This window comes from Primulina eburnea, unplaced genomic scaffold (genome assembly GCF_022965805.1).
Source record: "Primulina eburnea isolate SZY01 unplaced genomic scaffold, ASM2296580v1 ctg478_ERROPOS100000, whole genome shotgun sequence".
Lineage (NCBI taxonomy): Eukaryota > Viridiplantae > Streptophyta > Magnoliopsida > Lamiales > Gesneriaceae > Primulina > Primulina eburnea.
Genome location: NW_027331284.1, coordinates 1,071 through 73,159, shown reverse-complemented (window position 1 = coordinate 73,159; position 72,089 = coordinate 1,071). Strand labels below are relative to the sequence as shown.

General features: G+C 36.8%; 1 long non-coding RNA gene and 2 pseudogenes across 1 annotated transcript; 2 read left to right on the top strand and 1 right to left on the bottom strand.

The window, feature by feature from the left end:
• Window positions 1-13,189: 13,189 nt before the first annotated feature.
• On the bottom strand, window positions 13,190-14,616 carry LOC140821240 (uncharacterized). Its single transcript, XR_012115679.1, has 2 exons — window positions 14,478-14,616; window positions 13,190-13,989 (listed from the first exon to the last, which is right to left on the bottom strand). It is a non-coding gene; the product is annotated as an uncharacterized lncRNA (long non-coding RNA).
• A 27,815-nt stretch (window positions 14,617-42,431) lies between these two features.
• On the top strand, window positions 42,432-62,074 carry LOC140821243 (probable U3 small nucleolar RNA-associated protein 11; annotated as a pseudogene).
• Window positions 62,075-63,035: 961 nt separating this feature from the next.
• Window positions 63,036-63,859, top strand: LOC140821242 (probable U3 small nucleolar RNA-associated protein 11; annotated as a pseudogene).
• Window positions 63,860-72,089: the final 8,230 nt, after the last annotated feature.

The window sequence follows — 72,089 nt, the reverse complement described above, 5'->3', positions numbered from 1 at the left end:
GGTGACTATGTTGAGGAGACAGGAGGTGGTGACCAAGGGGCAGGCTTGGACTGAGTGGCAGGCTAGACCCGAGGACCGCAATGTTTACGTTTTATGCGAAGTTTAGAAATACTCTGATTTTTAAATATCTGAATGCGAAATATTTTGAGACAGTTTCTTTTAGCAAAATTTTTATTGGTGACGAATGATTGTGAGATCTATTTTTAAGAATGTTGAGTGACGACCGTATGAATGTTTACATTCAAGAAAATTTTTAATTTTTCCGCAAATGTTGAGTATGAAAAGTACGGTTCGTTACACCAATGCATAGAATCTTGATTTGATGAAAAGTATTTTATATTGTGGCAAAAAAATTATTCTAAATTAACTAAAATTCAATCATGCAAATTGGCTTCCGGATTGAGTGCAAAAACTTATATGAGATGATATCACGAATCGTATTTTGTGAGATGGATCTCTTATTTGGATCTTCCATGAAAAATATTACTTTTTATGCTAAGAGTATTATTTTTTATTGTTAATATCGGTAGGGTTGACCCGTCTCACAGATAAAGATTCGTGAAACTGTCTCACAAGAGACCTACTCCTGATTGAGTATACAAATACACACACAACACACAAAATTATGATATCACAGAAATAAAAAAACAAAATCTTGATTTTATATTAAAAAATTTAGAAAGAATTTTTATATTATTTTCTTATAATTAACTAGAATAATTACTTAAATATGATAGTATTTTATTATTTCAAATTTATGAAATTGTTATAGATGATATCATATTTTAAAAGATTAATTTGGTTTATGTAAAGAAATATTTATTAGCATATGATAATTATAGACGAACCACAAATATTATAAAAGTAGGCTTTGGCAATATTTTTTATTAAACAAAATAAAATATTTTATCATTTGTTTGAGCTGATTTTTGTTACATAAAAATTAGATAATTACATAAATTTAATTACTTCAGGTCTCTTAATGTTTAATAATACTAATATCATTGTTCATTCAATTATTTGATTAGAGTTTCATTAATTTTTAGATTAAACTATGAAGATTGATATTGAAAATATTAATGATTCTTTTGTTATAGTTTGGAGTTAATATTTAGATAATGAAAAGGGTAAGGCGACGGTTTCGCGATCCGTCACCAGAGGCTGCGTCGCATTCTAGAAGCCACGGTTATTCAACTCCCGTCGCTTATAGCGACGCTTCTTTGGAAGAAGACCGTCGCTATTTTTGGGACGGTTTTAAGAAACCGTCGTTAATATTAAGGGACGGTTTATACAAAACCGTCGTTAATATTAGCGACGGTTTTAAAAACCCGTCGCTATATTTAGCGACATTTTCGTAAAATCCGTCGCTATATTTAGCTTGAACCGTCGTTATATAGCGATGGTTTTATGAAAACCGTTGCTTATCAAATTAAACGATGGTTTATCTAAACTATCGCTCTATAGTGTCTGTTTTGATAAAACTCGTCGGCTTTAAAATTAAGCGATGGTTGATTGAAAACGGTCGCTAACATAGCGACGGTAGAATACAAGACCGTCGCACATGGGCGACGGTTTGTGGAATTGTCGCAATATTAGCGACGGTTGATGAAAAACCGTCGCTAATATAGCGACGGTTTTAATAAACCCGTCGCTATTATAGCGACGGGTGTTAGTAAATTATCGCTAAATTTAATAGGCGACGATTTAGGAAAAACCGTCGCTATAATAGCGATGGTTTTATTAAAACCGTCGCTACGCCTTCCGTTTTTTGACAATCACATGTCACGCCCCGAAACTCGAGAAGGACACCGGCGTTGTTTGACAATCACATAATCGCAACAACAAGCCTCTTGTAGCACAGTATGTACCGAACCAGTTTAATATCATAATCTCAAATTAAATAACCATTGTCCTTACAATTGCCAAAATAAATAAGACGACAGATTTTTAATGCGGAAACGTAATTCTGAAATAAAATAACTTAAACATAATCAACTTTCTCGAACTTTCACCATCCCCAAAACTGCTCGGATTCTTCCTCCTCAATCTGTTCTTCGTGCTTATCTGGGGAGGGGGGTGAGTATTTTGGGAATACTCAGTAAATGGGGGAAAATCGAGCACAATAAAGACAACATGCATAATTTCGAATCATAAAACACGACTTGCATACATACTTCATAAACATGCATAACATTGACACAGCACTGCGACTCATCTACTTTCTACGGTTTACTGACGTCAGTCCCTAATTTTTACTCCTCTAAGGGGGCGAGGCCGTATAGCGGTTATGTCCCCCACCGCGTAAGGGTACGTCGTGGTTGGGATTCCCTCCCGTATACAGTCGACTCCTCACAGTGCTTTTAAAATCGCATGACAATACAAAAAAAGAGTAGAAAGAAGATTGCACTCGACTGTTTATTTTTCTTGTAAAATCGAAAACATGAATACATAGATTCGAGATTTTAAAGTTTGAAAATAGCCCACTTACAGTATTTTAAATTGCTAGAACGTGGATACTCGACTGCAGAAAGTGGATCGCCCCTTTCTCTATACTCGAGCGGTACTTCGACGTGATTTCTTGAACGACCTTATAAAGGCCCGAAAATCATTACTTTGAAAATTTGCGGAAATTAAAAATTTTCTTTTTTAAAAGAACTTAAACAGCCTCATTCATAAAATCACTGGTGAATCAAGTTCAATGTTTCAAATTATTGCAGCGGAAGAACAATAAAGTTTGCGAACAAGTACAATTTAAAAATATCAAATGACTGATAAAAATATTATTTGCGGAAAGATAATAAATGCTGCGCTGAGGTCCTCGGGTGCCACTACTGCCGACCCAAGCCGGCTCACTGGTCCCCGTCCTCGGCCCTTCAGTTTTTGGACAGCATATGTATTTCGAGTTTGGTGGTTTGGTATGGATCTTGGTTGGCCTATGGCCCTTAGCCACGGTTCATACCATGCCCCTAGATGTCTAGATTGTGCCATGGTCAATCAAATGGCCAATGGAACGATCCGTGACAGCAAAACAAGAACAATGCTCGACGCGCAGAATTTGTGCTCTCGGGTGAATCTTTTCTGATGTTTGCTGGATTGGTGCGAATTGTGGCTGGTCTTTTGCCCTTAGCCATGGTTCAAATCCTTCCTTGGGATGTTGTTAAGGGTCTCTGGTCGGTGGTGTAAGCCCCAATGGCCGGCGGACTCGAAAACAACACAAGGAAAACAAGTGAGCAGCTGCTGTATTTTTTTGACAGCAAGTTGCTGTGACGGTTCAGAGGCTCGTTCGAGTTCTCGGTCGGCTTTTAGCCCATGGCCTTGGACTGGACAGTGTCTAATCAAGTTAGAAAGGTCATGTTTTTGGCCGTTCGTCATTCGGATCATTTTTGAGGTCGTACGATAATTTACGGTGCGATGTGCCAAATTTAACGCGTCTTACTTTCCTTATAATATACCCAAGATGTTCGTTGACCTATTATATTCCAATATTGAATTCTTAACATCCCTTCTTAACTTTATTGAACTCAAGATATGTTAAAGCTTCAAGTCCAAGTATTGGCATTCATGCAGTTCGACTTAGGAGATCTTAGTAAAGCACTTAAAAGTTACCTTATCTCACCCCATAATAATATTAAGCTAAGATCCTTGAATCGAATCTTTATCTTACGGCACTAAATTTACGTAACTTATTATTTACAAGTGCATCCCGGATGTGAAATTGTTGTAAATCTTAAAAATCGAATAACGTTAATCCATAAAAACTCAATAATACGACATCGACCTTCTACCTTAATAATAACACTTCTAGCATCAATTACCTGCTCAAACTTTCCTCTTCCCAATTACAATCTAGTCGAGGCCTAGGACTCTGAACTTCCTCATTGGAACAAGTGTCGCATTCTTATGTATCCTTAATGCTTACTTAATTCTAGCATATAAACTTAATAAGTTATCCCATGGTAGCATTAGACTAACTTTAATAATTCAATTTCACTTATAACCCATAGAATTCTAGAATCCCCATATCAAGCTTTTAGATTTCTTACTTGATAAAAAAGAAAATCTTAATATTCATCAGTTGATAACTTATATTGAACACAACTAAATCCCTTTTGTTTTTATTTCACCCAAAATTTTCGTATGAACAAATATCCCATAAATTTGAAATTCAAACGTACCTAATCCAAATAGCTTTGAATAAAATAATCCCAATACACATATCCGTTTAGTCCAAAGTTTGTTAATTACTTCCAAAATTTCTCAAGACAAGTGTCTACTCACCTCTTACGTGCGTCTACCAAATAAACTAACCATCATCGTACCCAACTTTCCCAAAAATTTTAAGTTCTCACAAGGTATAATCTTAACTGTTAAGATCATGACTACAACTTGTGACACATCAAACTTATGTTTTCCCAAAAATTTGATAACTCAATGTTTATTCTTATAACTTAACTAATCGATCAACTTTATCCTAAATCGTCATCACTTTAAATTCTTAATTTTCCACAGCATTATTTCACTAACGCTTAAATTTTCAAGCCCAATAATGATTCATCCTACAATGTCATTGATTACCATTCTTTGAAACATTATAACCCATATATCTAAAGGTACTAAATATCCCTTCAAATCTAAATCGTAAAAATTTCGGTCATTTAAATCATTCGATTCTCACTTACTGCTAAACTAGTCTCCAAATTTCTTAAAAATTATAAAATTAATTCTTACTTTCCTCGAATATTATCCAATTTTTCCGAAATCTTGAAAATTCTACAATTACCCATAAGTTCTTGGTGTTCCTAATTCCATTTTATAGGTTTCTCGTACATAACGTTCAATAATTTTTTAAAGATTATTAACCCAAAATCAATTCCCATAACTTCGAAAAATTATTGATATAACCCAAGTATTCTTCAAAGTTCGAATTTAACCCACAAAAATTTCAGAATTTGCAATTTGGTCCTTAAAGTCCTCGAAAATTACAATGTTGGCCTTACATCTCTTAGAAATTTTCATTTATGGTTCTCATAAGATTTTCGATTTTAGTCTCATTGAACCTTAAAATTCTCAAAACTCAAGATTTAATCCCAAAATTTGGTAAATTCAAAAATAATCCCTTAGAATTTTGTTTTGCACTTAGGTTCTTAAAATTCTCAATTCATGTAATTAAATCCTTAAATCTAACTAGATAGAGCATGCATCTTAAATAAATTCTACGTCTTTATACTTCCAAAGATCGTCGTAGTCTTCGAATCATTATTCCTTACTTCGAGTCCTCAAAATTAACTCAACTAACCACCACGAATCGTCAGTAATTTCTTAGAAAATCTACAAGTCCCAAAAGCATTCATAATTTTTCAAGATTAACTTATGACCCCTAAGGAGGACATCAGTACTACTGACCTAAAAGTTAATATAGTCAAATCATTTTCAACTTCTCCTAAAGCCCAATATTCGAAATCTTAGACATTTCCAATTCCAAACGTAACAAACATGCATAATTACATTATTAATTTAAATTTAAATACTGAGCAATAGAAATCTGGGCGTGAGAAATATCTCATGAAATCATGTTGTTGAAAATAATTCATGCTTCAAATGAAATGCGTAAATGTAAAACTTACAGACCGAAGACGTGACTTCGTGAGCTTCTCACGGTCAGTAGTAGTGCAACCCTTTACAGAACCACCGCTCTGATAATTAAAATACAAAGGAATTTAATAATTGCGCGCATGTGGTTTACGTGAACTTTAAAATTTTCGGGGCGTTACATAAGCCTTCACCGCTTTCCACAGGCGAGTCTTCTGTGCTTAATAATTATTTTGAATTTGGTGTAAATACGAAAGAAATCCGTTGTTTTTTTTCTGTACCGATAATCTTCGCTGTTTCACGATTAAATTATTTCAACTCAAGATTTTTGTTAGCCCTTTATGTTTTCTGTAGTGGTTTTTGCCTTTCTGGAGTGCGTAAATTGATTTTAAAGTTAAGTGAATTTTTTTTGCTAGCATAAAGATGTCGTCTTTAAGGAATGCTATTCCAAGAAAAGCTCACAAAGAGCGCGCTAAGCCGTAAGTGTGATTATTTTTTGGGGCCATTAATTTTTTTATTGCCCGTTTTGAAATATTTTGACGTATATTTCCGGTTCACTCAATTGATGATTTGTTGTGTGTACCAGGCATTTGAGAAGGAAATTTGGGCTGTTCGAAAAACATAAAGATTATGTCATTCGTGCAAGAGCCTATTACCAGAAGGAGCAGACTTTACTGGTAATTTCTACTACCCCGCGTCTTGTTGGTTTTGGTAGCATTTTATGAACGAAATTTGGCGAGTTCTTATTTTATGGTAAGTCGCTTCTGCATGTTTATAACAGAAACTTAAGGAAAAAGTAGCATTGAGGAACCTAGATTAATTTTACTTCAAGATGATTAAAACAAAAACTGTTGTCAAAGTCCATAAACCCGAGTAAGTCGCTTCTGCGTGTTTTTTCTTTATTTTTACATTTACTTGTAATTGTTGTCTATCCATTACTTTGTTTTACAATATTTATTAATTAATAAAATGTATCGTGATTTGTCGTACTACCATGGCAAACTTTTAGATTTCTTACTCAATAAAAAAAAAATCTTAATATTCATTGATTGATAACTTATGTTGAAAATCACTAATTCCCTTTTGTATTTATTTACCCACAAAAATTTTCGTACTAACAAATATCCCATACATTTTAAATTCAACCTTATGCAACCCAATTAATTTTAGATAATATAATTCCAACACACATATTCGCTTATTCCCAAGTTTCTTAATAACTTAAAAAAATTTCTCAAGACAAAATGTCTACCTTAATTCTTACATGCGTCGTCTATCGAAGAACCTAATCATCAATCATACCCAACCTTACAGAAATATCAAATTCCAACAAAGGTACAAGCTTAACTGTTACATTCATGACTAAAACTTATGACACATCAAACTTATATTCCCAAAAATTTACTAACTCAATGTTTATCCTTATAACTTAACTAACCGATCAAATTTTTCTTAAATCGTCGTCACTTTAAATTCTTAATTTGCCACAATATTTGTTAAAGTAGTGTCAACAATTTACTGGAAGAAGGAAAATAAAAGGTCTACACGTGAAGAACTCAAGACTGAGAGGTTGGTAAGTTGGTTATTGACAGTTGCTCAAATTGAATTAAATCAATGGCTAGAAATCTCAGAAGTTACATAGCCGTTGGATTCAAGAAAGCCAGCAGATCGATCAGAACTCAAATATATATATCCCAGTGTTCTGAGAAAGGGATCACGAGAGTGAAAAAGATCAGAGATCAAGTGAGGCACAAAGAATCAAAAACAAGAGTGTTCTTCTGGAATGCATAGGAGAGGAACAAGAGTGTTATTGTATTGAGTGCTGGAAACACTGAGTCTGAGTTAGTCTTGTTCATTGTGTATACTGTATTGCCATTCGAATTCTTAATGAGAATACCTCCTGTGGACGTAGATCATTCTTGATCGAACCACGTAAATCGTGTGTTTTTTCTTCTTAGTTCTTATTAATCGTATTCTTGGAGTTCTGAAGACGTATATATCATATATGATAAATCATACTTTGATTCTTTGAATTCTTGATTGTTGAGTCCCATAACAGTAGAGATATTCTGAAGGAGGGATCGCAAACATCAAAGTGGTATCAGAGCCAGGTTAGCTGACAGCAACCTTCATGTGATGATGACTGGAAAAATCGAACTCGATCGATTTGACGGGAAGGGAGACTTTGCCCTTTGGCGCAGAAGAATGCATGCCATTCTGGTACAACAGAAAGTTGCCAAGGCACTCGAGGGAGAAAAGAGACTCCCTGAATCTCTAACTGAAGAAAAGAAACAAGAGATAATGGAATTGGCGTTCAGTACATTAACCCTACACCTAAGTGACAAGGTACTTCGCGAAGTCTCATCAGAAATCACAGCTGCAAGAATCTGGGTAAAACTTGAATCCCTCTACTTGAATAAATCTTTACAAGATCGAATATATCTTAAAGGAAAATTATTTGCTTTAAGATGGTTGATTCCAAGACTGTGGGAGAAAATCTAGATGATTTTAATAGACTCATTCTGGATTTAGAAAACATTGGAATAAAAATTGAGGATGAGGATAAGGCTATCCTAGTCCTAAATTCGCTTCCTAAAACATACTCTGTGTTTGTGGAAACAATAAAGTATGCCAAAGAATCATTAGTTTTTTATGAGATCCAGAAGGCATTAAAGGCAAAAGAATTCCAAACTCTTATTGAGAAGGATGAAAAGGGAAATGGAGACAACCTCTATGTAAGAGGTAGATCAGATAAAAGAAAATTCAGATTCAAAAATCGCAGCAGATCTAGATCAAAAACAAGAAAACTGAAGTGTTTCCTATGCCACAAACAAGGACACTTTAGGAAAGATTGCCCTGATCGACAGAGATTTGCTGATAAAACCAAAGTGGAAGGAGAAGCATCTGTCATACAAGATGGGTATGACAGTGCTGAGGTACTGTGTGTTACAAACCAAAACACAGAACAACACTGGGTTCTCGAAAGTGGATGTACTTTTCATATGACACCCAACAAATCCTGGTTTGAAACCTTAGAAGAAATTGAAGGTGGGGAAGTCATTCTTGGAAATGACAAGACCTGCAAGATTAAGGGAATAGGATCAATAAGACTCAAGATGACAAATGGTACTGAACTGGTCCTGAATGAAGTGAGATTAATCCCTGATTTGAAAAGAAATCTGATCTCACTGGGTAGCCTAGATCAGATAGGATATACCTTCAAGGCTGAGAAAGGAACGCTATCTGTCTACAAGGGTGCATTAAGTGTGATGAAGGGACAGAGGATGAATGGATTATATGTGCTGTTAGGAAATGTCTTGGTAGGGACAACAAGTGCAGCTGAGGCGCGGGAAAATAATACCAGAATGTGGCATCTACGGTTAGGACACATCAGTGAAAAGGGCCTCACTGAATTATATAAACAAGGCCTACTTGGAGACAAGCCACTAGAGCACATGGGATTCTGTGAAGAATGTATTAGAGGAAAGTCCACAAGAGTTAAATTCAATGTGGGAAAGCATACCTCGACTGCTCCTCTGGATTATGTACATTCAGATCTTTTGGGTCCCTCAAGGGTACCATCAAACGGAGGAGCAAGATACTTCATGACAATAATCGATGATTATTCACGCAGGGTATGGATATACACACTGAAAACAGAGGATGAAACATTGGATAAATTCAAGCAATGGCTTGCCCTCGTTGAAAATCAAACTGGCAGGGCCTTAAAGAAGTTAAGAACTGATAATGGCTTGGAATATTGTTCAAACAAATTCAATCAGTTCTGTAATTATAAGGGAATTTCTAGGCACTTTACAACACCCTATACTCCTCAACAGAATGGACTTGCTGAAAGAATGAATAGAACTATATTAGAAAGGGTGAGATGTATCTTATCTCATTCAGGCGTATCAAAGTCTTTCTGGGCAGAGGCTGCAAATACCGTTTGTCATCTAATCAATAGGAGTCCCTCGGTCCCTCTTGGATTCAAAACACCTATGGAAAAATGGACCTCAACTCCACCGAAATTGAATGATCTGAAGGTCTTTGGATGTGCTGCTTACGCACACATAAAGAAAGGAAAACTGGATGACAGGGCAATAAATGCATTTTCATTGGATATCCTGAAGGAATAAAGGGATATAAGTTCTGGTGTATTGAACCAGGGAATCACAAGACAATTGTCAGTAGAGATGTGACATTCAAGGAAGACATGTTTCCTCTCAAGACAAAACAAACTGAAGGAGTGTCAAGTGAAGCCCAGAATAATACTGATGTTACAAGGATCAAGGTGGAGCTGGGAGACTCAGATTCACTGGTCCATGAAGATTGGAAACCTGATCATGATCGGTCCAATATCGATGAAGATGATCCATTGAATTTGCAAGACTTTAAACTTGCAAGAGATAGAGAAAGGAGGATTATAAAACCACCCTTGAGGTTTGGACATGCAGATTGCATGTCATATGCTTTCTCTGTGGCATTTCAGATTGAAAGTGAACCACTGAATCTAGAAGAAGCAATGAAGTCTAAGGAAAAGGAAAGATGGTGTGCGGCAATGGCAGAAGAAATGCAAGCTCTTAAAATGAATAACACCTGGACTCTAGTTCCAATGCCTAAACATAAAAAACTGATTGGGTCCAAGTGGATTTTTAAGAGGAAGCAGGGCATACCGGGGGTTGAGGAGCCGAGATTCAAAGCTAGGCTTGTAGCTAAAGGATTCTCTCATGTGGAAGGCATAGACTACCATGAAGTGTTCTCACCAGTGGTCAAACATAGATCAATCAGAACAATGTTATCGATTGTAGCAACAGAAAACTTGGAGCTTGAACAACTTGATGTCAAGACAGCGTTTCTCCATGGGGACCTTGATGAAAACATATATATGCAACAGCCTCAAATGTTTGAAGAAAAGAATGAACCAGCTCTGGTATGTTCATTGAACAAGGCCCTCTATGGTCTAAAGCAGGCTCCTAGACAATGGTATAGGCGTTTTGATGATTTCATGATAGCCCACAAGTTTACAAGAAACAGGTATGATGCATGTGTTTATCAAAAGAAAAACAACTCTGGAAAGGCAATGTACTTACTGTTATATGTTGATGACATGCTCATAGCAAGTCAAGACATATGAGAAATACACTCCCTGAAAGGCGAACTCAATACTGAATTTGAAATGAAAGATCTGGGACATGCCAAAGTAATTCTCGGCATGGAAATACAGAGGAACAGGCTCAAAAGGGAGTTATTCCTATCACAGCAAGGTTATGCTCAAAAGATTCTTGAAAGATTTGAGATGGCAAGTTCAAAATCAGTAACAGGACCAATGTCTCAGCATTTTAAACTCTCTAAAACTCAAGCCCCAGAAACAGAATGTGAAAAGGATTACATGAGGAGAGTTCCATATGCAAGTGCTGTAGGGAGCCTAATGTATTTGATGGTGTGCACACGGCCTGATTTGGCTTATGCTGTTAGCATGGTAAGCAGGTTTATGGCTAATCCTGGAAAGGAACACTGGCAGGCTTTAAAGTGGATATTGAGATATATTAAAGGGACCCTGAACTATGGTCTGTTATTCGAAGGTGAACATAAGGACAAATGTTTGGGAAAGGGGTATGTGGACTCAGACTATGCAGGAAGCATAGACACAAGAAAGTCTCTCACAGGATACATATTCACGGTAAATAACACAGTAGTAAGCTGGAAAGCAACCCTCCAACCAGTAGTCGCCTTATCATCCACAGAAGCCGAATATATGGCAGTAACAGAAGCTTTCAAGGAGGCTCTTTGGATGAAAGGATTCTTGTTAGAACTTGGTTTTAAACAAGAGTCCTTAACAGTCTTCTGTGACAATCAAAGTGCCATACATCTTTCAAAGCATCAATCTTTCCATGAAAGAACAAAACACATAGATATAAAACTCCATTTTGTCAGGGAGATAATAGAAGTTGGAGAAATTCAGATACAGAAGATTAGCACTGATGAAAATCCTGCTGACATGTGCACAAAGGTAATACCAACAGACAAACTTTACCACTGCATGGAGATGGTGAATGTAGCCAAGGGCTACATCACTTGAGACCAAGAAGGAAGGGAAATAATAAAGGAGGTGCTCTCATTAGGAATTCAAAATTGTTGCCAAGGTGGAGATTGTTAAAGTAGTGTCAACAATTTACTGGAAGAAGGAAAATAAAAGGTCTACACGTGAAGAACTCAAGACTGAGAGGTTGGTAAGTTGGTTATTGACAGTTGCTCAAATTGAATTAAATCAATGGCTAGAAATCTCAGAAGTTACATAGCCGTTGGATTCAAGAAAGCCAGCAGATCGATCAGAACTCAAATATATATATCCCAGTGTTCTGAGAAAGGGATCACGAGAGTGAAAAAGATCAGAGATCAAGTGAGGCACAAAGAATCAAAAACAAGAGTGTTCTTCTGGAATGCATAGGAGAGGAACAAGAGTGTTATTGTATTGAGTGCTGGAAACACTGAGTCTGAGTTAGTCTTGTTCATTGTGTATACTGTATTGCCATTCGAATTCTTAATGAGAATACCTCCCGTGGACGTAGATCATTCTTGATCGAACCACGTAAATCGTGTGTTTTTTCTTCTTAGTTCTTATTAATCGTATTCTTGGAGTTCTGAAGACGTATATATCATATATGATAAATCATACTTTGATTCTTTGAATTCTTGATTGTTGAGTCCCATAACAGTAGAGATATTCTGAAGGAGGGATCACAAACATCAATATTATTTCACTAACGCTTAAATTTTCACGCATAAGATTGATTCATCCTACGATGTCCTTGGTTACCATTGATTATAACATTATAACCCAAATATCTAAATATTCTACATTTCCTTCGAGCCTAAACAACCAAAAATTTCTATCATTTAAACCGTTCAATTCTCACTTACTACTAAATAAGTTCTCAAGTTTCTTAAAATTGAAAAATTAAATCTTACTTTCCTCGAATATCGTCCATTTTTTTTATTTTTTTTAAATCTCGAAAATTGCACAATTATCCATGAGTCCTCAGTATTCCCAATTTCATTTTATAGATTTCCCGCATCATAAGGTTCAATAGCCTTAAGTTTATTAAACCCAAAATTAATTCTCATAACACGTCTTACATTTCTATAAATACTTAAAATCCCAAGTGTTTCTCAAAAGCTCGCAATTACATCCTTAAAATTTTGAAACTTGCACTCTGGCCCTTACAGTTTTTCCAAATTTATATTTTGGCCCTACAACTCTTCGAAATTTGCATCATTGTCCCCATAAAATTTTCATCTTTACCTCATTAAACTTTTAAATTCTCGAACTCAGAATTAAATCCCAAAATATTGTAAATTCAAAAATAGTCCCTTAGAATTTTGTTTTGCACCTAGGTCCTCAAATTATGGTTTATTACCATTGGATCCTTAAAATTCTTACTTTATGCAATTTAATCCTTAAATCCAACTAGGTAGAGCATGCATCCGAAATAATTTCTACAATTTTATACTTCCCAAGAATCGTCGTAGTCTTCGAATCATTAATCTTACAGGGAATCCTCAAAATTTAATTCAACTAGCAACCATGAACCATCATTAATTTCTTGTAAATTCTACAAGTCCCGAAAATATTCATAATCCTTAAGTTTAACTTATAGCCCATAAGTAGAACATCAGTACTACTAACCCAAAAATTAATATAGTCAAATATTTTACGACCTCTCCTAATGCCCAATAGAAAAATTCTTATTTATGTCCGGTGGGGGTGGAGATGCATTTCCCTCCTACCTCTGATGCTCACCGTCCTCATGACGGCGCTCATCATCCCTCGCGCGCTAAACAAGGCGTCTAGAAGGCATATTGTTCCATACATAACCCATACGTAACCAACATGCATAATTCCATAATTTATTCAAATTTAAATACTGAACGATAAAAATCTGGACGTAATATATATTTCATGAAGACATGCTGTTAAATAATCCATGCTTTAAATAAAATGCTGTAATGTAAAACTTACAGACCGAAGACGTGACTTCGTGAGCTTCTCGTAGTCAGTAGTAGTGTAACCCTTTACAAGAACATAGGCTCTGATAGCAACTGTGAAGGCCCGAAAATCCTCGCTTTGAAATTTGCGGAAAATTAAAAATTTTCTTTTTAAAAGAACTTAAATGGCCTCATTCATAAAATCACTGATGAATCAAGTTCAATGTTTAAAATTAAAGCAGCGGAAGAAAATAAAGTTAGTCAACAAGTACAATTTAAAAAAATGTCCAATGACTGATAAAAATTTGTTTGCGGAATAAAATAAACACTGCTGCACTGAGGTCCTCGGGTGCCACTACTGCCGGCCCAAGCTGACTCACTGGTCCCCGTCCTCGGCCCTGGCCTCATCAGTACCTACAACAATCAAGTCTAGTGAGCCTAAAGACTCAGCATGCATATATCGCAGGTAACGAGTAAAAATCTGAAGTAAAATATGCATGGAATAAAATATCATGTCATGAGGTATACTGAAAATAATCTGTACTGATGCTGAAAATAATCTGTACTGATGCTGAAAATAATCTGTACTGATGCTGAAAAATAATCTGTACTGATCGGTAAATGGCTACCGGGGAGGCTGAGACTGAACTGAGCTGTCCGATCACTGGCGACCGGGTGGTACCATACTGAACTGATCGGTCACTGGCGACCGTATAAAATAACCCTCCCACATAGTGAATGAACCACAAACCATATCGCATAAATCTCAAAAATGAATATTTTCTATGCACGTAATAAAATTAACCAACAAAATTAAAATGAACAATTAAAATCATGTACTTGCGATATTTAAAAAAATACCTATATGACTTGATTGAGGTTTAGAAAAAGTATATACATGCCTTGGTTTGTTTTGACAGAAAACAAACGAAATAACGACGCGGCGCGGCGGAGACGGAGTGCTCTTCATTTTCTTACTTTTTCTCTCTTAATTCCTTTAAACCAAGAATGCATCATAATTATTATAATAGCGTAAAAATCGTAAACGTGATGCATGAACATTTAAAAATATTATGATTTGTGCTCAGGGCGCTGCTAGGACTAAAATCTCACCCCGGGTGCAAAATTACCATTTTGCCCCTGGAAACCCGAAAATTACCATTTTACCCCTGGACGTAAAATTTCACGTTTGTGACCTTTTCTTAATTCCATTAACTCTAACATGTCCCAAATAATTATTAAAGCCTACATGAATTTTCCCATATTTTTATTTGGCTTAAATCGATAACTTTAAAATTAATCTATAAATATAACATATTAATGCGTTTTAATCACGAATTAAACCAAACCTTAGCATAAAATTCCCAAATTAAAAAATTAGACTTATAATAATTATTTGAGCTTAAGTATAATTTTCCATAATTTTATTAAGCTTAAATCTAAACGTTTCAATTAATTCTTTAATTAATGTTTCGTGCGGCGACTAAATCCCGGATAAATCCAAAACTCATTATTTTTATCCGAAGCTTACCAAACTCTTAAAAATGTCCCAAAACATATTTAAAAGCATTCCTAGACTTAAACTCGAACTCATACTCAAACTTAATTGATTCGTATTAAAGCTTGGACCGGGATCCCGATTTTAACCCGATTCGATTCAACATTTATCTAAATATTTCCCAACTTTTACCATATTTTATAAACACTTAATGGGCCCTAAAACAATGTCATTAAGCAGCTACCCCACGGCTGCAAACTTCAAGAATCTAAAATCCACTCTCGGTCATATCCCATTACCCCACTTCATGTGCACATATCTCTCAAACTCACTAACGAAAAATATTCCGAGTTGAAAAGATTTTGAAATGATTAGTCGAACCCTTAAAAAGTCCCCCGATTCGATAAAATTTGAGTACCAATTAAAAATAAAATCTTACGGGTAAAAATACCCAAAAATTCCTATTTTTGTAAAATACACTTAAAAATGCTTTACCTTAATTTATAAAAATAACTCATGTAAAAAAATAATTTTTCTGAAAATTCTCCGATCTCCGATCCTCGTCCGAACATGAAACGCAACTAAAAAATCTTAATGCACGAACTTTTAAAATTTCATGAACTAAATTACATCATGCATTAATTATGCATAAATTACATAAAATAATTAAAAACATAATTTAATGAAATAACATGCTAAATTACCACTTCTTAAATAAGTTTTTATTAACTTATCTCAATACTCCATCTCCAGTCCGGCCTCACTGAAATAACTGAAATGCTAAAAAAAATCAACTACTGAACTGAACTAATAAAATAATTAACTTCAAAGAAATGCATTTAAAATAATCATGCAATGAAGTTAAATAAAATTTAAAAATCTAGAATTATGCATGACTTATACGTAGACTGATTTACGGGTTCTACACTTTTAGTTATTCTATTTACGATTCTTGTATTTGTCGGAGAATATCCTCCTAATGTTTTTTCTTTATTTTTACATTTACTTGTAATTGTTGTCTATCCATTACTTTGTTTTACAATATTTATTAATTAATAAAATGTATCGTGATTTGTCGTACTACCATGGCAAACTTTTAGATTTCTTACTCAATAAAAAAAAATCATAATATTCATTGATTGATAACTTATGTTGAAAACCACTAATTCTCTTTTGTATTTATTTACCCACAAAAATTTTCGTACTAACAAATATCCCATACATTTTAAATTCAACCTTATGCAACCCAATTAATTTTAGATAATATAATTCCAACACACATATTCGCTTATTCCCAAGTTTCTTAATAACTTAAAAAAATTTCTCAAGACAAAATGTCTACCTTAATTCTTACATGCGTCGTCTATCGAATAACCTAATCATCAATCATACCTAACCTTATAGAAATATCAAATTCCAACAAAGGTACAAGCTTAACTGTTACATTCATGACTAAAACTTATGACACATCAAACTTATATTCCCAAAAATTTACTAACTCAATGTTTATCCTTATAACTTAACTAACCGATCAAATTTTTCTTAAATCGTCGTCACTTTAAATTCTTAATTTGCCACAATATTATTTCACTAACGCTTAAATTTTCACGCATAAGATTGATTCATCCTACGATGTCCTTGGTTACCATTGATTATAACATTATAACCCAAATATCTAAATATTCTACATTTCCTTCGAGCCTAAATAACCAAAAATTTCTATCATTTAAACCGTTCAATTCTCACTTACTACTAATAAGTTCTCAAGTTTCTTAAAATTGAAAAATTAAATCTTACTTTCCTCGAATATCGTCCATTTTTTTTATTTTTTTTAAATCTCGAAAATTGCACAATATATCCATGAGTCATCAGTATTCCCAATTTCATTTTATAGATTTCCCGCATCATAAGGTTCAATAGCCTTAAGTTTATTAAACCCAAAATTAATTCTCATAACACGTCTTACATTTCTATAAATACTTAAAATCCCAAGTGTTTCTAAAAAGCTCGCAATTACATCCTTAAAATTTTGGAACTTGCACTCTGGCCCTTACAGTTTTTTTCCAAATTTACATTTTGGCCCTACAACTCTTCGAAATTTGCATCATTGTCCCCATAAAAATTTTCATCTTTACCTCATTAAACTTTTAAATTCTCGAACTCAGAATTAAATCCCAAAATATTGTAAATTCAAAAATAGTCCCTTATAATTTTGTTTTGCACCTAGGTCCTCAAATTATGGGTTATTACAATTGGATCCTTAAAATTCTTACTTTATGCAATTCAATCCTTAAATCCAACTAGGTAGAGAATGCATCCGAAATAATTTCTACAATTTTATACTTCCCAAGAATCGTCGTAGTCTTCGAATCATTAATCCTTACAGGGAATCCTCAAAATTTAATTCAACTAGCAACCATGAACCATCATTAATTTCTTGTAAATTCTACAAGTCCCGAAAACATTCATAATCTTTAAGTTTAACTTATAGCCCATAAGTAGAACATCAGTACTACTAACCCAAAAATTAATATAGTCAAATATTTTACGACCTCTCCTAATGCCCAATAGAAAATTCTTATTTATGTCCGGTGGGGGTGGAGATGCATTTCCCTCCTACCTCTGATGCTCACCGTCCTCATGACGGCGCTCATCATCCCTCGCGTGCTAAACAAGGCGTCTAGAAGGCATATTTTTCCATACATAACCCATACGTAACCAACATGCATAATTCCATAATTTATTCAAATTTAAATACTGAACGATAAAAATCTGGACGTAATATATATTTCATGAAGACATGCTGTTAAATAATCCATGCTTTAAATAAAATGCTGTAATGTAAAACTTACAGACCGAAGACGTGACTTCGTGAGCTTCTCGTGGTCAGTAGTAGTGTAACCATTTACAAGAACATAGGCTCTGATACCAACTGTGAAGGCCCGAAAATCCTCGCTTTGAAATTTGCGGAAAATTAAAAATTTTCTTTTTAAAAGAACTTAAATGGCCTCATTCATAAAATCACTGATGAATCAAGTTCAATGTTTAAAATTAAAGCAGCGGAAAAAAATACAGTTTGTCAACAAGTACAATTTAAAAAAATGTCCAATGACTGATAAAAATTTGTTTGCGGAATAAAATAAACACTGCAGCACTGAGGTCCTCGGGTGCCACTACTGCCGGCCCAAGCTGACTCACTGGTCCCCGTCCTCGGCCCTGGCCTCATCAGTACCTACAACAATCAAGTCTAGTGAGCCTAAAGACTCAGCATGCATATATCGCAGGTAACGAGTAAAAATCTGAAGTAAAATATGCATGGGATAAAAGATCATGTCATGAGGTATACTGAAAATAATCTGTACTCATGCTGTAAATAATCTGTACTGATGCTGAAAATAATCTGTACTGAGCTGAAAAAAATCTGTATTGATGCTGAAAAAAATCTGTACTGAGCAATTATAATACGTGCATAACTGAACTGATAATCACAGTAAAAATGTTTGCTCCTTGGAGCCCTGTACTGAAATAACTGGTAAAATTTTCTGTTGAAATTATGTTTGACGCCTGTGGCCACTGCACTAAGATGAAACTGATCGGTAACTGGCTACCGGGGAGGCTGAAACTGAACTGAGCTGTCCGATCACTGGCGACCGGGTGGTACCATAATGAACTGATCGGTCACTGGCGACCGTATAAAATAACCCTCCCACATAGTGAATGAACCACAAGCCATATCGCATAAATCTCAAAAATGAATATTTTCTATGCACGTAATATAATTAACCAACATAATTAAATATGAACAATTAAAATCATGTACTTGCGATATTTAAAAATATCTATATGACTTGATTGAGGTTTAGAAAAAGTATATACATGCCTTGGTTTGTTTTGACAGAAAACAAACAAATAACGACGCGGCGCGGCGGAGACGGAGTGCTCTTCATTTTCTTACTTTTCTCTCTCTTAATTCCTTTAAATCAAGAATGCACCCATATTTATTATAATAGCGTAAAAATCGTAAACGTGATGCATGAACATTTAAAAATATTATGATTCGTGCTCAGGGCGCTGCTAGGACTAAAATCTCACCCCGGGTGAAAAATTACCTTTTTGCCCCTGAAAATAAAAAAATTATCGTTTCACCTCTAAACATAAATTTCACGTTTTTGACATTTTATTAATTCCATTGACTCTAAAATGTCCCAAATAATTATTTAAGCCTACATGAATTTTCTCATATTTATATTTGGCTTAAATCGATGACTTTTACATTAATCTCTAAATACAACATATTAATGCATTTTAAATCCCGAATTAAACCAAACCTTAGCATAAAATTCCCAAATTAAAAACTTAGGCTTCTAATAATTATTTGAGCTTAAATATAATTTCCCATAATTTTATTAAGCTTAAATCTAGGCGTTTCAATTAATTCTTTAATTAGCGTTTCGTGCGGCGATAAATCCCAAATAATTCCAAAACTCATTATTTTGATCCAAAACTTACCAAACTCCTAAAATTGTCCCAAAACATATTTAAAAGTATTCCTAGACGTAAACTCGAGCCAATTTTACAACTTAACCGATTCGTTTTAAAACTTGGATTGAGGTCTCGGTTTTAACCCGAATTGACTCGAAACTTAACCAAATTTTTCTCCAACTTTTACCATACCTTTAACACACTATAAAGCTACTAATACTAAAGTAACAGGCCCAAAAACTCTCGGCTACTATCCAGGATAAGAACAATGCTCTCGGCCAACCTTATTCTATAACCACATTACAACACATGTCCCCAAATCATAAATCACTCGGTCCCCTCTAATCCTACCACTTGTCCAACCATTCAATCTCTTCCTTATGACCGTAATAGACCTCTTAACAAAGCCAATCCAAAGAGAAATGATGTTGTACAAGTTCACACATAAATCCCGATCGACTAACACAATTTCTCTCTAACAAACTACATCTCCAAGATCCGAACTCCTCCCTCGTCCATGTGCCCATGCTCCACTCCTAACATCATAACAGACATGACAAAGGCTGAGACATGGCTGTGATCGAGCCCATGCACAGCCGCAGCCCTTGCCGACAGAATTTGAACCACCCAAGCCTCAAACTCTCGATCTCTCACCCTACAAGCATCTGCATTTGGTTTAAATCTTTATACAACATCTTGACACTAATCTCAGCCCCTTATCAACACCTCACAGCAGCCCCTTGCACAGATTATCAGAAACTTGAGTATCAAACTAAGGGTAGCATGATCACTTGAAAACCGAATTCATAAATGAATCAACAACGGTTTTAAACATTTTTCGTATGCGAGCACACATGTAACAGCATATAATGGCGTGAATGATGAAGAAAGAAGGATACAAAGCGTGCCTGGTAAATAATTCGTAAGAAAACCGAAGAACGAGCGTCGGGAATCAAGCCGGGGAATTTTTCTTGAAGAGATGGATATGGCCGAAGCCTTTGCTGTAGAGGAGCTGCTGAAATCGAGAAGAATAATGGTGAATGGGGAGAGAGTCGGTTGAGGGTGATACATGCGTGCCTGTTGATGTATAGAAGCAAGAAGATGAAGAAATAAGCAACGGAAGCACCGGAGAAATTCCCACTCATGAATAAGCTATGGCCGATATTTTTCTTGAGGGACTTCCAATGGCAGAAGTCATGAGCTACTGAAGGGATGCTGAATAATTGAAAGAATGGAGTGGTTTGGAGAGGAGTGTCGGATGAATTTATTTATTGCAAACGAAGCAAATCCGTGGCCTTCAACAAGGAATGATGGAACCGATAGACAAATGCAGCTGGAGAATAATATGTAATGAAAGGGGTGTCGGTTGGTGGAGAGGGTAATTGTGTAGGGTAGGTTAATTAGTTATTAATCAACTAGCTAATGGTCCTTAAATGATTTATTTAAAAACTTAAAAGAGTTTTTAAGCTCAACAAACTTAGAAGTTGATCCATTAATTCCAAACACACTCCCGAAAAATATTTCATGTTGGAAAGATTTTGAAAATATTAGCCAAACCCTCAAAAAGTTCTCCGATTCGATAAACTTTGTGTACCGATAAAAATAAAATATTACGGGTAAAAATACCCAAAAATTCTCATTTTTGAAAAATACACTTAAAATATTTTAACTTAATTTATAAAAATAGATCGTGTAATAAAATAATTTTCCTGAAAATTATCCGATCTCCGTTCTTCGTTCCTGAGCGCGAAATGAAACTTAAAAATCTTTAATGCATAAACCTTTAAAGTTTCGTGAAATAAATTCTATCAAGCAATAGTAATGCATAAAATTCATAAAAATAATTAAACACAAATTAATAAAATAATTATGCATTTTATGCTTTAAAAGAATTTAATAAAATACCAAAGAAATTTAATAATTTGTATGTATGTGGCTCACGTGGACTTTTAAATTTTCGGGACGTTACAGTAGACAATTAAGATAAAACTATCCAAAGGCCAATTTCAAAAGTTCAATGACCAAGGGGCAATGAGACTGTCTTCTCTGGAACTTCTGTTTGAATAACTTGAATTCCATGTTTACACTTGTGTGTCTGCAAATGACAGATTTTTTTTTCATCCAAGACAGTGATTTGGTGGTAATGGTATTAATGCATAGAATGGTGCAGGGCAAATATTGCTCAGTAGTATAGCATTTTAAGCTTAGTAGATATTTTTGTGTTTCATGAAGTATGTTGGCTGGCTGTTGATTCTCTTTCTAGGTAGGAGGCAAGAGAAGTACGCCAAAAAGTTTCAGAACAAGGGAACCCATCAGCTTTTAAAGACTTTCCTAAAGTTATTTTGAGGTACTGAAAGCTATTTTTTTTAGTCAAATTGCCTCCTACGAAATTGGATTGCAAGGTTGATAACCTGTTTCTACTTGCCTCCCCACAATTAAGATCCCTACCGAGTACCGAATGATATCATTACCGTCAATCCATAAGCTATATTGCAAAAACGAAGTGGACTACAAATTTTCCTTGACAATCAGAAATAATTTGCTTTAGTCTTCCTGTCCTCACAGCTCTTTCATTTGTCTCTTCACCACCCATACTTTACCCCCTTTAAGTTATCAAAACCTCACTTGTTTATTGAATATGGTGATATTTGGCGCCTTGTCATAATATCTTATTGTTCTTATTGAATTTAGTTTTCAATTTCTACTTCTTTGGTATTCCCTGCTATTGTTCGAGTTTTCTCTTCAAAAACTTTTTTGGATTTGTTGGTCACAAGTATATACCAATTGGGAATATCAATCACATGCTATGTGAGTTAATTATAATTCCATTTATGCGTGCATGATAAATATTTATGGCCGTGTCTCCTTTTTGTCTTGTCTGGACTTTCTACTGGGATTCTATTTCTTCCCAGAGATCAATACTATCCTGTCATTGTGAGTGCTGTATCTTTGTATAAATTTTATGGGAATTAGGGGATGATACTTTTCTCCATCATTTATCCTTGCCACTTGACGAACTTTGGTTCAAGAAATCGAATTGATGCACAAGTGCTAGAGCATTTACTCATAGAACTTCTCATGCACAAGTGCTAGAGCATTTACTCATGCACAAGTGCTAGAGCATTTACTCATAGTCCTCGGTTTACTCATAGAACTTCTCCAGCCTAGGCACTGGAGCTTTTACCTCCCCAGGATTAGAACTGTAAAGGCCCGTATTTCGTATTCATAATTTTGCGAAATTATTAAAAAATTTCTAAATAAATAATTATCTTGTCTTATTTAATTAAAATAAACATGTAAATAATTTTTAGCTTTAAAATAACCGCGGAAGCAAATATTGTTTTCAACCAACAATTTAAAAATAATCCAACGTAAACATTAACTTAAAAATAATCCAACGTATTAAAACTGAGCTTGAATAATAAAAGGTGCGTAAATTAAATCATAAGGTCCTCGGGTTTACTACTGCTGTTCCAAGATCGCTCACTGGTCTCCGCCCGCGGTCTCGGCCTCATCAATACCTACAACAATCAAGTCTAGTGAGTCTAAAGACTCAACATGTATATATCGTGAATAACAAATAAATATATCGTAAAATCGCATGCAACTTAAAAATAAAGTATCGTAATGCGTACGGTGAAAATCGTATCATGAATAATTATAACTACGTGCATATCTGAAAATCATACGTAAAAGCTTTGCTCTATAGAGCTCTGTCATAGCATATCATAATTTTCTGGTAGAGATAATGTTTCTAAGCAAGTGGCCCATAACATAGCGTAAGCGCCTGATCAGACTAAACCACAGTATACTGGGCGGTAGAGATCAATCACAGCCCTTGGACTGGATGTCCGTACCCATACATAATCATAAACCGGTCGTAAGTCACCGGGCGGAGAGGTCCTCGGTTGCGCCTACCGACTTCCAAACCCATAAGCGTAAGGTGGCCACAAGACATATCGCATATATCTCAAAAATAAACATTTTATATTTTTATGCACGTAATATAATTATAACCTTATTTTACCGGATGAGTTTGATCGTTCCCAGGCTTGCTGCGACTTACTACTAATATGTGACACATGCAATAAATCTTAACTTGACAAAAACTTAACAATAGAACCAAAAACGAGACGACTCGGACCAACAACTTGATTTTTAACCATGGCTTCATACCAACCCGAACCGACATTAAACCGACGTTTAACCATGATTAAAAATACCCCAAACATACTGAAAAACATGCATCATAACTGTAAAACACGAAAATAGGTGAAAGGAATCCAAAAACATAAAACACTCTTTCGAGAGTCATTTTGGCACCTTTCACCGTAAATTCCCGTACGAGCTCTAAACTCGACCAAATCACGAACGGCCAAAAATATGACTTTACTAACTCATTAAGGTAGTGTCCAGTCCAAGGCCATGGGCTAAAAGCCAACCAAGAACTCAAACAAGCATCACAACCGAAGATGAAAGTTGCTGTCAAAAAAATCCAGCAGTGGCAACTTGTGTTTGTGGTGTAAACTCTGAAATTCATTGACCAATGGCTTGAACCACCACCCAAGGACTCTTACCAACATTCTAAGGCATGGCTTGGACCATGGCTACAGGCTAAAAACCAACCACAATCCAAAACACACCCCAAAACCGAAATTATACTCCCACAGAAAATCAGATTTTGAAAACCGAAGGGTACTTGTCATGTTTCTGTAAAAATCTGAGGGACCTATGACACAAGCTTTGAAAAGATGATTTGGTCACGTCCTAGACATGATAAAGAAGGGTTTTAACCATGGCTACAGCCCCTAGGACAGCCATGATTCGAACCCACCCATCAAACAACTCAATGACAGAACTTGACACAAAATCTGTAACTCATTGAAATGTTGATGTCAAATCTTTCTCCTGAGTGTATGGACTTAAACCAACGAACTAACAAACCCTAACACACTCTAAAACATTCCTGGAAGCAGCCATGTGAGCCTGGAAACGAACCACATCCTGAGAACAACAAAAACCACCAAACCCGTGAAGTTGAAAATGAAGGAGTTGAAAATTCTGTACAGATTTCTTGAGCTGTTGCTGTAATTTCGAGTTGTTGCTTGAATCATGCATATATATAATGATTTAAAATATCTATAGGACTTGATTGTAGAGCAAAGAAACAATATATACATGCCTGGAATTTGTTTTGAAGAAAACAAATCAAAACGACAATACGACGCGACGGGATCGGAGTTGAGGATTCTTTTCTTTCTTAATTTTCCTGCTGCTGTTCTTACGATTTTCTCAGCTGATTCTTCTGCTAATTTTCGAGCATATGGATGTAGGAAAGGTAGGTAATGAAGGTGAATGATATAGGAGATGTTAAAGGTGCTATAATATGCATTTAGTTTGGGAGTTACAAGTCAAGAATTTGAATGGGTTTGCATTGGTTCTCATTCCTTTGCTGTATCTGTTCTTATTCTTTTACTTCACAATTCAGTAGCCTTTCTTCTGGTATTTTCGAGTATATGGGATGAATAAATGTTATGTAATGGAGGTGTTAAAGGTACCATAATATTTGGGAGGTTACAAGTGAATGCTTTGAATTAAATTTGAAATGCTTTCTTGTTGCCGTTGGGTATTGCTTCGAATCCTTGCTGCATCTTCTAGTTAATTTGCTAGGTAATTAGTTGAGGAAAATGAGGTGTCATATTTTTTTTTAATTAGTGAATAAAAATTTGGGAAATGAATACCCCATGAAGTGCAATTAGGAATGGTTTGAATGGAGAGTTACCAAACCTTTGAAATATTTTAAATGTTGGACTCATTATTATTATTACTACTACTTTGCATGTATTTTATTGTTTAAATCTTGTATTTTAATTGCTTAAAGTTTAGCACCTTCATTATATATTTTAGTGAATTTACACATTAAATTTAGGATAGATTATTGCATGACATTCATGACCTCCAATTTAAATATTCAAATGCTATGATTAATTTCTTGAATATTTTATACCTAGATTAGTTCATCCCCATATGTTTACATATTTTAATTTAAGCTTTAATTAACTATTGAACCTAAAAGAACTTATTTACTATTTTAACTCCAACTAATTTAATAAATCCTATAACATTCTTTTTTCATTAACATAAATTATTTCTTAGCTTAATTTAAATATAGGAATATGTTTATTATTATTAATCTTATTTCAAATTTCCAAACTCCGGTCCGGCCTCGCGTATTTAACTGAAAAGATAAAACTAAACTTTTGCATTTAAAATAAATAGTTATGACTTGTCAAATATCAAAATGAATTAGACCCTTCACATATATATATATATAAAATCATTTTTAAATTTAAATAGTAATAATTATGCATGGCTTATACGTAGTCTGATTTTCGGGTCGTTACAAGAACCCAAGACCTCCTGGACTTATATAGATCTTGGCAGCAATCCTGGTACTAGTTGAGCGGGGTGGTGATCGCCGGTTCCATCAGTTTCATGGACAATGAGCGGATCCTGGCAGGCTTCTAGGTGGAGGGAACATGAATGAACCGACCCACACGGAAATGAGAGGGATTCTGAGACTGTTCAATGTAATGGACTGTACAGTTGAAGAGGGCTTAAAAGATTTGATTTGTACTACTCATATCACGAAGGTGCATCTTCTTTTCGGTAGCTCATCACATAAGAACTCCAAAGTTAAGCATGCTTGACTTAGGGCAATTTTGGGATGGCTGACCTCCTGGGAAGTTTCTCAGGATGCGTGTGAGTGAGGACATAAGCACGCTGGAAAGACCCGTCTTGATACAGTGACGACAATCGTCGAATCTGGGGTGTTACAAGTGGTATCAGAGCCGACCTCTCTTAGTACGGTGTGGTTCGGGGACGAACCAAGCAAAAGCTGGTGGGCATGTGAGGCCCGAGGCCGAAGAAGGCGGGGGTGATCGCCGGTGTCATCAGTTGCACGGACAATGAGCGGCTCCTGGGAGGCTTCTAAGTGGAGGGAACATGAATGAACTGACCCACACGGGAATGAGAGGGATTCCGAGACTGTTCAATGTAATGGACTGTACAGTTGAAGAGGGCTTAAAAGATTTGATTTGTACTACTCATATCATGAAGGTGCATCTTCTTTTCGGTAGCTTATCACATAAGAACTCCAAAGTTAAGCGTGCTTGACTTAGGGCAATTTTGGGATGGGTGACCTTCTCGGAAGTTTCCCAGGGTGCGTGTGAGTGAGGACATAAGTACGTTGGAAAGACCCGTCTTGATACAGTGAGGACAGTCGTCGAATCTGGGGCGTTACATGACGTTTCTTGTATCATGAACTACTATCTATCATATTCCCTAAAGGGTCTTGCTTGTTGGCAATCGTTGCTGCATTTTCCTAAAATTTAATCTTTTTTCTATGCTGTATCTTTCTACTTTGATTTTGGGTATTTAGTTTTATTCCAAATGACTTTTCTGTTTCTTGTAGAACATAACTTTATCGAATCAAATGGTTGGTTATCTGTCCGCCGTGCACAAATCCTTTTCCTTTTGATGAGTTTTGCATTGGTTGATTTCCAAATTTCTTTTCAGTCTCTCCTTGGCTTTAGGCCTTCATATTACTTTTGTTTCTCTTTTACATCGAGGAAGTTAGACTAGAATTTGTGGTTGAGGAGTTTAGTTTAATCGTGTATAGAAACACGGTCAACATGCAGGAAGACAGATTCTTCATATCGAGAGCTAGATGCTAGAGGAAGGGACGTGCAACAATATCCTGTAGTCATCTGGGAAGCATAATTTTCGTAACTGTGTGGAAACTGCGTGATTTTTTAATCGGAACAACCGTAAACGTTGAAACATAATTTTTCTGTGACTGATGTTGGAAACAAAAGTATACTTCAATGTTTTCTTAACCGGATCACCTTCATAACCGGACCGGTGTTCGAATCGAAAAACACATGTTGAATTTATGGTGTGACTGAAAATTGTTATATTATATAAAATAATAATATAATATTATAAATAATGAAAAAGATATAGTTACCGATATAGTGATATTTCATGCTTTTAAGTTCCCAAAAATACTCTGCCATTAGAGCAGGCAGATCCATCAAATTTCACTGCGAAGAACTACAATAATGTGTGTAAAGTCTATAATCTTATATTTTCATTGTCGAAATTCTTTTCTATAAAAATATAATAGAAAAAAGTGGGAAAATAGAGTGTTGTTTCGAATGTTTTATATATATATATATATATATATATTTAGAAAACTAACATTTAAAAATATGTTCTATTTAGATATATGTGTAATAAAAGAGTTATTTTGGAGAGAGTTCAAACAAGTTTTATGGTTTATGCATAAGTTTTTAGGTTTGCTACCTTTTGCTATGACAAGCGAGCAAACTTGGGCCGCCACACATCGATTTGGTATTTAAAGAATTCGGTGGTGAACCCAAGTTGGTGATTTATTGTTAAATTTGATCGTGAATTATTTAGTTCTGGCCATATTGATAAGTTGTTTTTGATACTGGGCGAGAAAATTGAAGATAAGACATTTCTAGATTTGATAAAAAGGTTGTTTGAATGTAAGATAGTCAACATTGAATTGGGTGGGGTTTGTTTAGGCAGGGGTCTGCCTCAAGAATCTGCCTTGAGTTCGATGTTGATCAATGTTTACTTTAATGAGTTTGATAAGGAAGTTCAAGAATTACTATTAAACACGAATAAAGAGATTCTAAGTTCGTGGAAAATGATCTTGTATCGGCTGAAAGAGATTCAGACTATGTTTTTTTATAAGCCATTGATGTTTTATGCTGTCCGATTATTGGATGAGATATTGATTGTTATTTCAGGAACAAAGATTGATGGCTTTAGAATTGAAGAAAAGAGTAGTGAAGTTATTAGAACGTGATTTGGATTTGAGAGTGGATAAACTTACAACTGTCATTCATAGCGCGGTTCACTACAAAAAAACAGAACGAGTAGGGACGGTTTTTCCTAAACCGTCGCTATATAGCGACGGTTTTTATTAAAACAGTCGCCTATTAAATTTAGCGACAATTTACTAACACCAGTCGCTATAATAGCGACGGTTTTTCCATCAAACGTCGCTAATATTGCAACAATACCACAAACCGTCGCCCATGTGCGACAGTCTTGTATTCTACCATCGCTATGTTAGCGACCGTTTTCAATCAACCGTCGCTTAATTTTAAAGACGACGGGTTTTATCAAAACAGTCGCTATAGAGCGACACTTTAAATAAACCGTCGCTTAATTTGATAAGCCACGATTTTCATAAAACCGTCGCTATATAGCGACGGATTTTACAAAACCGTCGCTAAAAATAGCGACGGGTTTTTAAAACCGTCGCTAATATTAACGACGGTTTTGTATAAACCGTCGCTTAATATTAACAACGGTTTATTAAAACCGTCGCAAAAATAGCGACGGTCTTCTTCCAAAGAACCGTTCCTATAAGCGACGGGAGTTGAAAAACCGTCACTTCTAGAATGCGACGCTGCCTCCGGTGACGGATCGCGAAACCGTCGTTAAAAGCGTCGCCTTACCCTTTTCATTATCTAAATAATAATTCCCAACTATAACAAAAGAATCATTAATATTTTCAATATCAATCTTCATAGTTTAATCTAAAAATTAATGAAACTCTAATCAAATAATTGCATGCACAATGATATTAGTATTATTAAACATTAAGAGACCTGAAGTAATTAAATTTAATGTCAATATCTAATTTTTATGTAATAAAAATCAGCTCAAACAAATGATAAAATATTTTATTTTGTTTAATAAAAAATATTGCCAAAGCCTATTTTTATAAAATTTGTGGTTCGTCTATAATTATCATATGCTAATAAATATTTCTTTATGTTTATAAACCAAATTAATCTTTTAAAATATGATATCATCTCTAACAATTTCATAAATTTGAAATAATAAAATACTATCATATTTAAGTAATTATTCTAGTTAATTATAAGAAAATCATATAAAAATTATTTCTAAATTTTTTAATATAATATCAATATTTTGTTTTTTATTTCTGTGATATCATAATTTTGTGTATTGTGTGTGTATTTGTATACTCAATCAGGAGTAGGTCTTTTGTGAGACGGTCTCACGAATCTTTATCTGTGAGACGGGTCAACCCTACCGATATTAACAATAAAAATTAATACTCTTAGCATAAAAAGTAATATTTTTCATGGAAGATCCAAATAAGAGATCCATCTCACAAAATCTCACATAAGTTTTTGCACTCTGTTGAGGATCGAAGTTGAGTTTAGAGGGGGGGGGGGGGTGAATAAACTCTATTTGTTTTTCCTTCTTTGAAAGAGGTACTACAATCCTGTTAGAGATGGTAGTTTATCTTGTTATGTGTACTTTCACCAAGATAACAATTATACGTGCGGAAACAATCTGATGAATTAAATGTGAAACAATAATAACAGTAGGCAGCAGTTGTTTATGGAAGTTCGAAGATAAAATCTTCTACGTCTCTCCTTCTCATGTTTCCAGAAGATATAACTAAAAGACTTTGGATATTACAGTACGACTCTTGTACACACCCACTTCAGAAGGACTTACACATTTGCCTACTGAAAATCTTAGTTACTCGACGACTCAAATTAATGTGATACACAAAGTTCTGAAAAGACTCTTTTCAGATTACAAGCTCTTCTCGATAAAGTGTAAGTGTTGTAAGAGATTGTGAAGAGTGTAAGAATCAGTAGCACGAGATGATCTTTTAAGAGATCAGATATTGCTATGAAGCGTGTGCTACTTTTCTTTGTGTCGAACTCAAAGTTATCAAGGAATTCGAGATTGTCTTGTAGAATTAGAATAGCGTTGATCCTTTAAAGAATATTATGCGTAGCGTCGTGTCGCTGTAAAGATTTGTTCCAAGTATATATAAGCGACTGAGTTCAACGTTCATAATCAGAGGATGTCTTCAGGTTTCTGATAGAGTCAGCTTTATTACCAAAAATGGTTCCTGCAGAAAAGCTATAAAACAATCAGTCTTGTTTTATACTAAACTTGGTATAGTGAATTAAATGACTCTGTATAGTATTTAATGCCGCAATTAATACTAGTACTTGGAAACCTTAACGGTAACATTTAAAATAGTCACGTTAGACAACATCTTCTACTGATTTTGTTTTTCATTTATCTTTCTACTGCTTTTGTTTTGTAAAACCAGTAGCTTCTGATATTTCTTAAAGTCTACTGTTTTCTTGAGATAGTGCTGCTGGTCTGCTGGTTTTTTTATTCTCATCGCCACAATTAATTTATGTCTATCAATTTTCCTTTTTGTGGTGATACCAAAACCTAAACAGTAAGAAATCGTTAAACAACAGATAATCAGTAATCAGTTAAACACAAGATAAGTAAATTTTCAATCAGTTCCAATGTCCCTGTAAACAATATCTTCATCTTGAGGGTCCTGAAATCTTCTATTCGAAGGTTCAGCTTCTGATTGCCTTGGTTCTGCTCCAGATGCAGCTCTTCCTTTTTCTTCCCCCTTTTTGGCATCAGCGGCAATCACATGGGCCAGAAGATCATCCATTCTTCCAGATAAGTTCTGAATGCCATTTGTTAACATCTCCAGATACGGAGTTTGAGTGGAGATGCGATCATTGATAACAGTGAGAGATTGAATTTGAGAATCAATCTTGGCATCCATTACTTCCATAGAGGCAGAGAATGATCGAAATAGATCATCATGCTCGGTGAGTCGATTGTGAATGTTAGTTTGAGCGAGCACGACGTTACTGTTATGTCGGGATACGGCTTGTCTGAAAACAATGGTATCAACGTGCATTTTCTCCATGGATTCCGCCGTTTTATATATCTCTTTACTCATTCGTTCTCTGAAGAACTGAGCACCAACATTTTCTGATGCATTTCATAGGAGATCCTCTTGACCAATTCAATCAGGTTATTGAGTTCCCTTTGCAGAACATCAATTTGATACTCCATATTGAATGTTTCAGATTCAGGTGAGGGAGTTCGTTGAAGCATTTGTCGCTTAATTTCATCAAGACGGGTGTTTGACTGTGTTGGACCAGTGACGACCAGCGCCGAAGAGACTTGAATAGGGTTTGGAGAAATGTCATCCATCACAGCACTAGATGGACCAGGGTCAACAGAGCTTTGTTCTGGAATGGCAGGGACAGTAGGTTAAGCAGCAGCAATCATTGTTGGGACCATCTCTTCATTAGGAGCAACCAAGTCAGAGACCAGGTTCTCTTCTGTTGGAACAATCGCAGTAGGGGAAGCTGATTGTGCTGCAGTCATTGGTTCAGATTGCTGATCCAGAAGAACTTTCATTTCTCCTTGATGAGCAGCAGAAAACTTCTCTGAATTTGAAAAAAGAGATACAACATCAGATTCTGCCAAAATTTGTTCTGTGGTTGCTGATGGAGATGGTGGCAATGAAGTGGTAGGAACTGCTTCTTGAGTGGTAGGAGATGTGGAAACAATGGACTCAATGACTTCTTCAACTGAAGCCAGTTCATGCACGGATAACAGAGATGGAGACTGAATTGGCCTTGTCGGTGAGGCAGGAGTACTGAGAGCAGAAGCTTTTGGTGAAGCTGTTGTCCGTTCCTCAACTGTCTGTATTTGTGAAAATTCTGGAATAAGGCCGACGTGATACTCAATTGGTTTGCCAAAGCCCTTTTCTTGCTCAAGAATGAGCTCTCTCATCTGTTTTAATTTGTCAGAAAGAATCAAAATGACGTTTTGATCCTGAACAGCAGTAGGATTAGTAGGATCAAAATTTGATTTAAGAGTCTTCAAAACTGACTCCAACTTCTGACATGTCAAGTGTTCGAGGATGTAGCTTCTTCTACGTAAAGCCTCGATCACATTTTCTGTTTTGGCGAGTTGAAACACCTTCTTCTCAGCGATCATTATCTTCCCATAAGATCCTTTCTTTTTGAAGTAAACAAAAGAATGGAAAAATCGAACTCTGTGCCATTCATCAAAGAAACTCATATCATCATTTGCAGAAATAGAAATTTCTGCCAAATGCAGATCAACAGCTGTGGTCACAGTTGTTTTAAGTCCAAAAGATTGTGGTTCTTCAATCATCTTTCCTTTTCCTTTGTCGGTCGATGAGATAGGGAAAATGGGTCGAAAAGCAGAAGACCCCCTTGAAGGTTCTCGAATAACTATTCCAGATGTGGGTCTGAAAGTAGAAGCAGTAGAGGTTGCTGGAATAGATGCAGTAGCTTCCACTGAAGTAGGAGCAGAGGGTTGTGCTGATGGAACGAATGCTGGAAACAATTTTATGATTGGTACTTTCTCAAGTTCAGAAATTGCTGCGGTTTTCTTGATTTTAAGCACAGTGCGTGCTTTCTTTTTTATTGGAGTTGGTAGAGATGGTTGATCATCAGCAGCAGATTCTTCTGATACTGTTTTATCAGAATCAGTAGAAATGATCAATCTTTTCTATTTTATTTTTCGTTGAGACTTCTGAGCTTCAGAAAGAGTCTCTCCAATCTCCTTTTTCAAGGCAACAAATTCAGCCACAGTTGGCTTAGGCCTTAAGGCGAGTACGTTCTCAGCATCAATCATTGTAGCCAAAACAGCATCCTGTTCACTTGTAAGAGAAAAACCAGCATCCTTAAGCATTGTGCTGATTTGAACAGCAAATCCAGAACTCCTCTTGGTAACAATGTCTTTCATTATTTTGAATATGAAACGACTCAAATCTACTTTAGTTCCATTAGTGATGGCATCCATCACTTGAACCTTCTCCTTTGTCAACTTATCGAATGTACCAGCCTTGACCAAAATAGCTTTTGCCACAATATCAGCCAGAATTTGATATTCCATTTTGAGTAACTTTTTGTGGCAAGACGGAGACAATTCTTCTCCAGAGGCTAAGAAAGAGCTAAGAGCAATAGACATGTCTAGCTTTGAAATATCCGATAGTTCAGAATTACCTGAGAGTGGGAGGAGGAAAGTTGCTCCTATCAGTGCGGCATCAATGGAGATGGATGCATCTCCTTGAGCATGGACAATCTTTCCTTCATGCACAGTTGCCTTAGCATAGAAATCCAGAAGAGCGGTTTCGTAAATAACAGCTGGTGCTTCCAGAAACTTTCGAAGTCCTGATTTCTCAAGGACTTGAAACATTTTGACAAGGTTCTCATCTTTGATCTTGAGAACTGAAGCAAAGTTAACCTGATATGCATTGAGAGTGTATGCTCCGGCCATTGTTAATGATCAAGGATTAGATAAAATATGCAGTAGATAAGAGATGAGAGAAAGCAGTAGCTGATTCACAATAGTTTTGAAGCGATAAAAGTGAAAAGTGAAAAGATAATATTTTAAAATAGTTGTACAGCCGTCAGGTAAACATAAGGACACGTGTCAGTATGTTTATGATTGAATGTGTGAAAAGACTTGTAGAGTATGTCAGAGACGCGAATGATTTCAAAATTTTGAAAAGAGGCGGGATGTCCAGATGGTTACTTGAGAATAACCAGAAGAAGATTTGTCGTTTTATGATAACGTATGCTGGAAGTCTCAAAGTGCTGAAAAGTTTGAGCACTTTGATAAAACCAGCAGACTCGTTGTATTATCGAAAAGACAAATATTCTATCTGTTTTCTGAAAAGATATAAAATCTTAGTCTGACTAAGATACTGTTCCCCCTCGGTAGCTGCAACTAATAAGTGGCTATTAAATACTACGCGACTCTTGGCGATTTGAACCGTTGAAAATGAACAATCACAAGGGTCTTTGTTTCTTCTTAAGATTGCTATAAATACATGCATAACTTAAGCCGAAGTTAAAACATTCATAAATTAAAATGAAATCTCAAGATAAAGAAGAATTAAAGTTTTATGTAGGAGTCGAAGCAAGAATGTTCAGAAGAAAGATTGAAGATGTCGTTCTTTATGCAATGATCCTTGGATCAAACTCCTGGAGATGTAATGTCAACAATCAAAAGGATTTGTTGCTACCATTAAGTCTGAAATGCAGCATCGATCTTTTCCAAAGACTCTCTAATGCAATCAGAGAGTGCTGGTGGATCGATGATACTAATATCTTCAGTTGTACCCCTGCAAATCTTTTTCCAATACATTAGTGCTGACAAGACCCAAGCTTGCTAGATTCTTACTAGACCCAAGCTTGCTGGAATCTTTTCGAAGAAGATCATCCTTTTCCTGCTGAAGATACTACGATCTGCTGGGATAACTGAAAGCAGAAGTTAAATGTAAAGATTCTGGTTAGAAAAGAATTTGTAGATCTACTGCTTTTACTTCTGTATCGTTTAATGTACTAAAATGGTTTCTAATAAAGTTTCAGTTTCAGTACTTGAAGTCCCTTTCTGCTTTTCTGCAAATAACATATTGTTAGCTAAATAAGATAAATAATTTACGAATTTAAGTTCAGAAGAAAAGAGGTCGACTCGAGATAGCTTCTACTGGAATATAAGAAAGACCCTATTTGATAATAAGACAAATTTCTTTCTATTTCTGACCGAAATCTCATATAATCAGAAAAATGTTCTTTCTAAATTAATGATAATTTAGATGTGTAAACTGTCAAGAGCCAGACATAGGACATTTCAATATCCTTTACTATAGGTGTGATAATCTCGATTTTTGGTGCTTTTTGACATCTATAAATAAGAGCAGAGAGTTAAGCCAAATAGTCATAAAACAAAATGTCAAAAGAAAATAGTCCTGATCTAGCTGAGGAGTTCATGAAAGAGATAACTACTGCTAGAAAACAAGCAATAGAAGACGAAGTTCTGAACAAAGTACTTTCCACTTGGACTAAGCTTCATGAGCTTCTATCCACCTTTGAAGCTGGGTTGACGGGTACTACCAAGCAGTTGGTAGCAATGCAGAAACATTATCGCCGTCTTCTAAGAGCTGATAGTGCAGACGTCTTCTCTGATGACGGCGTCTACCTTCTCATGCTCTTAAAGGAGCTGAGGACTCTGAAAAAGATTGCTTTTTCAGAGGAGTTTCTACGTACCTCTACTGGAGAGTTGACCACTTGGTTGGCTTTTTGGATAGAGCACATTAGGGAGGAGGTTAAGGATGTACGCTCCCGCTTTCCTTTTTAATAAAACTTTATATTTTGTCTGCTGAATTTTCTTTATCCTGTCTTTTATTTTCTGCAAAACAATTCTAAAGAGATAAATGAAATAACAGCACAATCATGAAGATAACAGATAATTAATTTAAATCTATCAATCCAAGAGAGTTTCGAAAATAAGAAAACTTATTTTCTGGCAGAGGTTTTGTGAAGATATCTGCTGTTTATTGATCAGTAGAAACATATTCCAGACGAATGTTCTTCTTCTGCACATGATCTTTGATAAAGTGATGTCTGATGTCAATGTGCTTCGTTCTGGAATGAAGTACTTGATTTCGTGTGATTGCAATGGCACTGGTGTTGTCACAGAAAATTGGTGATTCGGAGGCTTCAATTCCATAGTCTTTTAACTGTTGCTGAATCCATAATATTTGAGAGCAGCAACTTCCAGCAGCCAGATATTCTGCTTCTGCAGTAGAAGTGGCTATGGAAGTCTGCTTTTTAGTGAACCAGGATATCAGTCTATCACCAAGAAATTGACAGAAACCACTTTTGCTTTTTCTGTCTAATTTGCAACCTGCGTAATCATCATCTGAATATCCAATAAGATTTAACGATGAATCATTGGGATACCATAAGCCGACATTTTGAGTTCCTTTCAAATACTTCAAAATACGTTTAGCAGCAATATAGTGAGATTGTTTGGGGTTAGATTGAAATCTAGCACAAATGCAAACAGCAAACATAATATCTGGTCTACTGGCAGTCAGATACAATAATGAACCAATAAGACCACGATACTGAGTTACCTCTACTGTAATTCCACTTTCATCTTTATCAAGTTTAATAGATGAGCTCATTGGAGTAGAAGCAGCAGAGCATGCTTCCATACCAAACTTTTTCAGAAGCTCCTTGGTGTACTTGACTTGGTTTATAAAAATTCCAGCATCAAGTTGTTTAATCTGTAGTCCTAAAAAGAATGTTAACTCTCCCATCATACTCATTTCAAATTTATCCTGCATCAATTTTCCAAACTTGGTACACAATTTGAGGTTAGTTGACCCAAAGATAATATCATCAACATAGATCTGTACTAAGAGGACATGCTTATTCTTAACTAAAGTAAACAAAGTTTTGTCTACTGTTCCAATTGTGAAGTCATGATTAATAAGAAATTGCGATAAAGTGTCATACCACGCTCTAGGTGCTTGTTTTAAACCATATAATGCTTTATGTAATTTGAATACATAATGAGGTGAAAAATGATCGATAAAACCTGGAGGTTGTTCGACGTAAACTTCTTCTTGTAGAAGACCATTCAGAAAATCACTTTTCACATCCATTTGATATACTTTGAAATTCTTGAAAGCAGCAAAGGCTAAAAATATTCTGATCGCTTCGAGCCTTGCTACTGGTGCGTAGGTTTCATCATAGTCTATTCCCTCTTCTTGTCTGAAAACTTGAGCTACCAATCTCGCTTTATTTCTGATCAGTGTTCCTTCTTCATTGAGTTTGTTTCTGAATACCCACCGAGTTCCAATGACAGTTTGGTGAGATGGTCTAGGTACTAGAAACCAAACTTCGTTTCGTTTGAATTGATTCAGTTCTTCTTGCATAGCTTCAATCCAACTAGGATCCAGAAGAGCTTCTTCAATTTTCTTTGGTTCGTCCTAAGAGATAAAAGCAACATGCATGTATTCATTGATCATTTGCCTTCTGGTTCTCAATGGCGCTGCTGGATTACCAATAACCAATGATGTAGGATGAGATTTTCTCCAAATAAAAGGATTTAAGTGGATATCTTCCTGATTTGATGTGTTGAGATTGTTCTCGACGGAATCAGTAGTGGGTTGTTGAGTGTCTTCTGGTGGTATTGGCAGATCTAATGTCTGTACTTCTGGTTCCACTACTGGAATGTCTGGTTCCGGACTTTGAAGATCCTTGACATTTGCTTCTACATCATCTTCACTGTCTAGTTCCAAGTGTATCCTGTCTAGAGTGTTACTCAAATCTGACGTGTTAGATATTTCAGGAGCACTGCTGTCTTCATCGAAGACAACATGAATCGACTCTTCAACATTAAGAGTTCTATTGTTAAAAATTCTAAAGGCTTTGCTTACAGCAGAGTAACCAAGAAATAATCCAGCATCTGATTTTGAGTCAAATGCAGTTAAGTGATTTTTGCCATTATTCAGTACAAAACATTTGCAACCAAACACATGAAAATAAGATACGTTAGGTTTATTTCCTTTCTATATTTCATAAGGAGTTTGATTATGCCTTTTGTTGATCATAGATCTGTTTTGCGTATAACAAGCAGTGTTAATTGCTTCAGCCCAGAAGCGCTGAGAGATGTCTGCATCTGCTAGCATTGTTCTAGCTGCTTCTTTTAGAGTTCTATTTCTCCTCTCAGCTACTCCGTTTTGTTGAGGTGTTCTGGAAGCTGAATATTCATGATGAATCCCCTGTTCATCCAAATATAACTCAAGATTTTTGTTAGTAAACTCAGTACCCCGATCACTTCTGATTTTTATGATGGAAGAAGATTTTTCATTTTGAATTCTTTTCAGAAGCTTGATCAGGAGGCTACTGGTTTGATCTTTTCCTGCGAGAAATATTACCCAAGTGAATCTAGAAAAATCATCAATAACAACAAGATTATATTTCATTCCCCCTAAGCTCATGATGGGGATTGGACAAAATAGATCCATATGCAGTAACTCTAGACATCTTGAAGTTGATTTGCTATCTTTGTTCTTGAAACTAGATCTTATTTGTTTTCCCAGTTGACAAGCAGAACAAACATGATTTTTAACAAAATTAATATCAGGTAAGCCATCAACTATGTTTTGCTTTTTGAGATGACTGATTGACTTGAAATTCAGATGATTCAATTTCTTGTGACATAGCCAGTGTTTGTTACTAAGAGAAGCAACTAAGCATGTAGGAGTATTGACATGATTTGAGTTCCAAGAGACTCTGTAGGTGTTGCCTTATCTTTTTCCAGTTAATACGGTGGTTTCAGTAGAATCTCTAACTATACATAAGTGCTTCTGAAATGCCACAGAATAACTATTATCACATAGTTGACTAATGCTGATTAGATTGTAACAAAGGTTGTCAACTAATAGCACATCTTTAATGGTTATGTTACCATGGATAATCTTACCTTTACCCACGGTTTTACCTTTTGAGTTATCTCCAAAAGTTATCTTTGGTTCAGTGCAATTCATTATCTCAGAAAGTAGGTTTTTCTGTCCAGTCATGTGTCTGGAAAATCCACTGTCCAGATACCAAGTAGAGTTGCTGATTTCTGTTTTCTTCTGTTGTTCCTGCAAACACAGATTTCAGTATCTGGTACCCAAATCTATTTGGGTCCAAGCATTATTAGTCCTTTGGGGACCCACATTTGTACAATTTTTGTACTTTGGGTATCCATGGAGGTGTGTGCAGCAAAGGGTCTGTTATTGTGCAACCTAGTATGTTGTTCTTCCCTTCTGTTTCTGTTGTCCAGCCTGTATCTCTTCTGAACAGGTTTAGAATTGTAGCACTGGTAGTTTTTAACCTTCATAGGAGGTTGTCTTCCTGAGTTGAATCCTCTTTTGATTCTAGAACTCTGGTCAACTTTTTCCTTAGGTTTAACATAACCCAGACCATAATGCATTCTTCTGTTCATCTGATTTACAACCCTTTCTTCCGAAACAGTAGGTACTTCTGTTTTCTGTACCATGCTAGATTTTACAAAGTGAATATATTTCTCTTTGCTCATATCTAGTTTTGGCTTAGTATTCGTTTCAGAAGTGCCTTCATTATTACAAAATCCGAAACCACTCCTGTCTCCAGATTGTTTTTGTAATTCTTGCATCTTTTCCAGTGAAATAGAAGACTTGTTCCAAGCATTCACCAGTAGTGATAACTTCTGTTTTTCAGAGAGTATCTTCTGGAAATCTGCTTTTGCTCTTTCATTCTCCTTTTTTAATTTACTCATCTCAACTTGTAAATCATTACAGCTGTCCACTTGCAAGCAAGTTAACTTACTGTTCTGATCCTTTAAGTCCTGATTTTCAATCTTAACTTCTTCGAATGATCGAGAAAGTCTAGAATACTCTTCTACCATTTCATGTAATGCATTAATCAGATCGGTTCGTGTGAATTCGTTAGAATCAAAATCAAATACCTCTTCAGATGTCGAGGTTGAATCAGTGTCTGCCATGAGACATTTGACTTCTTCTGCATCGCTGTCACTGGAATGACTTTCTGAATCAGATGACTCAGAACTAGAGTCCGCCCATTTGGATTTACTCTCTTCAGCAATCATTGCTTTTCGATCTCTTCTGGACTTTTTGTCATTCCTCTTGTGTTCTTTTCTCTTCTGGTCATCCTTCTTTGGTTTAGGACAATCAACAATGAAGTGACCTATTTTACCACAGTTAAAGCATCCCATATCACCAGATGATGAATCTTTCTTGAAGTTGCGATTGGGACCTTGATAGGTTCGATGGTTCTTTTTCATGAACCTAGAGAATTTCTTTACAAACAAGGACATAGCATCACTACTGATTTGCTCAGCAGTCTTCTCCAATGTATTGTCAATGACCACAGTAGGTAATGCTTGAGGTATAGCTGAAACAGCAGTAGATGAAGTAGTAGCAATAGCAGTAGCAGTGGTAGCAAGAGCCTTGGTAGGTAGACTTGAAGGCTCTTCTCCACTTCTTACCTCCAATTCTAACTCGTACGCTTTCAGGTCTGCAAACAAGTCGTGCAGTTCCAACTTGTTTAGATCTTTGGACACTCTCATAGCCATTGTTTTTACATCCCATTCCCTGGGTAGGGCTCTCATCACCTTGAGAGCTATTTCTCTGTTGCTATGATCTTTATCTAGAGCTGTTAGCTCATTTACCAAGCTACTGAATCTTTCATCGAACTCATTTAGAGTTTCACCAGCTCTCATTTTTAAATTCTCGAACTTCTGCATTGCTACAGACAGTTTGTTTTCTTTCGTTTACTCATTTCCTTCACATATCTGGATGAGCTTTTCCCAAATATCTTTAGCAGTAGAACACATTTTGATCTTGCTAAAGGTGTTCTTGTCGAGGGTTTTGTATAATATATCCTTTGCAACATTGTCAAGGTTGGCCTTCTTCTTGTCTTCGCTGGTCCACTCACTTCTTGACTTTTCAACCATTTGTGGTGCACCATCAGTAACAGCAACGGCTGTGCTAGGTTTAATATTTTAAATGGACCATCTGTGATGACATACCACATGTCATCGTCTTGTGCTGCAGGATGAGCTTGCATTCTAATCTTCCAATCATCGAAATCTTCCTTAGAGAACATAGGAATCTTGCTAAAGTGTGCCATTTGTTGTAATTTTTCACGAACAAGAATAACCTGCTCTGATACCAATTGTTGTGGATCGAAGTTGAGTTTAGAGGGGGGGTGAATAAACTCTATTCGTTTTTCTTTCTTTGAAAGAGGTACTACAATCCTGTTAGAGATGGTAGTTTATCTTGTTATGTGTACTTTCACCAAGATAACAATTATACGTGCGGAAACAATCTGATGAAGTAAATGTGAAACAATAATAACAGTAGGCAGCAGTTGTTTATGGAAGTTCGAAGATAAAATCTTCTACGTCTCCCCTTCTCCTGTTTCCAAAAGGTATAACTAAAAGACTTTGGATATTACAGTACAACTCTTGTACACACCCACTTCAGAAGGACTTACACCTTTGCCTACTGAAACTCTTAGTTACTCGACGACTCAAAGTAATGTGATACACAAAGTTCTGAAAAGACTCTTTTCAGATTACAAGCTCTTCTCGATAAAGTGTAAGTGTTGTAAGAGATTGTGAAGAGCGTAAGAATAAGTAGCACGAGATGATCTTTTAAGAGATCAGATATTGCTATGAAGCGTGTGCTACTTTTCTTTGTGTCGAACTCAAAGTTATCAAGGAATTCGAGATTGTCTTGTAGAATTAGAATAGCGTTGATCCTTTAAAGAATATTATGCGTAGCGTCGTGTCGCTGTAAAGATTTGTTCCAAGTATATATAAGCGACTGAGTTCAACGTTCATAATCAGAGGATGTCTTCAGGTTTCTGATAGAGTCAGCTTTATTACCAAAAATGGTTCCTGCAGAAAAGCTATAAAACAATCAGTCTTGTTTTATACTAAACTCGGTATAGTGAATTAAATGACTCCATATAGTATTTAATGCCGCAATTAATACTAATACTTGGAAACCTTAACGGTAACATTTAAAATAGTCACGTTAGACAACATCTTCTACTGATTCTGTTTTTCATTTATCTTTCTACTGCTTTTGTTTTGTAAAACCAGTAGCTTCTGACATTTCTTAAAGTCTAATGTTTTCTTCAGACAGTGGTGCTGGTCTGCTGGTTTTTTTATTCTCATCGCCACAATTAATTTATGTCTATCACACTCAATCCGGAAGCCAATTTGCATGATTGAATTTTAGTTAATTTAGAATAATTTTTTTGCCACAATATAAAATACTTTTCATCAAATCAAGATTCTCTGCATTGGTGTCTCCTTTAAACCCTAAGCCTTCACCGCTTTCCACAAGGCGAGTCTTCTGTGCTTAATAATTATTTTGAATTTGGTGTAAATACGAAAGAAATCCGTTGTTTTTTTCTGTACCGATAATCTTCGCTGTTTCACGGTTAAATTATTTCAACTCAAGATTTTTGTTAGCCCTTTATGTTTTCTGTAGTGGTTTTTGCCTTTCTGAAGTGCGTAAATTGATTTTAAAGTTCTGTGAATTTTATTTGCTAGCATAAAGATGTCGTCTTTAAGGAATGCTATTCCAAGAAAAGCTCACAAGGAGCACGCTCAGCCGTAAGTGTGATTATTTTTTGGAGGCCATTAATTTCTTTATTGCCCGTTTTGAAATATTTTGACGTATAATTCCGGTTCACTCAATTGATGATTTGTTGTGTGTACCAGGCATTTGGGAAGGAAATTTGGGCTGCTCGAAAAACATAAAGATTATGTCATTCGTGCACGAGCCTATCACTAGAAGGAGCAGACTTTACTGGTAATTTCTACTACCTTTCGTCTTGTTGGTTTTGGTAGCATTTTATGAACGAAATTTGGCGAGTTCTTATTTTATGGTAAGTCGCTTCTGCGTGTTTATAACAGAAACTTAAGGAAAAAGCAGCATTGAGGAACCCAGATGAATTTTACTTCAAGATGATTGAAACAAAAACTGTTGGCGGAGTCCATAAACCTGAGTAAGCTGGAAAATTTTATTTTTATGAGGTTATCTGTTCTCTTTTGAGGATATTTCTTTGAGTGTAATTTGAATATTAGCTGTTGAATGTGGATTTTGTGAAGGATCCAGGCTAATAAGTACACTAACGAAGAGCTGATGTTGATGAAGACCCAAGACATTGGATATATTTTTCAGAAGCTTCAAACTGAAAAAAAGGTTTTATTTTAGAGTTTCTGGTTTTTTGGGTCTCGGATTCTCGAGATAGCTGTCATGCAGGTTCTTTATTCTGAAATTTAACTTTTTGGATGTAGAAAATTGAAAGACTTAATGGTATGCTGCATTCTCTTGACAATCAGTCATCATCCAAACATGTTTATTATGCCGACAACATGTGAGTGATCAAGCCCTTTTTCTGCTGATTCTTGATAGCTTTCATACCCATTTTTTAGAGTAGTCAATTTCATGTTATAACAGTTATGTCACCACCAAAGTTTATTCTTTTCTCATTATTAGATATGGTCGCTTCTGATAGCTCAATTAATTTATTTCTTCAAAATCATTTTATTCCCTTCTTCTTTAGAAAGAACGTCTAATATGTAATCTAGGAAATTAAGATAAAACTATCCGAAGGCCAATTTCAAAAGTTCAATGTGTGATGTCCCGAAAATTTGAAGTCCACATGAACCACGTGCGTGCAAGTTATTAAATTCCTCATGTATTTTATTAAATGGTTTTAATGCATGTTTATTTTATTAATTTGTGTTTTAATTCATGATTTATGAATTTTTATTATTTTAAATTATTATATGATGCACGTTAAAGCGTTTTCCTTGAGTTGCGGGATCGAGGAAAGGAGATCGGCGGCGATTTAGGCTATTTTAAAATACGGTATTTTATTTAAAGTCCAGAAAATGGTATTTCAAATGATTTATTTAGTTTTTTTTAACGTTTTAAAAGCCTAATTTAATTATTAGACGATTTTGTGATTTTAAAACTTTTAAAGACTTTCAATGGTGTATCTTTAAAATTCTCTTTTTAGTGAGATAGCATTTTTATCAACATTTAATCTAACATTTTAGTAGCAATTTAATTAGCCTTTTAATTAGCATTGTTAATTTTGTAATTAAGCAATAATCATTCCATAAATTACTACCTAACTCACGCACACACACTTATACACACACCTACACGTCTAACACACACCACACACATACACATTTTCTTTCCCCATTATTTTGGAGAGAAAACCTAGGGTTCTAGGGAAAAATCAGCAGCCGCCCCCTCCCTTCAAAGATTTCAGTAATTCTCGCCACTTTTCTTCAAGATAATCACGCCACAAGTCGTCCCGGATCGGCCTCGCATCATCCCCGCTTCGGTATCGTCGTTTCGGTAACGTTAAAAATTTAAAGGCACGTATATTTTATTCTTTCTGCATCGATCTCGTCATATTATGTGTTGTGTTATTTTTATGCGTAAAAATTCATGTGTGACATTCGTCGTTTGAGCGGAAAATGGTTTGGATAAATTTTGAAACGATTTTTAGATCTAAAATCACGTTTTTACTGTCTTTTTAAATACTGCAACTTTTCGGTCGTGACTCTGAGAAAAATTTCAACGTAAAAGTTGTAGAAATTTTCGATACCTTCGATTTGACAGTAAATTCGAAATATTTGGATAAACATTGAGTGAGTTATGGTGTTTTTCGTGAGACTGCTCAAACTGCATTTTCAGAAAAATTATGATATTGATGTATTCTTGAATTTTAATTGTTGCATGCTTCGTTGGAGATCGACGAGTGATCGTTGCTGCGTATAGGTATATTTTAATGATGTTGGGATGATTATTGAAGCATCATTTCTTGTCGTTAGGTGCTTGGGAGATTGAATGTTGTATAAAAACCGTTTTGCATCAAAAAGTCTTGTTCACGGGCTTTGTTGGGTTGATTGTGACGGATGGTTGTTTCGGACAGTTGTATAGGCGAGTCATTGATTTAGTAGCCTAAGATGAGCTCGTGATGTTGGTTATTGGGTTGTATAGCCGAGTTGAGGGAGTTAAGCACAACAGGTTCAGATTTTTTGTAAGTTTCTAAGTCATGTAGGTACACGGGCGTCTACACGGACCCTGGAACGGGGTCCGTGCCTTTGTTATCTTCACGGTGTCAAATTTGCACATGGACACGGACCCGTACCCGGACCTAAGCTTAGGGTCCGTGCCCCTATTCTTCTCGAGCATTCCCTTCACAGTATGTAGACGGACTCGTACACGGACCCGGTCCAGGGGTCCGTGTACCCTCGGTTTGGGAAAAGTTTGTTAGTTGTTTTCGGGGTTCGATGTCATGGTTTAGTGCGAGGATTATCAAGGTCGTGTCATGGGAAATTTTAGAATGTCCTAAGGATTGATCGATCGTGAGAGTAAGTATGATTTATACGTTTAAGTTATGCAAGTTAAGTATGCAAATTCACGTTAGTATGTGCAGCAACGACCCTGATCGAAGTCCAACGAATCCCTCAACGCCAAGTAAGTAAGTATGATGACGTGCAAAGAAAATATTTAAGTTTTTGGAGGTATGCTAAATGTCTTGTGACCAAAATTATGTTAGGATTGGAAAGCATTAAATTATGAACGGGGACCAATCCGTCCGTTAAATTATTAACGGGTTAGATCGAGGTTGGAAAGTGTTAGATTATGAACGGGGACCAACCATCCCGTTAAATTATTAACGAGGATATCATGTATGTGGCAGTGGATACGTCCCTGTCAGCCCAGTACTGTGGTTTGTCTGATCAGGAATTTATTATGTTATGGGTCACTTGCTTTGAAACATGCCTCTACGCAAAATGATGAAGTTATGTATGTTCAAGTATGTTCAAGTATGCAGCATGTTTAAGAAAAGTTTATGTTGATGGCACGTCTAAGTATGTATGTACGTATGTTCAAGTTTTAATACGCAAGTCAAGTTTTAAGTATGAATGTCCTATTTTAAAGTTGCATATGATTTTATTATGTACTACTCGTTACTACCAGTTTATACGTGTTGAGTCTTTAGACTCACTAGACTTGATCGATGCAGGCGAGTATGTTGATGAGGAGACAGGAGGTGGTGACCAAGGGGCATGCTTGGACTGAGCGGGAGGCTAAACCCGAGGACCGCCATGTTTAAGTTTTATGCAAAATTTAAATTACTCTGATTTTATATTTTGATGGAAATACTTTGAGCAAACCTTTTGTGAGCAAATTTTTATTGTAGTTATTTTGAACAACCATGTCTTATGGGGGACTTGGTTGAGATATTTTTTGACAAACTTCGAAGGTTATTTTATGTTTAAGAAAATTTTAATTTTTTCGCAAATTTTGAGTATGAAAAGTACGGTACGTCACAATTGGTATCAGAGCGGTGTTCTTGTAAAGTGTTACGCCTACTGCCAGTCGCAAGAAGCTCACGAAGTCACACCTCAAGTCTGTAAGTTTTAAAGTTTTAAAGTCTTTTAAGCAATAAGCATCATGTCATGATTTCAGCATGTGCATGTTTTAATTCTATCACATGTATGTTTACATGACATACGTTTTAGAGTACAAGTTTGCCTGTCGTTATGATTTGAGATTGGATCTTTAAAGTTTAATTGCGTGTTACGCCATGAAATGTGAAATTATGTGACTTTCATGCATGCTTATTTTGTGGTATTGGACATGCTTGAGAATTCGACTATTGGGAGTTACGAATTGTTATTAATGATTTGAGCATATTTATTTTTTTGGTTAGTAGTACCGATGTTCTACTTGTGGGTCATAAGTTAAATTTGGCAATTATGAATGCTTTTGTGGCATGTAGATTTCTAAGAAAATATAGATGGTTCGGGGTTGCTAGTTTAGTTAATTTTTGAAGATTTCATTTAAGGATTAATGATTCGAAGACTACGACAATCTTTGGAAGTATAAAGACGTAGAATTTATTTAAGATGCATGCTCTATCTAGTTAGATTTAAGGATTGATTTGCATGATTTGAGATTTTTAAGGACGTAATTGCAAAAAAAATTCTGAGGGATTATCTTCGAATTTACCAAATTTTGGGATTTAATTTTGAGTTCGAGAATTTTAATGTTAATGGGGTTAAATCTAAAATTTTATGGGTACAAAAATGCAAATTTCGAAGAGTTGTAGGGCCAAAATATAAATTTTGAGAACTTTAAGGGCCAAATTGCAAAGTCCAAAATTTTTTAGGATTAAATACGAACTTTTGAGGAGCACTTGGGGTTTTAAGTATTTATAGAAATGTAAGACGGGTTATGAAAATTAAATTTTGGGTTTATTAAACTTAAGGCTATTGAACCTTATGATACGGGAAACCTATAAAATGAAATTGAGAACGCCGAGGACTTATGAGTAATTGTGGAATTTTCGATATTGAGAAAAAATTCGATAATTTTCGAGGAAATTGAGAATTAATTTTGTAATTTTTAAGAAATTTGGAGACTAGGTTATCAGTAAGTGAGATCGAACGGTTTAAAAGATAGAAATTTTTAAAGATATAGGCTCGAAGAAATATTTAGAACCTCGAAACATTTGGGTTATAAGGTTATAATAAATGGTAATCAGGGACATTGTTGGACAGATAAACCTTAGGCTTGAAAAGTTAAACGTAGGTGAAATAATGATGTGACAAATTAAGAATTCAGAGTAATGACGATTTAAGGTAAAGTTGATCGGTTAGCTAAGTTATAAGACTAGACACTGAATTAGCAAATTTTTGGGAAATTAATTTTGATGTGTCGTAAGTTTCAATCCTGATCTTAACAATTAGGACTATACCTTTGCTAATATTTAATTTTTCTAGAAAGTTGGGTATGTTTGATGGTTAGGCTAATCGATATGGGCATATAAGAATTGAGGTAGACATCTTGTCTTGAGAAATTTTTGTAAGTTATTAAGAAACTTGGGAATAAGTGAATATGTGTGTTGAAATTATGTTATCCAAAACTAATTGGGTTGCGTAAGGTTGAATTCAAATTTATGGGATATTTGTTCATATGAAGTTTTTGGGTGAAAGAAAAACAAAAGGGAATTAGTAGTGTTCAACATAAGTTATCAATGAATGAATATGAAGATTTTTATTGAGTAAGAAATCTAAAAGCTTGATATGGGGATTCTAGAATTCTATTGGTTATAAGTGGAGTTGATTTATTAGAGTTAGTCGATCATTAACAAAGAAAACTTATTAAGTTTTATACGCTAGAATTAATTGAGTATTGAGGATACGTCTAAGTGGGACATACGTTCCAATGAGGAAGGTCCAAGTGTCTTAGGCCTCAACTATATTGTAATCGTGAAGAAAATATTTTAAGCATGTGATTGATGCTAGAAAGATTTTATTATTTAAGTAGAAGATCAACATTATGTATGTTGAGTTTTATGGATTTTTGTTACTCGAAATTAAAGATTGACAACAATTTTATATTTGGGACGTACTTGTAAATCACCAAGTTACGTAAGTTTGGTGTCGTAAGGAAAGATCTGATTCAAGGATTGTAGGCCAATATTATTATGGGGTTAAGATAAGATTTAACTTTTAAGTGTATTGTCGAGGATAGAAGTTGATCAGTAACATTTGGTGCTAAGAGTTCTTAAGTTTAACTGAATAAATGCGTATGTAATAGTTCGATGAGCATTAGGGGTATGGTATGAGAAAGTAAGATACGATAAGTTTGAACCTCTATTTCTAATATTGGGAATTGTGAGAAAAGTCAGAATTCGAGTTCATAGCAAAGTAAAACTAAGACGCCATAAGTCGTTTTAAGTTGTGATTCGCAAGCGAGGTTTTTGGTAGGTAATTTAATTGGGATTGAAGAGACGTAAGGACAGCATAAGACTTAATTTTATTCAGAGTAGCGCAGCGGTAGCGTGGATCGTTAGGATACTAGAATTAAGAATCAAACTTTTGGATTATCGAGGATTAGAGAATTTCGAGGACGAAATTCAATGTAAGGGGGGTAGATTGTGACGTCCCGAAAATTTGAAGTTCACATGAACCACGTGCGTGCAAGTTATTAAATTCCTCATGTATTTTATTAAATGGTTTTAATGCATGATTATTTTATTAATTTGTGTTTTAATTAATGATTTATGAATTTGCATTATTTTAAATTATTATATGATGCACGTTAAAGCGTTTTCCTTGAGTTTTATGTTTCAGACGATTATTCGAGTCGGGATCGAGGAAAGGAGACCGGCGGTGATTTAGGCGATTTTAAAATACGGTATTTTATTTAAAGTCAAGAAAATGGTATTTCAAATGATTTATTTAGTTTTTTTTTAACATTTTAAAAGCCTAATTTAATTATTAGGCGATTTTTTGATTTTAAAACATTTAAAGACTTTCAATGGTGTATCTTTAAAATTCTCTTTTTAGTGAGATAACATTTTTATCAACATTTAATCTAACATTTTAGTAGCAATTTAATTAGCCATTTAATTAGCATTGTTAATTTTGTAATTAAGCAATAATCATTCCATAAATTACTACCTAACTCACGCACACAAACTTATACACACACCTACACGTCTAACACACACCACACAAATACACATTTTCTTTTCCCATTATTTTGGAGAGCAAACCTAGGGTTCTAGGGAAAACTCAGCAGCCGCCCCCTCCCTTCAAAGATTTCAGTAATTCTCGCCACTTTTCTTCAAGATAATCACGCCACAAGTCGTCCCGGATCGGGCTCGCATCATCCCCGCTTCGGTATCGTCGTTTCGGTAACGTTAAAAATTTAAAGGCACGCATATTCTGTTCTTTCTGCATCGATCTCATCATATTATGTGTTGTGTTATTTTTATGCGTAAAAATTCATGTGTGACATTCGTCGTTTGAGCGGAAAATGGTTTGGATAAAATTTGAAACAATTTTTAGATCTAAAATCACGTTTTTAATGTCTTTTTAAATACGGCGACTTCTCGGTCGTGACTCTGATAAAACTTTCAACGTGAAAATTGTAGAACTTTTTGATACCTACGATTTGGCAGTAAATTCAAAATATTTGGATAAAAATTGAGTGAGTTATGGTGTTTTTCGTGGGACTGCTCAAACTGCGTTTTCAGAAAAGTTATGATATTGATGTATTGTAGTATCCCGATGCCTAATTTGAGTTAATTATTGGATTAATTATATTTCGGTGGGATCGGAAGGACCGAACCGGGTTCGGATCGTCTGAAGAGGGTTCGGATCGTCCGATCAGGGTTCGGATCGTCCGAAGACAGGTGGCTGGACACGTGGAAGACATGCAAGGTTCAGATTGTCCGATCAGGGTTCGGATCGTCCGAAGACAGGTGGCTGGACACGTGGAAGACATGCAGGGTTCGGATCGTCCGATCAGGGTTCGGAGGGTCCGAAGTGTACTGGATCGGATCGTCCGAAGTGGATCGGATCTACCGATCGTTGTCTATAAATAGAGGCGCGAGGCTTCACTTTTTACTCGCCAATTCCGAGTGTTCCAGAGCGTTTTAGTCGTTTCTGATGGGTTTCTAGTCTTTTCCCGAGGTTCAGGCACTAGCGGGGAGCTACTGGTTTTGTAGCGGAGCTGTGCTCTAGTTGGGAGCTAGCGGCATCAGTGGGCTGACTACGGACGCAGGCTTGATTCTAGGGCTGATTGCTAGGATCTACTGGTTTGAGGTACGAAAGTACTATCCGAGATAGCAGGATTGAGTATGCTTTACTATGTGTTGCATGTTTATATGTTGCATTATTATCTGTCATATGATGCATGGTTTATTATGCGGCATTTGCATAATCATGTTGAGCCTGATTATCTTTGAGATAGCCTGTTGAGAGGGTGCTCAGCCCTCGTTTGTTGTGGATGGTTGGACCCCGTTGGCCGACGGTGGTCAGGTCACCGGTATATCCACAGGTTTATTTTGGTATGGGAGCCACCTCCTGGTGCGACGGCGCAGAGTGCTACATACCTTGACGTCATTTACCTGAGCAGTATTTCGTTATACCCAGATCCTGGTATCCAGTACATTTTGCATACATGCATGTCATAGTCTTGTATACTCATGCTTTCGGTGCTGAGCGTTTTATGCTCACGTCCTCGGTTTATCTCTGTTTTGGACACCCTATTCGATGGGGCAGGTCTCAGGTTGGACGGTCCAGGAGGGAGTGGACAGGGAGCTGGCAGAGGTTGACATGTAGTTGTTGGTATTTGTTCTTGGTATTTAGTTCGATCTGGTTGTTTAAGCATTTTGTACTTACAGATTCGATTGGGTTGTATTACTGTTTTTCTGCTGTTTACCTGATTCAGTTTTAAATGTTAATTTTGCATGCTTAAGTTCTGATTAGTAGGTGATTCTGGAACGGGTCACTACATTTATGGTATCAGAGCATGCATTAAGATTTTGGGATTTGGAACTGTTCTTTTGGGTTTAATCTCTGGTAACTTTTGTAGCTAGTGATGTCTGGTTTTGACGACGATGCTAGTAGTCATGGCAGCATTGGACGCTGGGGAGACCGCGACGATCGGGAGCGTCGCCGAGAGCATCGAGAACGTCGTCAACACCGTCGTGATGAGCCTCGGAGTTTTAGTATGCATCGGTTCTTACAGATGGGGCCGAAACCTCTTTCGGGCGGTGAGACTCCGGATGTTGCGGAGAACTGGCTTGAGAGGATGGAGAGCTGCTTCAAGACTTTTCAGTCCTCGGCGGAGCAGCAGATTGATACCCTTGATTTCTTGCTGGAGGGTGGTGCGCGTAAGTGGTGGAGGTCTACCTCTGCACCGATAGTTCAGCGACAGGGTCAAGTTCTTTGGGCCGATTTCCGAGCCGCTTTCATGCTGCTTTACTTTCCGCCAGCTCTTCTGCAGACCAAGGCGATTGAGTTGATCAATCTGAAGCAGGGAAGTTTGTCTGTTGATGAGTATCAGCAGAAGTTCTTTGAATTGCTTCCGTATGTTCCACATGTCAGTGACAATGCTAGGGCCAAGTACAACCATTTTCTTCAGGGCCTCAATCAGGAGATTTATGATCGGGTTGTTGTCTGCGATGATCCGACATCGTATGAGGGCCTTGTGAACCGTTGTCGCCAAGCTGAGGGCAGTTTGCTGAGAGGTCGAGCCATGCAGTCTGCTCGTCCTACTAGTTCTTTGGGTCCTCGCGCCCAAGCATTCAAGAAGGCTGGATCTACTTCTTCTTCCTCTGGATCTGGAGGAGTTCACCATTTTGGGAAGAAGAAGGGCCCGTGTCAGCATTGCGGGAAGGATCATCCGACGGAGCGTTGTCGCAAGGTTGCGGGTGCTTGTTACAAATGCGGTGAGATGGGCCACATGAAGAGAGATTGTCCACAGACGGGCGGAGGATCAGGATCTGGTTCTCAGGCTTCAGTTCATCAGAGGCCACAGTAGGGACAGTCTACTCAGGGTTCTAACCTCCGACCGCGTACTCAAGGGCAGGTCTTTGCTCTTAACCAGGATCAGGCTGCTGAGGAGAACGAGAGAGTTATCGTAGGTGTTTTTTTATTATGTGGATTACCTGCTTACGTTCTCATTGATACTGGTGCATCACATTCATTCATATCTGCGAGATTTGCTAAGCGTCATGCATTACCTTTCGCTTCTTTGAACGTTGTGGTATCTGTTTCCACACCGATGGGTCATTCGGTGCTAGCTAAACGTCTAGTTTTGGGTTGTTCTCTAGAGTTTGAGGGTAATGTTTTAACTGCTAATTTGATGATTCTTGCGATGGAGGATTTTGATTGCATTCTGGGAATAGATGTGCTGACTGTGTTTAGAGCTATTGTGGACTGTTATCAGAAGTTTGTGCAGTTTCGTCCAGTTGAGGGCGACAATTGGTTTTTCTATGGAGAGGGAGCGCGACCCCCGATGCCTGTGGTTTCTGCTCTGAAAGCCTGTCGTGCTTTAGAGTCGGGCGGGGAAGGCTACCTTATCTATGCTATTGATTCGTCCGCAGATAGTGTCGGTATCAGTGACATTCCAGTAGTTTGCGATTTTCCGGATGTTTTTCCCGAGGAGATTCCTGGTTTTCCTCCCGTTCGGGAAGTGGATTTCGGCATTGATTTAGTGCCAGGCACGGCACCAATCTCTAGAGCTCCTTATCGTTTAGCTCCATCGGAGATGCAAGAATTGAAACAGCAGTTGCAGGATCTTCTTGACAAGGGGTATATTCGACCCAGTGTGTCCCCGTGGGGAGCACCAGTTCTTTTTGTCAAAAAGAAGGATGGTTCTATGCGGCTCTGCATAGATTATCGGCAGTTGAATCGTGCTACGATAAAGAATAAGTATCCGTTGCCACGGATTGATGATTTATTTGATCAACTGCAAGGTACCTCTGTGTATTCCAAGATTGATTTAAGGTCTGGTTATCATCAGCTTCGAGTTCATCAGGGAGATATATCGAAGACTGCATTCAGGACCCGGTATGGGCATTATGAGTTTCTGGTTATGCCTTTTGGGGTGACGAATGCACCAGCAGTTTTTATGGATCTGATGAATCGGGTATTTCGGGATTTCTTGGATAAGTTTGTTGTGGTGTTTATAGATGATATCTTAATCTATTCGCATGATCAGCAAGAACACGTACAACACTTAAGGATTATTTTACAGACACTTCGCGAGAATCAGCTTTATGCGAAGTTGAGTAAATGTGAGTTTTGGATTGACAGGGTTGTATTCCTTGGTCATGTCATTTCTAGCAAGGGAGTTTCAGTTGACCCGAGCAAGGTGGAAGCGGTATTGAACTGGTCGCGTCCGACGACAGTAGCCGAGATCCGCAGTTTTCTGGGTTTGGCTGGGTATTATCGCCGTTTCATTGTCAACTTCTCTCAGATTGCTAAGCCACTCACTCATCTCACTCGAAAAGATGTTTCATTTGAGTGGACATCAGAGTGCGAAGAAAGTTTCTTGGAACTTCGCAGACGTTTGACATCTGCGCCTGTTTTAGTTTTACCGTCTGGATCTGGTGGTTTCAGTGTTTACACCGATGCCTCTTTACAGGGACTAGGGTGTGTTCTGATGCAGAATGAGCATGTGATTGCTTATGCGTCGAGACAGTTGAAGCCTCATGAGGAAAACTATCCTGTTCATGATCTGGAATTAGCAGCGATCGTTTTTGCTTTGAAAATCTGGCGCCATTATTTGTATGGTGAGCGATTTGAGATTTTCACTGATCATAAGAGTTTGAAGTATCTGTTCACTCAGACTGAGTTGAACATGCGTCAACGTCGTTGGATGGATCTACTCAAGGATTATGATTGTGAGATCAAGTATCATCCAGGATCTGTGAATCTCACGGCCGATGCTCTTAGTCGCAAGGTGAGATTGTCTGCTCTTCAGACTTGTGCTGTATCTGGGATTATTCAGGATTTTTGTTCGATGGGATTCAATTGTAAGCATCGGAAGGGAACGGAGAGTATCCGTGTAGCTACTATTTTGTCTGAGCCAGTTTTGTATTCTCGGATTAGAGATGCTCAGATGTCTGATTCTAAGGTTCAGAAATTAGCTCGGTTGGCTGATGGAGATAATACTTCTGGATTCCACTATCAGTCCGAGGGTCTTTTGTGCTTATCTGGTCGTGTTGTTGTGCCAGAAGATGACACTTTGAGGGAGGAGATTTTGTCCCAGGCTCATCGTAGCAAGTTGAGTGTTCATCCGGGGAGCAACAAGATGTATAAGGATTTGAGGACTCGATTTTGGTGGAAAGGTATGAAACGTAATGTTTATCAGTATGTCTCCAAGTGCCTAGTCTGTCAGCAGGTAAAGGCTGAGTATCGACGACCTGGAGGTTTGTTGCAGAATCTTCCTATTCCGGAGTGGAAGTAGCATATCACGATGGACTTCGTGACTCACTTGCCTATGTCTGTGGGGAATAGAGATGCTATCTGGGTGGTAGTGGATCGGCTTACTAAGTCTGCCCATTTTCTTCCGTATAACAGAGATTTCACTTTCGATCGGATGGCACGGTTGTACATTCAGGAGATTGTACGGTTTCATGGTGTGCCCGTGAGTATCGTTAGTGACAGAGATCCTCGATTTACATCTAGATTTTGGGGCAGCTTTCAGCAAGCTTTGGGCACTACCTTGAGTTTGAGTACTGCATATCACCCAGAGACTGACGGTCAGTCAGAGAGGACTATTCGTACTCTTGAGGATATGTTGAGATCTTGTGTGATGGATTTCGGGCCAGCTTGGCAGGATCATCTGCCACTGATAGAGTTTGCATACAACAACAGTTTTCATAGGAGTATTGGTATGTCTCCGTTTGAAGCATTGTATGGTCGACGTTGTCGTACTCCTCTGTTCTGGGAGGAAGTAGGAGAACGACAGGTCGAGGGTCCAGAATTGATTCAGCAGGCCATGGACAAAGTCCTTGTGATCAAACAGCGGATTAAGACTGCTCAGGATCGACAAGCGAGTTATGCGAACACCAAGCGCAGACCTCTTCATTTTGATGCAGGCGAGAAAGTGTTTCTCAAGGTATCACCTTTTCGGAGGATTCTGAGATTTGGACTCAAGGGTAAGCTATCTCCGAGATTCATTGGTCCTTTTGAGATCTTAGAATGTGTGGGAGATTTGGCCTACAGATTAGCTTTGCCACCGTATCTGTCTAGTGTTCACAATGTGTTTCATGTGTCCTTGTTGAGACGATACGTAGCGGATGAGTCTCATGTTTTGCATCCGACAGAAGTTCAGCTGAATCCGGATTTGTCTTTTGTGGAAAGACCGGTTTCGATCTTAGACCGGAAGGATAAGGTACTGCGGAATAAGACTATTCCTCTTGTCTTAGTGCAGTGGCAGCGCCGAGGTACTGAAGAAGCTACTTGGGAACTAGAGAGTCGCATGCGGTCAGAGCATCCAGAGTTGTTCTAGTTGTAGTATTTTCAGTTATGATTGTAATTTCAGTTGTACTTTCAGTTGTAATTCATTCCTAAGTTGAATGTATTGTTGTTCAGAATTGTCATTCTTCAGACACGATTTCGCGGACGAAATCCTTTTTAGGGGGGGAGAATGTAGTATCCCGATGCCTAATTTGAGTTAATTATTGGATTAATTATATTTCGGTGGGATCGGAAGGACCGAACCGGGTTCGGATCGTCTGAAGAGGGTTCGGATCGTCCGATCAGGGTTCGGATCGTCCGAAGACAGGTGGCTGGACACGTGGAAGACATGCAAGGTTCGGATTGTCCGATCAGGGTTCGGATCGTCCGAAGACAGGTGGCTGGACACGTGGAAGACATGCAGGGTTCGGATCGTCCGATCAGGGTTCGGAGGGTCCGAAGTGTACCGGATCGGATCGTCCGAAGTGGATCGGATCTACCGATCGTTGTCTATAAATAGAGGCGCGAGGCTTCACTTTTTACTCGCCAATTCCGAGTGTTCCAGAGCGTTTTAGTCGTTTCTGATGGGTTTCTAGTCTTTTCCCGTGGTTCAGGCACTAGCGGGGAGCTACTGGTTTTGTAGCGGAGCTGTGCTCTAGTTGGGAGCTAGCGGCATCAGTGGGCTGACTACGGACGCAGGCTTGATTCTAGGGCTGATTGCTAGGATCTACTGGTTTGAGGTACGAAAGTACTATCCGAGATAGCAGGATTGAGTATGCTTTACTATGTGTTGCATGTTTATATGTTGCATTATTATCTGTCATATGATGCATGGTTTATTATGCGGCATTTGCATAATCATGTTGAGCCTGATTATCTTTGAGATAGCCTGTTGAGAGGGTGCTCAGCCCTCGTTTGTTGTGGATGGTTGGACCCCGTTGGCCGACGGTGGTCAGGTCACCGGTATATCCACAGGTTTATTTTGGTATGGGAGCCACCTCCTGGTGCGACGGCGCAGAGTGCTACATACCTTGACGTCATTTACCTGAGCAGTATTTCGTTATACCCAGATCCTGGTATCCAGTACATTTTGCATACATGCATGTCATAGTCTTGTATACTCATGCTTTCGGTGCTGAGCGTTTTATGCTCATGTCCTCGGTTTATCTCTGTTTTGGACACCTTATTCGATGGGGCAGGTCTCAGGTTGGACGGTCCAGGAGGGAGTGGACAGGGAGCTGGCAGAGGTTGACCTGTAGTTGTTGGTATTTGTTCTTGGTATTTAGTTCGATCTGGTTGTTTAAGCATTTTGTACTTACAGATTCGATTGGGTTGTATTACTGTTTTTCCGCTGTTTACCTGATTCAGTTTTAAATGTTAATTTTGCATGCTTAAGTTCTGATTAGTAGGTGATTCTGGAACGGGTCACTACATGTATTCTTGAAGTTTAATTGTTGCAGGCTTCGTTGGGGATCGACGAGTGATCGTTGCTGCGTATAGGTATATTTTAATGATGTTGCGATGATTATTGAAGCATCGTTTCTTGTCGTTAGATGCTTGGGAGATTGAATGTTGTATAAAAACCGTTTTGCCTCAAAAAGTCTTGTTCACGGGCTTTGTTGGGTTGATTGTGACGGATGGTTGTTTTGGGACAGTTGTATAGGCGAGTCATTGATTTAGTAGCCTAAGATGAGCTCGTGATGTTGGTTATTGGGTTGTATAGCCGAGTTGAGGGAGTTAAGCATAACAGGTTCAGATTTTTCGTAAGTTTCTAAGCCATGTAGGTACACGGGCGTCTACACGGACCCTGGAACGGGGTCCGTGCCTTTGTTATCTTCACGGTGTCAAATTTGCGCATGGACACGGACCCGTACCCGGACCTAAGCACAGGGTCCGTGCCCCTCTTCTTCTCGAGCATTCCCTTCACAGTATGTAGACGGACCCGTACACGGACCCGGTCCAGTGGTCCGTGTACCCTCGGTTTGGGAAAAGTTTGTTAGTTGTTTTCGGGGTTCGATGTCATGGTTTAGTGCAAGGATTATCAAGGTCGTGTCATGGGAAATTTTAGAATGTCCTAAGGATTGATCGATCGTGAGAGTAAGTATGATTTATACGTTTAAGTTATGCAAGTTAAGTATGCAAATTCACGTTAGTATGTGCAGCAACGTCCCCGATCGAAGTCCAACGAATCCCTCAACGCCAAGTAAGTAAGTATGATGACGTGCAAAGAAAATATTTAAGTTTTTGGAGGTATGCTAAATGTCTTGTGACCAAAATTATGTTAGGATTGGAAAGCGTTAAATTATGAACGGGGACCAATCCGCCCGTTAAATTATGAACTGGTTAGATCGAGGTTGGAAAGCGTTAAATTATGAACGGGGACCAACCAGCCCGTTAAATTATGAACGGAGATCTCATGTATGTGGCAGTGGATACGTCCCTGTCAGCCCAGTACTGTGGTTTGTCTGATCAGGCATTTATAGGAGACATATTGTTCCATACATAACCCATACTTAACCAACATGCATAATTCCATAATTTATTTTTAAAACTAAGAAATTATTGAATAATTAAAATTTGAACGTAGAATATTTCATGAAATCATGCTGTTAAAATAATTCATACTTTAAGTAAAATGCTGAAATGTAAAACTTACAGACCGAAGATGTGACTTCATGAGCTTCTCGAGATCAGTAGTAGTACAACCCTTTACAAGAACATTGCCTCTGATACCAACTGTAAAGGCCCGTATTTTGTATTCATAATTTTGCGGAATTATTAAAATTTTTCTAAATAAATAAATAACTTGCCTCATTTATAAAATAAACATGTAAATAATTTAAACTTTAAAAATAACAGCGGAAGTCAACGTAATATTTCAAAAAACAATTTAAAAATAATCCAACATATTAAAATCGAGTTTGAAAGATAACAGGTGCATAAACTAAAACATGAGGTCCTCGGGTTTACTACTGCTGTCCTAAGATCGCTCACTGGTCTTCGCCCGCGGTCTCGGCCTCATCAATATCTACAAAAATCAAGTCTAGTGGGTCTAAAGACTCAACATGTATATATCGTGAATAACAAATAAATATATCGTAAAATCGCATTCAACTTAAAAATATCATATCATAAAGCGTGCGGTGATAAACGTATCATGAATAATTATAACTACGTGCATATCTGAAAATCATATATAAAATCTTTGCTCAATAGAGCTCTGTCATATCATATCATAATTTTCTGATAGAGATAATGTTTCTAAGCTAGTGGCCCATAACATAACGTAAGCGCCTGATCAGACTAAACCACAGTATACTGGGCGACAGAGATCACCACAGCCCTTGGACTAGATATCCGTACCCATACATAATCGTAAACCGGTCGTAAGTCACCGGGTGGAGAGGTCATCGGTAGCGCCTACCGACTTCCAAACCCATAAGCATAAGGTGGCCACTAGACATATATCATATATCTCAAAAATAAACATTTATATTTTTATGCACGTAATATAATTATAAACTTATTTTTACCGGATGAATTGGATCGCTCCCAGGCTTGCTGCGACTTAGTTCTAATATGTGACACATGTAAATAATATTATCTTGAATTAAACTTGACAATAGAACCAAAAACGAGACGATTAGGACCAACCACTTGATTTTCAATCATGGTATTGTATCAACCCGAACCAACATTAAACCGACGTTTAACCATGATTAAAACTACCCCAAACATCTTGAAAAATATGCATAAGAACTGCAAAACACGAAAATAGGTGAAAGGAATCCAAAAACATAAAACACTCTTTCGAGAGTCATTTTGGCACCTTTCACCGTAAATTCTCGTATGACCTCTAAAATAGACCAAATCACGAACGGCCAAAAACATGACCTTCCTAACTCATTAAGGTACTGTCCAGTCCAAGGCCATGGGCTAAAAGCCAACCAAGAACTCAAACAATCACCAAAACCGAAGCTCAAAGCTGCTGGAAAAGTGCAGCAGTAACAGTTTACTTGTTTGTGGTGAAAATCCTGAAATAAATGACTATGGGCTTGAACCACCGCCAAAGGACTCTTACCAACATCCTAAGGCATGGTTTGGACCATGGCTAAGGGCTAAAAGCCAGGCACAAACCGAGCTAACACCTAGTACAATCACAGCTCAAAATCGAGAGAGCCAATTTCTGTATAGTTTGATGTATTGCATTGTTTTGTTGTCTTGTATCGTTCCAATGGCCATTTGAGCGACCATGACTCGATTTAGACATGATGGAGAGTTGTAAGAACCATGGCCACAGGCTAGGAGCCACACAAAATTCATCCAACACACAAAAACCGAAATCACACTCACACAGAATCTGAAAAGGAAAAAACCGAATGACTCTTGCATTGTTGATGTAAAAATCTGATGGCTCCTTGAACCAAGCTTGTAAATACCGATTTGGTCACACCCTATACATGTTAAGGGAGGGTTCTAACCATGGCTACAGTCCCTAGGACAGCCAAGGTTCGAACACTCCACTTAAACAACTCAATGGCAGAAACCGTGTCTCATTCTGCACTCAAATAAAAAGTTGCTGTCATTTCTGCATTTGTGTGTGTATGGATGGAAACCAATGACCCAGTAACTTCCTAAGACACTCTAAATCATGCCTAGAAGCAGCCTTGTGTGCCTGAACCAAAGCAACCACCTTGATTCATCAAAACAACTCACCCGTAAGGCAGAACACCAAGGGCCGAGAAGGCTGTGTTAAATTTTCAGAATGTTTGCTGTCAAATTTCGAATTGCTGCTTATATCATGAATATATAATGGTTTCAAATATCTAATATGGCTTGATTGAAGAGCAAATAAATAATATATACATGCCTGGAATTTGTTTTGAAGAAAACAAATCAAAACGACTAATACGAGCGGCGGAACGGAGTTGAGTTTTCTTCCTTGTGTTACTGCTGCTGTGCACGATTCCTAGCTGCTATTTTTCTTATGTATTTTGAAGTTAAGGGGGGTATAGGAAGTGTAGATGATGAAGGTGAATGATAAATGAGATGTTAAAGGTGCTATAATATGCATTTAGTTTGGGAGTTACAAGTCAAGAAGTGGAATGAATTTTGAAATTCTTTTGATTCCCCTTGCTGCCGATTACTTGTTCTTATTCTTGTTGTTATTCACGTTTATTTGCAAGCATAAAGGGGTTGAAGAGCTTCAAAGAGAATTATGATGCATGTATTACCCCTAATTATGGAGTTTAAAAGTGGGAAATGAATGCACTATAAAAAAACATTTAGTGGTAAATTTGAATGGGTTTGAATTGCTTCTCCTTCACTCCTTATTGCCGTTGGTTTTTCTCATTTCTTTGCTGCATGGTCTCATTCATTTGCTAGGTAATTAGTTGGGGAGAAATGAGGTGCTTTATTGCATTTAAATTTCCTACTAATTAGAGAATTAGAATTGGACATGAATACACCATGAAGTGTAATTAGAGATAGTTTGAATGGAGAGTTATCAACCTTTGAAATATTTTAAATGTTGGTCATTATATTAATTTGCATTGTATATTTTTATTTTAACCTTGCATTTTAATTGTTTAAGATTTTTAACGTTCGTTATATTTATTTTAATGCATTAACAAATTAATTTAGTTTAGCATCTTGCTTAGAACTTTTGCATGGCATACATGACCTCAATTTAAATGTTTAAATGCTATGTTTAATTTCTTGAATATATTTACCCTATATTAGTTCATCCCCAATTGTTTACACATTTTACTTAAACTTTAATTAAATATTGAACCTAATAGAATTTATTTACTAATTTGACTCTCATTAATTTAATAAATCCTAAAACATTTTTTTTCTTCAAATTAAATTATTTCTTGACTTAAATTAAATTTTGGAATATTTGTCTTATTATTAATCTTATCTCAAATCTCCAAACTCCGGTCCGACCTCGCGTATTTATCCTGAAAAGGTGAAACTAAACATCTACTTTTTAAAATAAATAAAACACCTCATATTTTCATAAAAATTCATTTTTAATTTAAATAATATAAATTATGCATGGCTTATACGTAATCTGATTTTCGAGTTCTACAAACACGGTCAACATGCAGGAAGACAGATTCTTCATATCGAGAGCTAGAGGCTAGAAAAAAATGGTTAAAAGATCTAGAGAAAATATACACGGATATGTCTATGCAGAAAGCGTTACATGTATCAATATTTCAGAGATTACGTTATACGCTTCATTTTTTCGTTGTTTCGCTGTAGGGTAATCATTTTAAAGCATCATTGGTGCAGAAAAAGGGTAAGAAACGCAAACTGCGTGAAGATGAAATGGTTATTCCCACTTCAAGACCCGTGTATAAATGGCGACAGGAAAGGAAACGTTGAATAGAATACTTATATAACGAAGATTTCTTGAATGAGAACCTGAGGAGGGGACGTGCAACAATATCCTGTAGTCATCTGGGAAGCAAAATTTTCGTAACTTTGTGGAAACTGCGTGATTTTTTAATCGGAACAACCTTAAACGTTGAAACAAAATTTTTCTGTGAGTGATGTTGGAAACAAAAGTATACTTCAATGTTTTCATAACCGGATCACCTTCATAACCGGACCGGTGATCGAATCGAAAAACACATGTTGAATTTATGGTGTGACTGAAAATTTTTATATTATATAAAATAATAATATAATATTATAAATAATGAAAAAGATATAGTTACCGATATAGTGATATTTCATGTTTTTAAGTTCCCAAAAATACTCTACCATTAGAGCAGTCAGATCCATCAAATTTCACTGCGAAGAACTACAATAATGTGTGTAAAGTTTATAGCTTATATTTTCATTGTCGAAATTCTTTTCCATAAAAATATAATAGAAAAAAGTGGGAAAATAGAGTTTTGTTTTGAATGTTTATATATATATATATATATATTTAGAAAACTAACATTTAAAAATATGTTCTATTTAGATATATGTGTAATAAAAGAGTTACTTTGGAGAGAGTTCAAACAAGTTTCAGTTAATTTAGAATAATTTTTTTTCCACAATATAAAATACTTTTCATCAAATCAAGATATCCTGCATTGGTGTCTCCTTTAAACCCTAAGCCTTCACCGCTTTCCACAAGCGAGTCTTCTGTGCTTAATAATTATTTTGAATATGGTGTAAATACGAAAGAAATCCGTTGTTTTTTTTCTATACCGATAATCTTCGCTGTTTCACGGTTAAATTATTTCAACTCAAGATTTTTGTTAGCCCTTTATGTTTTCTGTAGTGGTTTTTGCCTTTCTGAAGTGCGTAAATTGATTTTAAAGTTCTGTGAATTTTATTTGCTAGCATAAAGATGTCGTCTTTAAGGAATGCTATTCCAAGAAAAGCTCACAAGGAGCGCGCTCAGCCGTAAGTGTTATTATTTTTTGAGGCCATTAATTTCTTTATTGCCCGTTTTGAAATATTTTGACGTATAATTCCGGTTCACTCAATTGATGATTTGTTGTGTGTACCAGGCATTTGAGAATGAAATTTGGGCTGCTCGAAAAAATAAAGATTATGTCATTTGTGCACGAGCCTATCACCAGAAGGAGCAGACTTTACTGGTAATTTCTACTACCCTGCGTCTTGTTGGTTTTGGTAGCATTTTATGAACGAAATTTGGAGAGTTCTTATTTTATGGTAAGTCGCTTCTGCGTGTTTATAACAGAAACTTAAGGAAAAAGCAGCATTGAGGAACCCAGATGAATTTTACGTCAAGATGATTAAAACAAAAACTGTTGGCGGAGTTATAAACCTGAGTAAGCTGGAAAATTTTATTTGTATGAGGTTATTTGTTCTCTTTTGAGGATATTTATTTGAGTGTAATTTGAATATTAGCTGTGGAATGTGGATTTTGTAAAGGATCTAGGCTAATAAGTACACTAACGAAGAGATGATGTTGATGAAGACCCAAGACATTGGATATATTTTACAGAAGCTTCAAACTGAAAAAAAGGTTTTATTTTAGAGTTTCTGGTTTTTTGGGTCTCAGATTCTCGAGATTGCTATCATGCAGGTTCTTTATTCTGAAATTTAACTTTTTGGATTCAGAAAATTGAAAGACTTAATGGTATGCTGCATTCTCTTGACAATCAGTCATCATCCAAACATGTTTATTATGCCGGCAACAGGTGAGTGAACAAGCCTTTTTTCTGCTGATTCTTGATAGTTTTCATACCCATTTTTTAGAGTAGTCAATTTCATGTTATAACAGTTATGTCACCACCAAAGTTTATTCTTTTCTCATTATTAGATATGGTCGCTTCTGATAGCTCAATTAATTTATTTCTTCAAAGTCATTTTATTCCCTTCTGCTTTAGAAAGAACGTCGAATATGTAATTGTTAGAATTAAATTTATTGTGGAGATGCTAATGAAAAACCAGTAGATGTAAACCAGAAGCATTTAGATCACGCTAAAACCAGTAGCAGCACTTACCAAGTACTGCTTAAACAAATAATTTCTTAGCTAAAACCAGAACTAGAAGGATACAAAATTCGAAATATACACTAACAGAATCTTTCATATCTCAAAGTCTCTAAATATTACCGTTGATCTATTAAACGTGATACCAGCATTTATTCCTTGATTAAATGCCATTAAATGTTATACGAGAACATTTAAGACGGTTTACCATTTTTGGTATGAACTAAGACTGATTACTTTTGCAGGGTCAATTTCAAGCAATAAAGCTGAACCACTGAAAAGTTAAAGAGCCGTTCAGATTTTGGAACGTTAAATGGAGCCTATATATGGAGATGAAGGATTTTGTCAAGTGTATCGGTGTTGAAAACAAAAATCTGAATCAAGAATATCATTCGAGCATTGTTAGAACTTTCTGTTATCTAAAAAGCTCAACACTGAAAAAGTAGCACACACTTCATTGCATACTTTTGATCATCAAGATCATATTGTGCTAGCTATTCTCTGTTATATCTTCTTAAGCTATTCATTTCACCAAATCAAGGATAGAAGAATTTGTAAATGGAAAAGAGTATTTTCCAGAACTTAAGATCATTCAAGAAGTTGAGTTGTAAAGCTAAGAGTTTCAATAGGCGAAGGGTAAGTCCTGTTGAAGTGGGTGTGTACAACTGTTGTACTGTATTCACCAAAGTCTTTTAGTGATACCTTCTGGAAACAGAAGAAGGGGAGACGTAGAAGATTCATCTTCGAACTTCCAGAAACAAACCTTGTGCTATCTACTGCTTTTCTGCTTTATCATTTTTCATCAACTAACCAACAGATCGTTTTCCGCACATTATCTTGTGATCTGCTGGTCTTTGAACTTGAACAAGAATTGCTAATATCTCTAACAGGATTTTAGCACATCGGAAGAAGAATTTATTAAGTTTGTCATTGAGTTTTGTTGGAAACGAAATTCCGGCGTTTGACAAAAGATTGACCAACTGATCACAGCAACTGAATTGGACCAACTGATTGGACGTAAACTGAACACATCATCGGTCAACTGATCGCTTCAACTGAAGTTTACTCCATCGACAACTGATCTCTCAACTGTACACATCATCAGTTGAAAGCGACAACCGACAAATAGTACAGCCACCTGTGAACTGGTAGTGGTTCGCCGCATTTCAGAAATGAACAGTGTACTATTGTCAGGATATATCGACGTGGCAAATCAACGGGTAGAATATTCAAATATCTTTAATGTTACCGTTGAAAGGGAAGCCTATAAATAGTCGAAGGCAGCAGAAGAGCAGCTCTCGCATTCTCAGTTATCTTACTTGCTGTTTCACTGCAAAAATATCCGCTCACACTCGGAAATCAAGCTCACGCTTATTAGTTTTATCTGTAGTATTCAAGACTACGTACTAGAGCTTTTCATAGCACTTTGTAATCATTTGATATATCTTTCTAGTTGTGCTAAGATCAGTTACGATCTGTTAGAAGTGTTGTATACTAAGAGTTTCAGTATTGGCAAAGTGGTAAGTCCAAACTGAAGTAGGTCAGTACACTGTTTTGTATTTGATCAAAGTTTTTTAGTGAATATCCTATCTTCGTGATAGAAGGGGTGATGTAGGAGTTATTCAAGTCTCCGAACATCCAGAAACAAACTGTGTCTTTGATTACTTTCAGTCATCATTTTCAGTTAGATACTCTATCTTTCAGTCAGTTAGTTTTCCGCAACTGTTTAGTCAGTTTAACTGATTGTTATTGACCGAAGGGATATATATAAATTCAGTTTGTAACACAACTGAAATCAGTTTGTTGAAGAATATTTTATATTGAACAGTTTTATTCAACCCCCCCTTCTAAACACTCTTCACCGATCCTTTCAAGTGGTATCAGAGCAAGTCATATCCTTTCAAAGATTATCTACACTCTAAGTGTTCATTATGTCTTCATTCAACAAGATTCCCATGTTCTCCAGAGAAGATTTCGACGATTGGAAGATCAGGATGCAGGCTCATTTGTCTGCACAGGATGATGACATGTGGTACGTTATAACTGACGGACCCATGAAGATCTTGAAAGCAAATACAGCTATTGCAATCACAGATGGGGCACCGAACCGTATTGAAAAGCCCAGAGATGAGTGGACTGCTGAAGACAAGAGAAAAGCAAATCTGGATAATGTAGCAAAAGACATATTGTACAAAACACTGGACAAAGTAACGTTCAATAAGATCGAGATGTGCAAGACGGCTAAAGAAATTTGGGAGAAACTAATCCAACTCTGCGAAGGCAATGAACAAACCAAAGAGAACAAGCTATCTGTTGCAGTACAGAAGTTCGACAACATCAGAATGAAGGTTGGAGAAACAATGCATGAATATGATGAAAGAACCAGCTGCATCATAAATGAACTGAATGCACTTGGAAAAGTGTATACCAATAAGGAAGTGGCACTAAAGGTTATCAGAGGTCTTCCCAAAGAATGGGATGTAAAAACCATGGCTATGAGGGAGTCTAAAGATCTGAACAAAGTGGAACTCCATGATCTATTCGCTGACCTAAAAGCATATGAGTTTGAACTGCAAACTCGAGAAGGAGAACCATCTACCCCAGCAGCAACTACTGCTTTAACTGCTATAAGATCAGAACCAACTGGTTCAGTTGAGAAAGGGGCAGATCAACTAAGCAATGACGCAATGTCATTGTTCATCTGGAAATTCGGAAGATTTATGAGGAAAAATCAAGGAAACTTTCATAAGCAATATCAAAGAAATAATTCCAGAGAAGAGTCCAATGCATGCTACAACTGCGGCAAACCTGGTCATTTTATTGCTGACTGTCCCAAACCTAAGAAGGACAGTCAAGTGTCAACTGAAAGAAAGAAGAAAGTGTATGAGCATAAGAGGAGATCTAAGGATGATAAGAAGCCTTACAGAAAGAAGCATGAGGTACTCCTGGCTGAGGAAAGCAAAGCCAAATGGGCAGAGACTGACAGCGAAGAGTCAGAACCAGAAACCTCTTGCAGCTCTAGTGAAGATGAGGAAGAAGTAAAGTGCTTAATGGCTGATGACATAGACGATCAGTCAAGCAGCCAACAGGTATTTGACTTCAGCTCAACTGATTTCACAAGGGAAGAACTTATTTCAACTCTTCATGACATGGTTAGTGAATATCAAAAGCTTGCCTCATCATTTGAAAAGGCCAGAGTAGAGCAAAATGATCCTATTGACAAAAAGACAACAACTGATATATCAGTTGAAATGTTGAGTCTAAAAAGGGAGATTGCCGAACTCAATACTGAAAAGAGCAAGAATCAATTAATGATTCAAAAGTTGATGCTTGAAAATTCAAAGCAAACTGAGCTCATTCAAGCTTGGAATAAATCATCCATTGCATTGACTGAGATACAGAATTCTCAGAAATCATTTACTGATAAAACTGGATTAGGGTTCAGCAACCAGGATGAAATACCTTCCAAAGATATTCAACCAAAACTGAATATGGACAAAGGGAAATATATTCACTTTGTCAAATCAGTTATGGTACAAGAACAAGCAGAGCCAAGTAAACTGATTGAACAGCCGACTCATAATATTAGCAAGGGCAAAAGATGTGGTATTGGTTATAGTCCAAAAACCGTGACTGACTCACGAAGTCAGCCACCAAAATTTTTCAGTAAAAATTATTCTAAAGGCTATTCCAACTACTATAACAGCAAGCCAGTTCAGAAAAGATACTGGCTGAACAATCAGTCGAAAAAGGGTAAACCACATATTGCATTCCCTGCACACCATACACCACACACACACAGACCGGGAAAGACAATTTGGAATACAGCAACTGGACGGTCAGTCAGACTGATCCAAGTTTGGATTCCTAAAGGACTAATCAACTTTGGACCCAACTAGAAAAAGGGTACCACAATCTTATTTTGTGTTTAACTGCAGGTAACAGGTACAAGCACTGAATCTATATGGTATTTGGACAGTGGATGTTCACGACACATGACAGGAAATTCAAATTTATTATATCAACTGACCAAGTACACCGGACCAAACATCAGCTTTGGAGATAATTCTAAAGGTAAAACTGTGGGTAAGGGTAAGCTTATCCGTGGTAACTTCACCATTAATGATATTTTATTAGTCGAGAATCTCAAGTATAATCTGATCAGTATCAGTCAGTTATGCGATAGTGGATTCTCAGTTCAGTTTGACAAACATTCTTGTTCAGTCAGAAACTCAACTGAAGAGATTATTCTAACTGGAAAAAGGTGTGGAAACACTTACAAAGTCAGTTGGAATGATCAACCTTATGCACCAGTATGTTTTATTGCTTCAAAATCTTCTAAAAACTGGTTGTGGCATAAGAGATTAAATCACCTCAATTTCAAATCTATTGCTTATTTGAGTAACCACGATCTTGTTACTGGATTGCCCAAAATAGACTTTATTAAAGACAAAATTTGCTCAGCATGTCAGTTTGGTAAGCAAATCAAATCCTCTTTTAAGAACAAGGGTTGTAAATCTTCCTCCCGATGCTTAGAACTGCTACACATGGATCTATTTGGTCCTATACCAGTCATGAGCTTAGGGGGAATGAAATACACCTTGGTGGTTGTAGATGATTTTTCTAGATTCACTTGGGTCATATTTCTCAAGTCCAAAGACCAAACTGCTGCTCAACTGATTAAGCTTTTCAAAAGATTATTAAATGAAAAATCAGTTGGAATTGATAGAATCAGATCTGATCGAGGAACTGAATTCATCAATCAAACTCTTTCAAATTATTTAGAGAATACAGGAATCAAGCATGAGCTCTCAGCAGCCAGAACTCCTCAGCAAAATGGTGTAGCTGAAAGGAGAAATCGGACCCTTAAAGAGGCTGCTAGAACGATGCTTGCTGATTCTTCTATCTCTCAAAGGTTTTGGGCAGAGGCAGTGAACACTGCGTGTTATACTCAAAACAGATCAATGATTAATAAGAATCATATGAAAACACCTTATGAGATCTGGCATGGAAAGAAAAGTGTGGTTTCTTACTTCAAAATATTCGGCTGCAGATGTTTTATACTTGTCAATGGTAAAACTCATTTAACAGCTTTTGACGCTAAATCTGAAGAGGGAATATTTCTTGGGTATTCTTCAGTTAGTAGAGCTTATAGAGTCTTCAACAAAAATACCTTGAAGAAGGAATTGATTACGACGAGACATATGCACCAGTTGCAAGACTGGAGGCAATCAGAATATTCCTTGCCTATGCCTCTTTCAAAAATTTCAAAGTTTTTCAAATGGATGTAAAGAGTGCATTTCTGAACGGGCAATTGCAGGAAGAAGTCTACGTTGAACAACCTCCAGGTTTTGTAAATCATCACCTTCCTGAACATGTCTATCATTTGAACAAAGCTTTATACGGTCTCAAACAAGCTCCAAGAGCTTGGTATGAAACTCTTTCAAAATTTCTAACTGACCATGACTTCTCTGTCGGATCAGTTGACAAAACATTGTTCAAATTCTCCAAGAATGATCATATTTTACTTGTTCAAATTTATGTTGACGATATTATTTTTGGGTCAACTAACCCCAAACTATGCGAGAAGTTTTCCAAGCTAATGCAGGAAAAATTCGAAATGAGCATGATGGGTGAGCTGACATTCTTCCTTGGTCTTCAAGTGAAACAACTGGATTCAGGAACATTTATCATTCAAACCAAGTACACAAAGGAATTGCTGAAGAAATTTGGCATGGAATCATGTTCAGCTGCAAGCACTCCCATGAGCTCATCAGCTAAATTAGACACTGATCAAGGGGGAATATCAGTTGAGACGACACTCTACAGAGGTTTAATAGGTTCATTATTGTACCTAACTGCTAGTCGTCCTGATATTGTGTTTGTTGTATGCATGTGTGCAAGATTCCAAGCTAATCCTAAGCAGTCACATTTTTCTGCTGCCAAACGTATCTTGAAATATCTTAAAGGCACGCAAAATGTCGGTTTATGGTATTCTAAAGACTCATCTTTCAGTTTAGTTGGCTATTCAGATGCAGACTATGCAGGATGCAAGCTTGATCGGAAAAGCACAAGTGGATCTTGTCAGTTTCTAGGAGACAGGCTGATCTCTTGGTTCAGTAAGAAGCAAACATCCATAGCAACTTCCACAACTGAAGCAGAATATCTTGCTGCTGGAAGCTGCTGTGCCCAACTGCTCTGGATTCAGCAACAACTGAAAGATTATGGTGTTGATGCAAAAGAATCGCCAATATTCTGTGACAACACGAGTACAATCGCTATTACGTATAATCCAGTTCTTCACTCCAGGACTAAGCATATAGATGTCAGACATCACTTCATCATAGACCATGCTTTAAAGAAGAACATCAGATTGGAATACGTATCAACTGAACAACAAGCGGCTGACATTTTCACCAAACCACTGGCTGAGACTAAGTTTTCTCACTTTCGCAATATACTTGGATTAATTGATTTATCTTAATTAATGATCATTGCTCGTAATTTGTTGTTAAACTTTATTGCTGTTTTAGTGATTATTTAAGTGAGTTGCTTATTCCTATGAGTTCTTAACTAATATCAGTTAGTGTGTTTGTCGTTCTTGTGTTCATATCCCATACAGATAATTGCAAGAATAAATAAAAGCACAACGACGATAAAACATAATATAAATTTTATTTAGGAAGCGGAGAGGAGACAGTTACAATTTTCATATTTTTTCCTCCACAGCAACTATCCACAAACTCATCCATGCAGCTAGTGCTGAGGAAGAGGTTTTGCAGAAAGTGTGGGAGGCAGCGATGCGGCGGAGGATCTCCAGCTCGTTCAGAAGAAAGAGCTTGAAGAGATGACCTTCTTTGAAAAGGTCCACCCCCGCAGGAACCTCTAGGAGCTCCCGCACCTCTCGAAGCTGAGCCTTCCGCCTGCAAGTGGAGACCCGCCCAGAGTAATACAGGAACTCCAGTTCCTGCATCTCCTCCCGGTAAGGGAGGCTAGCATAGAAGACTTCATCCTCTATGGACTGCTTCTGTGCCTGCAGAGTAAACTGAGCGTTGCTTGAGCTTCCAGCTTCTGCCATTTCTTTTTCTTCTTCGCTGAACTTACTTGCTGAGATAGTTTTTTCTAACTCTTTCACTTCTATTTATAGGCCAAGAAGAGGGCAACGAAAGGACACTTCTCTCTGTGTCGATTGCTCTGCCAAGCACCAGACTTATCTTTAATCATTACTTTCTATTGCCGTCGTTTTACGTTAATGCATTTATTAAGGGGGAATAATGGTTCAAGAAGTTAACTGAGAAGACAGTTGTTAGTGAACTCTCGACTGAAAGAACCCAGCCTTATCAACTGACCTATCAGTCGAATTTTCCACTAATCTTCTCATATAAGTTAACTAGTTAAACCAATTATATTTCAAATCAAATGACGTGACTGTCTGCTAAACTAATGATGTATTTTGATTTATGACGTGGAGTTATTTTAACCACTTAAATTATACACACGATTGTAGCACACGTACTCACCTTGCCTCTTTCGAAAATTTCTATGGACTGACACGTGTCCAAAATTTGAATAGTCACGTACATATGTACTATTACCCGCTTCATTTCAGTTTTATGTTTCGACTACTTCGAAAATTTCTTTAGAGCAAGAACTACTTCATCCTTCGAATTTTCTTTCAGGAAGTTTTATCAGTTATCAATGGCAACTCAAATTCCCGCGTTTATGCTAAATGCTATGGCCATCAACTTTGGATCTATCTTATCCTTCGGGGATGCTGAAGTCCAGAAAGTATTTCAGAAGCTTGAAGTTGCCGGTCTAAGAACATTCTTGGGACAATCTTCTCAGGATATCTATCCCAAAGAACTTCAGGATTTCTACTCTACTGGCACGATTGATTCTGAGGGAAATATCAATTCTACTATCAATGGTCAGTTGCTGAT